Source organism: Camellia sinensis, chromosome 5, assembly GCF_055761805.1.
Source record: "Camellia sinensis isolate YWXY chromosome 5, ASM5576180v1, whole genome shotgun sequence".
Lineage (NCBI taxonomy): Eukaryota > Viridiplantae > Streptophyta > Magnoliopsida > Ericales > Theaceae > Camellia > Camellia sinensis.
In genome coordinates, this window is record NC_138965.1 from 12,511,521 (window position 1) to 12,583,609 (window position 72,089).

The following is a 72,089-nucleotide window of genomic DNA, read 5'->3' on the forward strand; positions in this document are numbered from 1 at the left end:
AATTATTGGGATAAAAAAAAAATTCATTTTATTTCTTTTTTATTTTAATAAAATAGTTAAACCAATATTGAGCACATGGTATCGTAATCTAATAAAAATAAGCGGAACATGATATTGGCTGTGTTTGGAACGTTTTTCTAAAGTTAATTCTACCCTTTTATTTGAATTTCATGTTTGTTTACGGTTTTTCAAAGTTAATTCCACATTTAATTTTGAAAACTCTGTCTTAGGCGGGAAATTTTGGACTAACCGATCGTCCTACTGGACGTCCGGCTGGTTGACCAGAACAATATTCTTTTTTTTGTTGCAATTGACACATATTAATTTTTATATATTCGGAATTTTTTTTTTGAATTTTTTATGAGTTTTAATAGAATTTTGAGTTGTGTGTTTGGTTATGAGTTATAAGTTTTTGTATCAAATATCATATGTCACATCAAAAATTCTCCACTCAATTCAAAATTCTTTCACTAAACAAATTTTCTACACTCAAATCATAATTTCAAAACTCACAAACTCAAAATACAACTCATACTCTCAAATCATATTTAGAAAGCTCTATTAAATGCAACCATATTTTTTCTTTTATTATTTTAATCCTTGGTTTGGCTTTCATATTCGGTTACATAATCACAAAAAGACCCAAAAAAAAAAAAAAAGTTACAAAATTACAAAAAGACATAACAGTACCAGATTACCCCATATATAAACAAAAAGTTAAAAAAATATCATTCTATACTAAGGGCAATTTTGTTATTCCAAAGCCAAAAAATCAAAGAAGTCAAACAAGAATGTCAAACAACTAAAAAAATTCCAGGCTAAAAAATTCAAAAAAACCAAAAAATCAATTAAAAAAGTCATTGCCAAACGGCCCCTAAGTTTTATTTGAGTCTAAAATTTTTTAATATACAAAGTATAAAAAAAACATGATATCATTTTGATAATAGGGTTGGCAAATCGGATTAGGTTAGGTTGGATGACCTTTTATTTACTACCTGTCCGAACATAAGCAGATTGAAAAAATATCCATCCATATCTATCTGTTCATACTATTAAAGCTACTTAAAAGATAATAAATTGAGCCGAGTCAATCAATTTTAGTGAATAGATTAGGTTCAGAGCACGAATTAGGATCCCGTTCTTGAGGTTCCTACTTGACTTCCTACTTGCTAAGTTATTGAGCTCACTTTTAGGCTCAATTTTGATGATCTGAATCGTCCACATTTTAAGATTTGTTGAGTATATCATACCTGTAAAAAAATCAAGTTAATCAGATATCAGAAAACATGTGTTTGGAAAACTGTTTATTAAATTTTTTGAAAAAAGGATTTTTAGTTCGATGATCCGAATGCATATTTTTTGATATCTAATCAACTTGATTTTTTAAAAGTATGATATACTAAACAAATATTAAAATATGAACAATTTAGATTATCAAAATTAAGACTAAAAAGTAAGTCGAATAATTCAACAAGTAGAAAGTCAAAGTAGGAAACTCAAGGAGGATCCCCATTCTGAAAAGCACCTCTACCATTTTTGTATAATCAGATGCATATTTTGATTATGTAGGTATAATCAGTTGTATATTTTGATTAGGAAAAATATTTGGTAACTTAAAATTTTGTGGTTTAAATGAGTCTAATTTGTCAAAATCATATCATTTTACACTCAAAATTTGTCAAAACGATGTCGTTTTGAGTGATTTGAACCATTTGAACCACAAAAATTTGAGCTACCTAACATTGTTGTTTTGATTATTTCTACATAATGAAATCAATCATAATTTTATGAAGAATTTTATTATAAAGATCATATACTATATATACTTTTAGTTACATTATTTTTTTTAGTTATAATTAATTTTTTTTAATTATGATATATTAATTTTTTTTAATTATGATATTAATATATAATTCTACTATTTTTTTTTATGTAATTATAAATCCACAGTGTTTTCCTAAATTTATACATCCACATTAAATATATATATATATATATATATATCAGTGAGATAACATTTCTCATTCATTGAATTCTATTCACACACTGTCCCATCATGTAAAGAAAGGCTTCCAATTCCAAAGCCAAACTATAAGTCACCATCGTCTCTCTGAATTCAATTCTCTTCTAAGTTGTCACCAACCGCTCAAACCTCTCTCTGATTTTGGACTGTTGGATCCATAAACCCAAGATGAGTATGAAACTAACCCCAACATCTCCCGCCGGAAAATGGGTGGGATTCGTGACCGCCGTCTGGGTCCAAGCCATCTCGGGCAACAACTACACCTTCTCCAACTACTCGGACGCAATCAAGTCCCTCATGGTTCTCACTCAACTCCAACTCAACAACCTCTCCGTCGCCAAAGACGTTGGCAAAGCCTTCGGCATCTTCGCCGGCCTCGCCTCCGACCGCCTCCCCACTCCGGTCATTCTCCTCATCGGTTCAATTGAAGGATTCATTGGCTATGGCGTCCAATGGCTTGTTGTTAGCCAGAAAATCAAACCACTCCCTTATTGGCAGGTATTATTCACCATCTCAATGAAAATGATGATTCTTTCTTTCTATATAATATACGAATTGACTATTTTAATACTAGTAGATAGATAATAACAAAATCATCAAATAATTGAATGAAATCTGCAGATGTGTATATTTCTGTGCATGGGAGGTAACAGTACGACATGGATGAACACCGCGGTGCTCGTAACCTGCATTCGAAACTTCCGGAAGAACAGAGGACCAGTTTCTGGAATTCTCAAAGGCTATGTCGGTTTAAGCACCGCCATATTCACTGATCTCTGTACGGCCCTGTTCTCCGACGATCCTTCAACTTTTCTCCTCATGCTCGCAATCGTCCCCTTCCTAGTCTGCCTCGCCGCCATTCTCTTCCTCCGCGAAATCCCTCCCTCTTCCACCTCCGCCGAAGAAAACGAAGAAATTCGCTACTTTGGAATCTTCAACGCCGTCGCCGTCGCCGTCGCAGTCTACCTTTTGCTCTTCGACGTCACCGGAACTCACGGCGGCGCTGTTTCGCAAACTTTCGCCGCCGGACTTCTCATACTCTTGGCTTCGCCATTGTCGGTCCCAATCTACCTTGCTCTACAGAGTTTAATTCGATCTGACTCTATATCTAGTTCAGACATCGAGCATACAACAAAACCTTTATTGGAAGAAGAAGAAGAAGAAGAAGAAGAGAGGGAGGTGGTGATGGTGGAGACGGCGGCGAAAGCGGCGGAGGCGGAGGAGGAGAGTCGGCGGCCGGTGATCGGAGAAGATCACACGGTTTGGGAGGCGTTTGGGACGGTTGATTTCTGGATCTTGTTCGGGTCGTTTCTATGCGGAGTGGGGACGGGTCTGGCGGTGATGAACAATCTGGGCCAAATGGGTCTGGCTCTCGGGTACGTGGATGTATCCATTTTTGTGTCGCTTACGAGTATTTGGGGCTTCTTTGGGCGCATCGTTTCGGGTTCGGTTTCCGAGTATTTCATCAAGTAAGTTTATCTGCAAATTTCTTTATTTTCCGTCCAAAATAATTTTGTTTATTGTGTCATTTTAGTTTTAACTTTTAATTTTTAATTTTGTGTTAATTTGATTCAATTGATATCATTCCTTAAGGTTTTGACAAAAAATATCACTAAATTGAGCTTAACTTACTGTGTTAAACAAGTTTATAATTTTGTCCCTAAACAAATAACACGGCTTGTCGCTTGCTTATGTGCTCATTTTTCATAAAAAAGACTAACGGAGTAATTAATTGGATCAAATTAATATAAAATTATAAATTTATAATTAAAATCGAATCAATTAAAATTGTAAATATCAAAACGACTCAATTATTAAAGTATCGGCACTATTAATCTAATTTATACTTTTAAAACAAAGAAAAGGAGTAGTTTCTTCCTTGGATCATAGTATCTTTTATTTAATAGCAATGATTTAGAGCTCTAAATAAGAAATTCTAAATCCACCATTAATGAGGTAGAAATTAAAAAAAAAAAAATTTAAAAAAAAAAAAAGACACAACATACAATAGGTCCTACTGTCACATCATTAATGGTATTCTAATTAGATCTCAAGTGTTTTTCTTTATTTAATTATGACTCTTGTTATTGAATATCTAAGAATATTAGTTATTATTATTATGTGAGTACGTGATCAATTATGAGTATGAAAATGAATTTTATTAAACTCGATGATTATAATTCAACAATGCATGGGTATAAACACAGTAGCTATAAGAAAGTCTAAATTTGGGAAAGAAAAATAAACCATGCCTAGAGTCCTATTTGAGAGAAGAACAATTAACTTTTGTCATAAGTAAGAACAGTAAATCTATTTACCTAGAAAAACTATCCCAAAAAGTTATCCAGAGTAGTATTATGGGATAGAGATTGAATTAAATGATTGATAATTTTAGATAGATTCTGAACAAATTTTTTTTTTTAGTATTGTGTGTGTTCATGTCTGAAATAAATGATTGATAATTTTAGATAGATTCTGAACAAAAAAAAAAAAAAATTGAATTTATAGAATTTGTTTGGGAAATGGGTTGATTTTTTTTGGCTTTTTAGCTATTTTAGGCTGGGACTAAAAAGTCTCGTTTGGGATGGGTTTTTTGGCTTTTTTAACTTTTGTAAAAATAAAAATATGATGATTATGGGTTAGATGTGATATTTTATCTTATTGGACTAAAAGTTTATTTTGTTTTTTTTTTTTTATAACTATTTTAGCCAAAAAGCCCCAAACCCACTCTTCTTAAATGAGCACATAGTGCTGGTTTGGCACAACTTATTTTTAGCTTAAGTCAACTTATAGTTGAAAATAAGTTATTTTTGTGTGTTTGGTGTAACTTAATAGTGTAAATTATAGCTTTTTATAAGTTGATTTTCAGCTTTTTCTTTGAGTGAGGGAAGACCAGCTTTTCCATTTCAGCTTAAACGGAAAGCTGAAAATCAAGGGGCAAAATTACTTAAATGCCCCTCGTCAATTTCAACTTTTACCAAAAGCCCAAGTATATAAACTCCCTTTCTCAAAACACTGTTCATTTGCTCACTGGAGAGAGAGAAAGAGAGAGAGAGAGAGGCGATTTTCGACGAACAAACCAGAGCTCTCTCTCTCTCTCTCTCACGATTTGCTCCTCGTCACCTCCCGTCACCACCGCCATTGCCATCGTGATCTGGATTTGAAACCTAACCACTACCATCTCTCTCTCTCCAGCTGCGTTGTTTTTTGGCGTTGTTTGCCACTGTCAAGATTGACCCGTTCTCTCTCTCTCTATTTGCGATCGTGATTACGATATGAAACCCTAACCACCGCCATCTCTCTCTCTCTCTCTCGATCTGCGTTGTTTGTCGCCGTCGCGATCGCAATCTGCATTGTTCTCTGGCGTTGAAACCCTAGCCATCGGTGGCAGTTAATAAATTAATAAAATAATATGTAATGAATTAATAAATGAAACAAAATTAACAAAAAGAAAGAGGAGAGGTAAAACAGAAAAAAATAACAATTTTTATATTGGTATCAATATTAATTGGTATTAATTATTAATAAATTAATATTGTATATTTTTGTAATGAATTAATTATTAATTGACACTAATTAATAACAATTGTTGATTATTAATATTAATTGATACTAATTAAGCCATTAATTGATTCTAATTAATTTATAATGGAAAAAAATTGTTAAAATAATACTTCCATTATATATTTATCAAATGTATTATGTTCACAGTTATAAGTTATAATTTATAATTACTTTCCCACGACTCTACCAAATGGGGCCATAGAGTGAACCCTGAAGCAGCCCACTTAGTTGATAATTATTAATCATTTATGCTACTTTTAAGAAAAATGTAATTTTTTCAAACTTACTAATTAATATTTTCAGGGTATTCCATAATAGAAAATTTTAATTATTACTTCATTCAAATTCTAACGTTTTGTTTTTTAGTGTTTAACTAAAGTACATATACGATGACACAAATCCTTATGTCGTGTCCAACCATGAGCTCAGCAATTCCATCTAGACGTGGTTTTGAACCATTGAATTTTGGGTGGGTATCAACCCAATTGTGAAGCTAAAAATAAATTATATAAATTTTGGGATCAAAATAATCAAATTAATATGATCCAAGGATCCCAAAATTCATATTTTCCAAAACATTCAAAATTATTGGATAGCGTGAGAATTTCATGATATGATAATTTAACTATCGAGTCTTTTGAGATGGGACGCATATTCATTATTCTTGTAAAATAAATTGATGTGTAAAATAAATTGATGTATATTATTGATTGATATTGATTACAAGATTGTTGTGTTGATATTTTGTACAAGAATTCCTATTATATAGGAGATGATTCTGGAGTAGGTGAGGAGTGAGTGGTGGAGGTAGGTTTGGTGGAGTGTAGTAGGTGATAGGAGTGAGTGGTGGAGGTAGGTTTGGTGGAGTGTAGTAGGTGATTTACATTTACATTAACAGCCCCCCTCAAACTCAAGGAGGATAGGTACTAGCCAACTTGAGTTTGGAGAGAGTAACAAAACAGAAAAATAAACTGATAAATAAAATAAAATAGGATAGGAGACACGGTATGGTCGTGTCAGACCGTTGTAGCAGACAGTTTACGGGGTCATGTTGGACCGTTGAAGCAGACACTGTGTGGTCGTGTCAGATGTAGAAGACAGTTTACGGGGTCATGTCGGACCGTTGTAGAAGACAGTTTACGGGGTCATGTCGGACCGATGTAGCAGGACAGTTTACGGGGTCATGTCGGACCGATGTAGCAGACAGTTTACGGGGTCATGTCGGACCGTTGTAGAAGACAGTTTACGGGGTCATGTCGGACCGATGTAGAACATTGTGGTGGTGCACCAAGGGGGTAACTTAGGGAGTGCGCCATGGGCGACTTATACATTATACTGGTATAACCCCCCCTCAAACTCAAATAGGTGTGAAGATAGAAACCTATTTGAGGTTGAAACAAAGGGATTGATAAAGCTGACCGGTGTAAAAGACACTGTATGAGTGTGTATATAGGCTGCCCAAACAAAATATACATGGATGTAGATATCGAGCCCTCAAAAGTCGTGCCCTCAAAAGGTGTGCCCGCACCCTCAAAAGGCGTGCCATCAAAAGGCGTGCCCGAATGCATCAAAAGGTGTGCCTGTTTGTCGGCAAGAAGAGGCGCGCGATGCGCGTGGCTGCCTCGGCTATTTAACCAAGACAGAGCTGAGGCAGAGGCGAAGACAAACAATTGGCGAAAAGCCTCTGAAAAACTCTTCGTTTTGCTGAGAAGGTTTTGCTGAGAAGATACTCTGTAACACTCTCTATAACACTCTGTTGCCCAGAAAAAATGGCTTCGTCTTCCCGCGGGCTGCTTACCCTCTTTCCCGACCTCAACGAGTCGACAGGAGAGAGAACTGGTGCGGTGGCCAGTGAACCTCAACCAAACACTGCTGGGTTTGCTCCGCTGAACTTTCCGATGCGGTCTGTGGAGCAAAAAATGGCGGTGCAGTCGGATGTGGAGGCCAATCAATATACGTTGAAGGCATGTGTGGAGTCCATGACGGCGGTCACCAACTTGTCGCACCGGCTGCAGAGTAGGACAAATGAGGTGCAGCAATTAAACTCCCAGCTGGCTCTGCTCCAACGCATGTATAAGGATGCGCGAGCAGAGATAAGCGTGCTAAGGGCAGAAAACAAGGAGCTGAAGCGGAAGGCCACCGTGATGTTCCGATTTGGAGGGCCGCCATATGCTGCAGTGGAGGAGCAAGGAATAGTGGTCATGCCCAGTGGAGTGGGAAACACGGAGGCAACACCGGCAAGGGCCGCCCAAGACGGAGGCAAGAAGAAAAGACCGGCGGAAGAGTAGAGAAGAAAAATCCCACTGTGGATGTGGGTGTGTTGTGGTGGTTTGTGTGTTTTTTTTTTTTTTTTTTTTTTATTTATTTATTTATTTTGTTTTTTTTTGTGTTTTGTATGTAAAATGGTGATCGGGGTGAGTCCCGACATGAATAAAATAAGGTGGAGTTTTGTGTGCAGTTCATCGGTTGCCTTTTTTTTTTTTTTTTTTTGTTTGTTTGTTTGTTTGTTTTAAAGAAGAATAATAATAAATAAAATGAAGTGTGGGATAAAGGTGAAGAAAAGTTTCGGAAGGTTAAAGTATTAAAAAAAAAAAAAAATAAAAAAAAAAAAAGGGAGATGCAAAGGTGTTGGGCGGATCCTACCACTAAGGGAAAAAGAAGATGATGGGTGTGCAAAAGAAGATGATGGGTGTGCAAAACAGTGTGTGGTGCGTGTCCTTGTCAAAAGGAGGAGTAAAAGAAATATATAAAAAAAATAATGAGTGGGGAACAAGAGTGCGTGTAGACAAGCCCACGTAAGGAAAAAAAAAAAAAAACAAAAAAAGAAAGATAGTGGAGTCTTTAATGCACTCTCTTTCATGATGTGAATAGTGAGGGCTCCATGTGATGACTCTCTCTTGGATTCTGCCAGATCTTCTCTCTCTGTCTATGTATATATCTACACATATATAGGGAACTTTTATTGTTGAATTAACCAGAGGCAAAAATGTCGACACCGGCGAGGAAGAGGCTGATGAGGGATTTCAAGAGGTTGCAGCAAGATCCACCCGCCGGAATCAGTGGTGCTCCTCAAGACAACAATATCATGTTGTGGAACGCTATGATTTTTGGACCTGATGATACACCTTCGGATGGAGGTACCTTTAAGCTTACTCTGCAATTCACAGAAGATTATCCAAACAAACCACCAACAGTACGGTTTGTCTCACGGATGTTCCATCCAAACATCTATGCGGATGGGAGTATTTGCTTGGATATCTTACAGAATCAGTGGAGCCCTATATATGAATGGTGCTGTTGAGGCAGGCGGCAGAGTCAGGGGGAGAGGAGTGGTTGAGTTTGGACCACGGTGACTCGAACCATCAGCGCGGAGTCGCTGCTGCCAATATCCACCTTAGTGTGTTAGCTTAGTGTGTTAGCTTTATGTTAGTGGTTTATACTTTATGTATAGTGCAATGTTAGTGCTTTAGATTTTCATCATTACAATTTGTAAATCGTCTCCTATATAAGGAGCCCCTAACCATATGAATACATACAATCTATTCTACCTCAAAAAAAAAAAAAAAAAAAAAAAGCGGCAGAGTCAGGGGGAGAGGAGTGGTTGAGTTTGGACCACGGTGACTCGAACCATCAGCGCGGAGTCGCTGCTGCCAATATCCACCTCCGCGAACAGTGGTCCGTCGGTGGCTGGTGCAGGGAGAGAGAGATGTCAGCGGCGGAGATGAAGCTGCAGGTGGTGGTGGAGAAGTGGATGACGGCAGCGAGGTGGTGTTGGTCGAATCACGGCTGAAGGCAGTGGTCCTCAAGGGAGTGCAAAGCAAGATGGTACCTGGGTTGGTTTTGATGGATGAAAATCCGGCATGCAGAAATAGTTGGAAGATGAGAGGTCCGGCGGGCGGCCAAGGCGAGGCTGCCGCCCGCCGGTGAAGCGAAAATACTAGGTTCTTAACCTTGCTCTGATACCATGTAAAATAAATTGATGTGTAAAATAAATTGATGTATATTATTGATTGATATTGATTACAAGATTGTTGTGTTGATATTTTGTACAAGAATTCCTATTATATAGGAGATGATTCTGGAGTAGGTGAGGAGTGAGTGGTGGAGGTAGGTTTGGTGGAGTGTAGTAGGTGATAGGAGTGAGTGGTGGAGGTAGGTTTGGTGGAGTGTAGTAGGTGATTTACATTTACATTAACAATTCTCAAAACACTCATAATTATTAGATCACATAAGAATTTCATGATATAATTTAACAATTGAGTCTTTTGGGATGGCATGAATTTCTCAAAACACTCCGATAATAGGAGCCTAGGATGCCTCTCTGCTCCCCTGTCCTCACCACTGCTCTGAATTCGGGTTTTTGGCTTGGAATTTTGGTGGATGGTTTGCCTGTGGGGACTTTAAATGAAACGAAAGTGCAAAAACTTGTAGAACTAACATATTTTTTGGAGCATAGTGGGGTATGGCCCCCCATCCTCCTTCCTTTGTCCTCCATTCACTGATGTGTAGTAGCCTTATGGTCCAACAGATGAGCCAAGCACAGCTTCTTGGCTTCGATGCTGCGAACTTGTCAACTTTTGTACTGTGTTTTCGTCTTTTAGGGCAGTATTTTCGTCTTTTTATTACTTTCTTGCCTTTGGTGCTTGATGTATGAGAGTCAAAAACGGGTTGGTGTATAGAAGTAGCAATTCTCTCAAGGAAAACACTCTGACACGTGGAAAAAAAAATTCTGATTCCAGACATTGATTTTGTATAAATTTTATGTTTGTTTATTGTTACTTTTATTTTAAAGTCCTAACTTAAGAAAGGGATTAGCTCCTTTTGAAGTTTGAAGAAAAGGGGTTATCATCACTGGGAATGGCAACTTTTACTTTCGAATCGAATTATGTGTGGGAAGACTTAAAAAGGCTCCATTAATTAGGCTAAAGTACCCTTCACACCCTTATTATAAATTTCACCCATCTGTTTATAGATATGAGTTGAGGAGGGATTTCCTGACCTACCTTTTGGTGGGGACACCAAATATTCAAATCTTAGTCACTCTCATGGTCTCATGGCACCATATTAGATTAGTATTTTAACTATGCAATTTTTTTTTAATAGGAACCTTCATAAACTGAGAAAATTCGCTCTTACCCATCAAGATTTAGTGGAATGGCATATATTATTACTAGTTGATTTATTTTACCAATGTAAGTGCCGATCGCGTAAAGAAGATGCTACCGACGACGAAGCACTACTTTCTTTGGTTGGCTCATAAAGTTGGGATATGTTTTGACCTTTGTGAAAGCAAAAGTTGTATGGTATGGACAAATTGCTAAATGTTACAGAATATTATTGCCCATTCTTGAAGGCACTGGGTATTGAGTCCCTTTTGAGCTCTTATAGAACATGGACCTTTATGGTGTGTTTGGTTGAGGGATTTGGGGAGGGATTTGGAAAGGGAAATAGAAAATGTAAGTGAAATGTGAATAAAACATGCCTATATTTTACCTAGTTTCACGCAACTTTTCCCTTTCTCTTTCCAAATCCCTGCCAAAATCCCTCAACCAAACACAGCATTAATCTTTTAGTCTGGTCTGCCAAATTGGGTTTCTATTGCTTAGTTCTCATATATTCTCTCATTCCTTTCACGTTGACATAGAAGTTTGGTTAGGATTGTCTGATGCATCCATTCTAATTCTAATAGGCCAAGTTTGGGAAGACTAAAAAAGTGCATTTTTTGTCTTTTTAGACTAAAAAATTGAGGTTGAAAATATGGATGTTTGGGTTAACTTTTTGACTTTTTATTGAAAAATGTGTAATAAAAAATTGTAAAAATTGATTTGTAGGGAAAAATTTGAATTGGGAGTTGTGCAGCCGTAATTGTTGACTTTTGGTGAATAGTGTTAACTTTTTAACTTTTTGAGTAACTTTTTGGCTTTTTGACTTTTTTGGATCTTCCCAAACTTACTGAAGTGTCTTTTTTATTTTAATACATTGAAAATTCTTACTCTAGCCTAGTCTAAGGGAAGAGAAAAGGATGTTGGATAGTGTAATTCGTAATAAGTATGGGACATCAACAACTTGACTACAAAATACAACTTTACAGTAAGTTGGCAGAGGTTGTAGGGGAAAGAGTATTTTGGTACTTTCACACTTGTATTATGTAGTCCTAATACTACATCATATGTATGTAGTTGGGAGGTTAACCGTCTTTGTACTTCATTGGTAACTCTTTTTGTTCAAAGTGAAACCACGACAACAGTGGACATAGTCCTAGATTTTTTGTGAACAATATAAATCTTGTATTCTTTTGTGCGTGCACGATTTACAATTTTTTTGTTATTTATTTATTTATTTTTTTGTGTGTCACCGAGTTAACTGTTCTATAAGGCAGTTGGGGATAGAACCGAACTGCACAAGTAGGAGCATCAAGGCTTTATCCACTAGGCCCACTCATTTGTACCAAAGTTGAAAACTGATTCTCTCATACTTGTAAAACTTTTTATCTACTATAACCAAGTTGAAGATTGAATCTTCTGGGCAATTAGTAGGCATTGATTCTGGTTTGTTACCCAATTTTTCATTTTGCAGGAAAGCTGGAACACCAAGGCCTCTCTGGAATGCAGCATCTCAAATCCTCATGGCTGTTGGGTACATTGTAATGGCCATAGCTTTGCCCGGTTCGCTATACATCGGTTCAATAGTGGTCGGGATATGCTACGGAGTTCGTCTTGCTGTCACGGTTCCCACAGCCTCTGAATTATTCGGCCTCAAATATTATGGCCTCATCTACAACATCCTAATCCTCAACCTCCCACTCGGTTCGTTCCTCTTTTCTGGCCTACTTGCCGGATTCTTATATGATGCACAGGCTACAAGCACGGCCGGAGGCGGCAACACATGTATAGGTTCCCACTGTTACAGGCTTGTGTTTGTGGTCATGGCTATTGCATGCATTGTCGGGTTTGGTTTAGATGTCTGGTTGGCGGTCAGGACAAAGAACATCTATGCCAAGATTTATGCGAGCAAGAAGTTGAAGAAATCGATGGTGGTATCAAATGGGCGCTGACTGAATGCTGAAAATGACAGTACAAGGGGAAGAGATGTATAGGATTAGTGGGTAACAACCCAATGATAATCCGGCTGAGCATTTAATATTGGATCACTTAATTTTGTTTTTTTATAAACAAGAATCGATCCTACCCGCTAACCTTACATATAGGATGAAATAAGACATCAGGACTCGAAACTAGGACTTCCTTAATTGAATCTGGACTGACTGTTTGAGCACTATTGGATGTCTCTTAGAAAAGAAGAATTGTTGTATTGCTAAAGTTTTCCACATGTTGGTGACAGTAAGATTTGTATGGACTGGCTTTTCATAATTCTAGATGCTCCAATTGTAACAGCTTCGTATGCTTTTTTCTTTTTTTGGAGATTTTAGTAGAGCACTTTTATTAGTTGGATATGGAGTAATTATATTTTCTATGACACTAATGTTATGTGGACAGGAAAATAAATAAATAAAAATATACAAAAATTAAGAGCATTCAGACTAAATGTTTGATTTTGAAGCTTTTGAAACAATAGTCTCAAATTTTATTTGAAATATCATATTATTCCTATCTATCTATCTATCTATCTGTCAACTTGTCAACTTACTTATTCACATATCACCTATTTATTCATCACTGCATCCGATAACTTTTTTTGTATTTTTTATAATGACAGTGATTAGTAGTAGTATTTGAAAATAGAGAGAAATTACAAATAAAAAAAAGTGAGTATAAAATTGTCACAAATATAATTTTCACTCAACGAATACAAAAAATTTGTCATTTTACCCTTAAAAGATCTGACCTTGCCCTTTAATGTTCCCCATTTGGATTTATCACTAACTTCTTAAAAAAATTAATGGGTAGCCACCATCAGTTTTTTTTTTTTTTTTGGTGCTCCTAGTATTATAATTTATATGTAGGAGTAAATTTGGGCTTCGGACTGAAGTCGGTTTGTTTATGGGCTTATATTGTCTTCTTCTAGTATAGTTTTTTAGAGTTCCATTGTGGGCATGGGCATGACCATAACCATCTCTTGTTGTGTCATTCCCAAGAGGCTTTGCTTGTGCTCAGTAGGACAGGACCACGAGGACGAGGTTGCAATCTATGTGGGTGTTGGGAAGTGGATTTTTTTGTAGATTTTTTTAGCTATAGGATATTATTAGAGAAATTTTTTTTTTTTGTGTTTGGGAAGATAATTAAGTTTTTTTGTGATTGGATGTGATGTTTGTGAGAGAAAAAGTGAAATGATTATGAGATTTGATGTAATATTTTGTTTGAATTTGTTTTTTTTTTTTTGGTTTTGTAACTAATTTGTCTTCTAGTGAAAAAAAACCAAAAAATTTACTTCCCAAACACCAGGAGTAGAAACATGTTTTGAGAATTGAGTGTTTGGTTTGCAGAAATAATTTTAAACGATAATAAAATAATTGTTGTTTGGTAAGCATCAATTCTTAAATTAGTGAATGGCAAAATTTGTCTTCTAAGCCTGCTTATGCTCTTGCAAAAAAATTTGAGACATCTCTTCTTCTTCTTTTTTTTTTTTTTTTTTTGTATTTATTTGTCAATTTGTCATGTATTTGGAGAGTTTTTTTTTTTTTTTTTTTTTTTTTTTTTTTTTTTTTTTTTCTAAATTCATATTTGGAGAGTTCTTGTGCACCCTAGCATTCTTCACTTTATTTGGTTGGTCGTGCATTAAAGAATTTACACCAAGGAAAACTTTTGTATTTGTAATGTTGTACTATGTGTAATAATTCAATAGAATTTGGTTCCTTTAGAGCGATTTTTTGTAAAAAAAATGATAGTACAACATTACTAGTAGTCATCCATATATTTAGTACTCGTGCAGTTTTCGGCGATTTCTGGCGAGCTTCAAATCTTGTTTTTCTCTCTTCTTTTCTTCCGATCGTTCCGCGTAGGGGGGAGGGGGACCTATTGAAGGTCAATTTCTGTGCCGACAGTGCTTCAATCCAGTTGATCTGGGTTTCTTTTTCCGCGTTGACTTGGTTTCCCCTCCCCTCGGTCTCGTTGGTAGATCTGGGTTTAATCTGCTTTTATAGGTGTTTTCCGGTGGTCTAGTTGCTGTCCTCTTTTGTGTTTTCCGGCGATTTCTGCGGCTTGTTTCCGCTTCGTGGATTAGGTGTTTCACGGCGAGACCACTCGTTTTCTAAGGATTTTGCTGGTGAGCTTTCAATTACACTTTCTGGGTGCTTGGAACAATGCTCAAGCAAGGCTTTTTGCTTAACTCTAAAGTGGTCCCCAAACGTCTTTCCAAAGAAGAGAAAAGCAAAGGCATTGTCATGTCAGGGGCTTGTGCTCAGGATAAGTTGCAGGGTTCCTTATCCCCTGACTTATTATCCGTTTTGGACCCGTTGGACATGGCTCTAATTCAGGATTCTCTGGGTGATGATTTTCAATTTGATTGGGATGCTGCTTTGGAACATCTACAGCCTAAAGTGAGCTTGGATGATACAATCTTTCCACTGCCAAAAGGCCGTGAACAACCTGGGTCTTCTAATACTGGTGTTGCTGTTGAACCGGGTGGTCATTCTCCGTGTAAGGATCATGGACCAGGAAATGGAGCAGGGTGGGTTTGTGGCAATGTCATCAGAGAGGGGCCTCACAGTGGGTTTGGTTGCAGTAAGGATAGTGAGGTTGATGTGTATGGTACTTCGCTCAACAAGGCTAATAAGCCCACGCCGAAGGTCAAGCGTCCAAGAAGAGTGCATTTGGGCAAGGATTTTCTCCTCATTGATCGTAACTCGTGTCAGGCTCTTCAATCCGGTGGACCCTTTCAGTTTTTACACCGACAGAGTTTGTCGGTTGTTGAAGTTCGCATTCGTGGATACTCTGACCCAATTCTACAAGCTGCAGTAGTGGATATTGAGATGGAGGCCCCATCCCTGGACGTTCTACCTACTCCTTCCCAATCTTGTGAAGAGCCACTACAACCATCACCACCAAATTTGCCAACTCTTCAACCGCCTTCCTCGATTATTAGTGATTGTGAAATGGAGGAGCAAGAACCGACTTCTGGAAAAACTTCTTTGTCTGATAATTTTATGTTTTGTAGTGTAGGTCGGTCAAAAAGAATTCGTGCTCCCATACCTCGTCGTCCTAAATCCTCTAAATTGATCTTCGACATTGCTGCTGGTAAATGCAAGTGGGAGCCACGAATTGAAGATTCTTACTCTCATCCCAGTCTTTTCAGGCCACCTCGGTGTCGAGCTTTTGGACTAGGCTAGGGACTCTTTTGGTGGTGCTTGTTTATTCTACTTTTATTTGTACTCATGTTTACTATAACTTGTAATGTTGTTATCTTGCTTATTAATCTATGGTGATTTCATCGTTCTCAAAAAAAAAAAAAAAAAATTACTAATAGTCACTTTAGTAGCTATATAAAAAAGGGAGATTTACCAATAAATCCCAAAATTTGAACTTATGAACCAGTTGATCCCATTTTTATTCTATTAAACCATTTAGTCCCATTCAATTGTGAGGGACATAATTACCCTCATTTAACCGTTATTGATAAGGCTGTTAGGGAAAAATTGGGTGTGGTGCATGGGTGTCTCACGTGCATAATTAGTGAATGGATGTGTGATGTGTTGCATGTGATACATTGAGAGGGTGTCACAGAATGGCAAAGCGCTGTAAGGGGTTTTTGTTTTGGGCTGGGTTGGTGTGTTTGGGGGTTCACACAGGCAGACACACACACAATCATCAAAGACCAAAGGTTTTCAACAACCGCACAAAACAAATCCTGACATTTACATTACAACGATTCCCACTTGTTCTTCTTCATCATCATCTTCAAGAAGACGACGACTCTGAAACTCTGGGCGATGTCACCGGAAACAGAGGCAAAAGTTGCGGTGGCTCCGATCCTCTCGGCGTCGTAGTTCTGGGCGATGGGTGCAAGCTTTCTCTTCCTCTGAGGGTTTCCGATCAAAAACCCAGAACTCTGAATCAAAGGGTTGATCATCTTCAGGCTATTCCCTCTCTCGTAGAGCTTGAATCCTTGCTTTTTTTGTCCTATTTTGATTGGGGGTATGTAGTTTTGGGAGGACTGTGGTGGTGGATCGGAGGAGGGTTTCGAGGCTTGTTTTGCTGTTTCTGATGATTCGGTCAGCATTTGGACTACTTTTTTGAATGTGGTGGTGTCTGCTTGGACGAACACACCCACACACACACACACACACAATGATACACACACACACAACACACACACACACAATGATACACATACACACACACAGCAGCCACTGTTACACGCACACACACAGTGATAGAATGAGCAATGCTTCCAAAAAAAGGAACTGATCCAGCAAACATAATCCCACATTAAACCAAGGGCACTCTCGTCCACACAGTTTAAAAAAATGGAAAAAAAAAACAAAAAGGACCAAACCAACCCACTAGCGGGACTATTTGGTATAATAGAATAGAAGTGAGACTATTTGGTATAACAGTTTGTAAAGTAGGATTTATTGGTAAATACTCCTATAAAAAATTACTTTAAAAATCACTTTGCAGAATTTAGACTCCTTTGTATCTCTACCTACAATATTCTTAGAGATTGTAGCTTTGCTAGATATTGGACGAGTGGATCAAAGTTAACCATATGTTAACCACTCCACTGTTTTATCTCCTATTTGGTTTTGTGCTTTAGTCAAGAGCTTCATCGTCTCAACAAAATCATATACCAATTCTCATCGATCTTATGTAAGATCTTAATTTTAATAATCGTGATCAGTACTAGAACGTTAAAACTGTTCAATCCAATTACAACTTATTTAGCTCCAAACACAAGTCTTTTTTGTCCAAGCACTACTAAAAAAAGAGGGTTTTTGAGTCGGCAATATACCGTCGCAAATAACATATCTGCCGATGCAAAAAGTTTTTGCGACGGCAACTCGAAAGACGAAAATGGTGTGGTCACAAAGAGTTTTTGAGTCGGCAAGTTGCCGACGCAAAAAAGTTTCAATTTTTTGAGACGGTAAGTTACCGATGCAAAAAGTGGTTAAATGTTTTAAAAAATCTAACTCATGATTTCCTCATCAACACTCCCAAGATTCAAATTCACTTCATCTAGGTAACTTGAACCCAAATGTACCACACTTAGTCCACTGCACCAATACTTCTTTCTGATTTTAAATGAGATATATATTATTTATAGTATATACACTTAATATTAATATAAAAGCATATGCATAAACAAATATATTTATTAAATACAATCGAGTAAATATATATATCTTGAGCATAAAAATAAATATTTACTACGTCAGCAAATTCAACCGACTTAAAATGCCCTTTGATTAGTAGTGAAGCCTAAAGTAGTCACTCCATACTGCCATGACTATGGTCCCTGTTTCATATGCAGGGCGTGCAACTTCAAGCCATTATTGCTTCCCTGTAGGTTATGGGTGAGAATGTTACTCACGTTCGTATTGTTTCATTTCGAAGTTATTTTTCAAAAAAATTATAAGGAATTATATACATAATTTTTTTGCCTGTAAAATAAAAATAGAATAATAGAGTAACAAAATATAAATTTATTGATTTAAAATAACATCATTACAATCTCTAGGATATTTTTGTACAAAAGAATGATTCTTCAATTTTTTTTCTTTAACAAGTTGACTCAAGAACTTAATAGTTTGTTTCCGAATTGAATGGCGAGATCTCCTTCAATTAACGCGAAAAAGATGATGAATTTGTAAGATTTTGACTTGAGAGCTCTATAGCTTTTTCTTAAATCAGATTGTAGAATTCTCTCCAATTTAGTAAAAGACGATAAATTTGACGAATTTTGACTTGAATTTCCAAACTTTATATAAATTTTATGGAGATTGATAAACTTTGGTGAAGAGACCTTCGGGATTTTGGAATTTTAATCCAATGGAGTTTTTTTTCTTGACTTGATGTAGATTTTTGTCTTTACAACTTTATTTATGTATGTAGAATTAAATGAAAAATTGTATGTAAAATTCTGGTAGAGATCACTCTATTCATAGGAATGGACGGTGGAAAGTCTTAACAGACTTAAACTTCTTTGATAATTATCTCCCATTTATTTAGAGATAAATATCAAAAGGTGTGGCATAATTTTATTGGCTTGATCATCTCAATGTGATAAATGACTTACTTTGATTAGCAAAAGACTTATTTACTGCATCACTTGAATACATGACAATATTTGACTTGACCATCATGTAATCTTCTATTTGGGACTAATTAAATACATGGCGAGATTTGATTTGTCAATAATTATGCCATATTTTGTAACCCTTTATAAAACATGACAATTTATGATTGGTTGAATTGTTACATGCTTACAAGAATAAACAACACATGAAAATAGAAAGAATCAATCCACACAAACATATTATTAGACAAGATGGCCCATGTCCACAAGTTATACCAATTCCACATAGTATGAAAAAAAGAAAAGAAAAAAAGAAAGAATATCTGCCGAATCCTACTTTCGGTTATGTTATAAAAACTACTGTGAAGACAAATAATATATATGTAATAACAAGTTATTGTAATATTTATTTTTTTTAAACACCACAAACTACTGTAATACCTTTAATACAAGTCGCCTCGAGGGCACAACCGCTGAACCCCACCTTTGGATAGGGGAATTTTCAACCTCCTAGTGAAATGTACACTACTATTCAAATTCCACAATCTCAACTTCTTTACACTAATCACTTTAATTTTTTCATGTTATTGTGTTGCCGATTTGAATTTGTGCTGTATTAACGTGTCATGTTCAAAATTCATCCAATGATTCAAGGGGGCAGTCCGATTTTCTCAAGTTCGAATAATTCAAGTAAAAGTATAATTGTCAAAAAGTAAACATATATTTAAATTAAAATAATGCTAAAATACTCAGAATATTTAATCTATAATGTAGATTCATTTAAAATGTAAGTTCTATTATATAAGAATTTAATCCAAACCATGCGTTATCTTTTTTAATATAATTCTATACATAAATTATTAAGGCTCACCACTAACACTCTGATAGAGGTTCTCAAGTATCACGCCAACAATAATGGGGGAGTTTGGGCAGATGAGTTTGAGGCTAAAATAGCTTCAAACTAAAAAAAAACTAAAAAGTCCCTAAACCAACACTTTATATTTAAAAAAAAAAAATAGCTAAAATCGTGGGCAGTGTAGGCACAACCTACACTGTTACATTGACAAGTTGTGTCATCTCTTGATAAATGCCGATTTTGCTCCTTTACATCAAATTTGAAAAAATGTGATCTTAGGGACAAATTTGTCATTTTAACTTCAAACATAATTTCAACACATTTTTCAATCCAACAACTCAAATAAAAATTCATCCAATCTTCCTAAACACAAAAACTAAAATAGTCTACTAAAATAATCAAAAAGTCAAAAAATCTCTAAAGTAGTCACTTCCCAATTACCCACAATATCAAACTCACTTAGGACTGTTCCCCTAGTCACAAGATTACTTTGTTGGAACGGGCTTTGTGTGATATGATTGGTCCATATTCCATCAAAAGAGAGATTCACATGTTTTTGTTTGGTTCCTACTAAAATGACACCAACTTGACATGAACAAACAAAAGGACCAACCCCACCCCCCAAAACAAGAACAACAATCCTAGGCACAAGAAAAATCGTTTCAAATATTATTCCTTATAGTATATGTAACCCATACTATATCGGTGTTATTTGGTACAATTTATTATAAACTAAAATATGATAATTAAAAGTAAAAGTCAAAAGTATCCCTTACTCATCTTTCAGATATTTAAGATATTTTTACCTTCATTAACTTTAAGTAGAAGATAAGTTACGCTAAATAATCTTATTAGGGCAAATTTCACTTTACCCCCCATGGTTTGGGTCGGGTGCAGTTTACCTCATTGATTTTCGTATATCACCACATAACCCTCTTGTGGTTGATGGATTAAAATGCACGCTAACTTTTGTTAATAGAAGTTGTAAATTGACAATTATACCCTCATATATATATATATATATATTATTTTAAGGGAAATCCAGTTCTCTCTCTTCATCTTCATCTTCTTTTTTTCTCTCTCTCTCCATTTCTGGGTTCAGATCCGAAAAATAATGTGCACTTCATCTTTTACTCTGCATTTTATCTTTTACCGTGTCCAACTTGGTCTCATAAATAATGTGCACCTGCAGCCACTTTTAAGATTTTTTTAGTCCATTTTGAAGAATGCCAGTAAAGACCTTCTTCAAGGAAGTCACACAAGATCTATCTCCATCTCAACGCCTTCAAATAGTGGCATGATGAAATTTGTTAAGAAGCAACTTAGTTGCATTGGCTGCAAGGCTCTAATCAGGTAGAGTTCAAATGCTATGCTGTTTCCATGTTTCGTTACTTCATGCGAGGACTAAATCCTTCCATTGTTTTTCTAAATTTTTTTTATACTCCTCACTATTGTTAGATTTTTTTTTTTAATTGAAAATTAGCTTCAACAGACAAAGACGGCAATTCTTCAGTGATTCCCATAATAATCACAAACCTTTTCTGGGTTCTCTACTTTTTGGACTTGAAATCATTGTTGATTTTTGTTGCTTTTGTGGGTACTTTAAATATATATATATATAGCTACAAATTATATATTTATACACATTAATTTTTTATAGAAATTATATTGTTTAAATTAATTTTGGTTTTTGTTTTGGATTGCAATTTTAGAGAGGAGGAAGACCCATAGCATGTCTTTGCAAATCTAAAGATGCTCTAGGGGTATTTTCGTCTTAAAATGTAACTTACTCTCTGTATGGGCGTTTGAACTATACAATTCGTTAACTTGGATGGAAAAGTGAATGGTGCGTTTTAGTCCATCAACTACAAAGGGATTTTGTGGTGATATTCGAATGTTAGGAAGTAATCCATACATGACCCAAACTATAGAGGGTAAAGTAAAATTTACCCATCTTATTAATTATAAATTTATACTATACATTATAATTTGAGATATTTTTTTAAAAAAATAAATAAAAGTAAAATGTCACCTCACTGTAGTTGGTTGGTGCTGGAAGCATTGGCTCATAATTTAAAGGAAGGAGGGGATACAAAGAAGCCAACCCCCAAAGGTACATTTCCATTAAAGAAAAAAAGTAACAAAGCAACAATAAATGAAAAGGTTGACATATATGTCTCTTGCTCCTAATTGTTGACCTACTCAGGCCCTTATGAGAGCAGGTAGTTTGAAAAAATTGTCCTGCGAGTATCGCATATTTATCTGATATTATGTGTATTGATATAGGACTATTTTGATAGGTTAGTTGAAAGTTAATTTTTTAATTTTTTTTAAATCACATTATTATTATATATTTTTAAAAAAAATATAAAATTAACTTTTAATTTATTTTTCAAAACAAGCCATAGTCACACTTATATTGCGTCCGCAATACGCGTATTTTTGGAATGTGTATGTTTTGAGTGCTTCTCAGGTACTATGAGACAAATAATCATATATATACCAGAGACCTATGTGTGTGTGTTTCTATTTGTTTTTCGAAAAAAAATAAATAAGCCTATTTTTGGAATGTGTTTGTTTTGAGTGCTTTTTGGATATTTCGAAACATAAATAATTATAAATTTTATAAACATATATTTATAAATTTTTCGAAACATATATTTATAAATTTTATATATTTATAAACATAAATTTTATAAACATATATAAACATAAATAATTATAAATTTTACGAAACATATATTTATAAATTTTACCGTCTCGCGTAGCAGTTACACGCATCTGTATCAGCATTCATGCTTCCTAGATCATTCCACTGTTCCACTTGTGACCTCTCTCTCTCTATATATAGGTACATATATATATTCACCCTTTTGTTTCTTTGTAGAGTTTCTTGGAGAAGAGAGTCCAGATGTATGTTTGAATTCATTCACATTCTTTGCAGAAACCAGAAAAGAGTATGAAAGGCCCTCCATCCTTTTGCCTCTGGCTTGTCTTTCTCTTCCATGGCTCTTCCTTGGCTTCTTATGGTTCTCTCTCTCTCTCTCTCTCTCTCACACACACACACACACACACAAACACACACACACAGTGATACATCCATTTCACTAAAGTTTTATAATGGAAATTTTCAATTTTTTTTTGTTTTCTTCCCGCAGATGGGCCTCAATACGATTTTTCTGCTTACACAAAGGTAAATAGAAAGCACATTGACTTCTTTTTTAGCGTTCATTTTCATTTCAGTTATATGTTTAGGCATTGTTAAACCCCTTGCTTTTACAAACATTAGGCATTGTTTGGTAACGTTTTATTTGTGCTTTGGTTATAAAAATTGGAAACAAAAACACGTTTGGTGATTTTTTTTCGTTTTTTTAATTTTTTAGTGACAACGGTGTCCAAATTTTCTAAAATTTTAAAAATATATAAAAAATTTAAAAAGAAAGAAAGTATTTTCACTTCTTTTCAAAACAATTATGCTTGCATTCCCTCGTCCCTTCTCCACCACCATTTGCCACCACCCACGTCGGCCATCACCTCTGATCACCTGCCACCAACTTCAACCTCCCCACCTTTGGACACACTAACTCCCACCACCTCCAACACCGACCACACTCCACCACCAACCACTGTCTCTTGCAACGCATCGAACATGTTTTTATGTTTTTATTTTTATATATTTTCGAACAATTATGTGCACTAAACAAGGCAAAAATGTGAAGAAAAAAAAAAAAAAAAGCAAACAAACAAACAAACAAATTACCTGTTTCCTGTAAATAGAAAACAGTAAACTGACAACATTACCAAATGTCCAATGTCCAGTATCTTAATCTGGTTTTGAATCATAAATTTAGTTAGAAATTTGGAAAGGGAAATGAAGAAAGAAATGTGAGTAGTGTTTGGTAGAGTTTTCTAAATATGATTTGAGAATAGGAGTTGTATTTTGAGTTTGTGAGTTTTGAAATTATGATTTGAGTGTAGAAAATTTGTTTGGTAAATCAGTTTTGAAAAGAGTTTTGAATTGTGTGGGAAATTTTTGATGTGATATATGATATAAAAACTTACAACTCATAACTAAATACATAGCTCAACAATCTATTAAAAGCTCATAAAAATTTTAAAAAGTTTCAAAAATATTGTTTTATTAAAAATATATATGTATATATATATATATAAATTGCACTGTTAAGGTCAACCGGTCTGATGACCAAGGGGATGACTGGTAGGCCAAATTTCAAAATTTAAAAGCCCGCCTAGAACGAGTTTTTAAAAGGAGGGGTGAAATTAATTTTCCAAAACTCAAACCAAATATCATACTAGAATGTAGGGGTAAAACTATGATTTCAAAACCCTTCCAAACACAGAATTCTCCAGTTTCCTAACCAATTTCATGATTCAAACACAACATTAATGTCTCTGTATTAAGGTGGTTAGGTTGTAAGTCTCATTGTTTCAATTTTAGACAAGTGTTCAATAAGCTTTAGTGAATATTGTTGTAATGAGGTCAGGTCAGGGACTCTTCTATGATGACCCTTTTCATAGTTTTACTTTCTGATCACTGCAGTGTGAACAGTACCCAGCAAAACCGCTTTACGACGGAGGAGTCCTCAAAGATGAGGCTGCAGCTGTCCAGCCCATTCTTAACAACAATGGAAGCACAGTTTATTGGCCTGCTTTTGTCTTGCCAAATCTCACCCTGGACACCATTTACTCCTTCTCCAGTTGAGCTTCCTAATTTTTTTTAGTTTTTTATTGTTCAATTTATTCATACCACTATTCACCCAAAAATTTATTCATACCACAATTTTGACAGAATTGGAGCATAATTTATTCATGATCAGCCAATATGTAGCATGAGATCTAATGAAACAGTGGAACGCAAAATTTTCAGTCATTTTAACAACTTAGTCCTTAATGCCCCCAATTGGAAGAACAAAAATTGGCACTGACTTATCAGTTTAAGTGCATTTATGCTCTGTTTGTTTCTCAGCAAAACATTTTCCAAACCACCAATACCACAATCAGCAGCACCATCATTTTCAGGGATGGAATCAAACACAAGAAAATATTTTCCTCAGAAACAAACAGAGAACTAGTTTCAAATCCTCTGCCTCTGCGTACAGAGCATTAGAAAAGTGATTCAAACCGATAGATTATCTCATCACATCAAGTACTTTAAACACAATAAATTGATTTAACTTCTAGGTAACTGAAATTATTCGATTTGTGATCTCAACAGGCTGGATCAAGATCAACGCTGCCAATTCAGCTCTTGTAAGCGCGAGCCTAATGACAGAAGATACAAAATACAATTGCATAGGGACGGTCATAGCCAAGCGTGGTTGCTGGTCTTTTCTCAAGGGTGGATTCGCATTAACTTCATCATCCAGCTTGTCCCTGCTATACTTGCAGGTGAAAATCTAATTCATGTATTAATTGTTTGCCCAAATTGCCAATTTTTTTTACCATTCGTTGTCATTATTTTACAGAATTCAGATAATGAAGACATCGATATAGAAGTTGCTAGTGCTTCGTTGCAGCCTTTTACAAAGGAGCAATGGAGTTGGAACCAGTGGCTTAAAATTAAAAAAGTAAAGACGCAACTCCATGTTTTAGGCCTGTTCAAATTAAAAAAGGCATCATCCTACAATGAATCAACCAAGACGGTGTTTTTTGTTTTTGTTTTTTGTTTTTTGGAAGGAAAGGAAGCGTGCTGTGACAATTCATGTGTCGGATGGACATGGAGACAGGTTGCAAGGAGCAAGAATTACGGTTGAGCAAATTTCGAAAGATTTCCCATTTGGATCTGCTATAGCAAAGACTATTATTGGAAATGTTCCCTATCAGGTTAGCCTATGAATTCTGTCTGAAAGATTACCCGAAAAAATTGAAATTGATGATAAATTTGAAAGAGCAAAATATTGAATCTGTTTGGTAACATTTTTGTCTTCTGTTTTCTGAAAGACTAGTTCTTTAAATTGCTGTTCAGAATTGGTTTGTTGAGCGATTCAACGCAGCAGTTTTTGAAGATGAACTCAAGTGGTACTCGACAGAGCCTAATCCGGGGCAACTCAACTACACATTAGCAGACCAGATGTTGGAATTTGTTCGAGCAAACCAAATTATCGCCAGAGGGCACAATATCTTCTGGGAAGACCCAAAGTACACACCAGAATGGGTTCGCAACCTGACAGGTTCGGAGCTGAAATCAGCTGTGAGCTCACGCATACAAAGCCTGATGAGCAAATACAAGGAGGAATTCATTCACTGGGATGTCAGCAACGAAATGCTTCATTTCGATTTCTATGAGCATAGACTCGGACCCAATGCCACGTTGAATTTTTTTAAGACAGCACATGAATCAGACCCATTAGCGACTCTGTTCATGAATGAATTTAATGTGGTGGAGACTTGTGATGATGAGAAATCAACTGTGGATGCATACATTTCAAAGATGAGAGAGCTCAAGCAAGGTGGGGTGACTATGGATGGAATTGGATTGGAGGGTCATTTTACCGTGCCAAACCTTCCTCTAATGAGAGCTATTCTTGACAAGCTGGGTACACTAGGGCTTCCCATTTGGCTTACAGAGGTTGATATTAGCAGCAAAATTGATCGTGAAACACAGGTGAGCGATGGTTATTGGTATTCTAATATCAGTAGAGTGAGTTGTATTATCCATGGAATCTCTAAGGTTGTGTTTGAATCATTTCACACATCTTTTTTCTATCCAAAACTCTACCCAAATCTATGATTCAAATACAGTTTGATGGTGAATTGCTAAAATGAGATGCTGAAGTTAAATTTTGGCACGCATTGTGTTTGTTGAGGGAAATGAGGTCATGAGATTGGACTTTGTATCATATTCGGTCCGAATCACATGTCTAGATACGAAGTGGACCCTTGGATTGACAGTTCTTCCGGACTGTATATTCCCCATGTGGGGACTATTGATTCCCATATAGGGATACAAAATTGGAGGATTAAGAGGGTCCAGATTAAGGGTCAAAATATTAATATTAAAATATCCTCAAACTATCGTCATTACACCATGTAGTCATTGTCTAGTAATTCTAGACAAATATGAGATAAGATAAGATTCTATTATTCTCCTACCTAATCTAGGGACATTCCAAACGTGAGATGGGATATATAACCCTAGTATTATTAATCACAACTAGTAGTCCCATTTAATTCAATCTAATGAAAAAAATGTTACAATCTTGCTTTAATAGTTGGAATACTATTTCTTCTATTTTCTTCACAAAAAATTAAATATTGATAGTAGTTGTGGGCCCATCAAGAGATTGTCAAAATTTTAGCAATCTGCCTAACTTTGTTTCGTAGTTAGCTGTTGCATTGCAACTCCAATGACAACTGCATTGGAACTCTTTTTTGCCCAAAATCCTATATTATAGCAATGACAATTGGAGTCACTCTAATTTGCTTCTTCTATAACCTAACTTTGTTTTGTTTTGTTATCTTGTCCAGGCTATTTACCTAGAAGAAGTACTGAGAGAAGGTTTCTCACATCCTTCTGTAAATGGGATTGTGCTATGGACAGCCCTGCATCCAAATGGGTGTTACCAAATGTGCCTTACGGACAATGAATTTCATAATCTTCCAGCCGGGAACGTGGTTGACAAGCTCCTGATTGAATGGCAAACTAGGATCGAACTTGGTCAGACAGATGCACAAGGCGCATACAGCTTCTACGGATTCCTAGGTGAATATAAAGTGACTGTAACTTACAGCAACAGAACTGCAAATTCAACTTTCTCACTAAGCGGAGGCGATGAGACTCGACATTTTAGCATTCAACTTTAGTACTATGTCTTTATCAGTTGGCAGAATTATACCAAAAATTGAATTGATACATCACTTGTGGTACAAAGAGTGTACTGCATTATATACTTGAATGATATGTCATGCATATTGTAGATTAGTTCTGGAATCTGAGCCGAAAAGTCAGGGAATCTCTGTAAACAAGATTGGTACAACTCTTCTATAATTATGTAGAATTCGAAAACAAAAAAAAAATAAAAAAAAATTTAAGTAATTTTGTATGGTTAAATTGAATCAAAATTGATGATTCCTAAGGCTTAATAAATAATTTTTTTTTAAAAAATTAGCCAACAAGTGCCCCCTAGCACATAAGAAAAAGACAAAAAATTATAAACATAGGATATTTTTTACTGAATTCAATACACTTTTTATTGAAATTAATACATTTTTTTATACATTTACTTATTTCTAAGGTATTTTTTAGCTTAATCCCAATTTTAGACAATGCTATAAGGGCACTCTTTAACATTTGCCTTTTCAAAAATTCCCATGGCCCGGCCCAGGCTCATCTGGCCTAACAAACTTTAACCCAACTTAAGTTTGTACCGTAGGCAAGCTGGCCTGGTGGGAATGAGGGTTTGGGATGGGTCTAGGATTTGAAACTCGTCCTGTTGACCTGTGAGAGGCAGCCTGTCAACCTGAAAGTCTCGTACAACACATAATTTTTTTTTAAAAAAAAACCCAAAAATATAGGCTTGAATCTTGACCCGTAGGCTTGTTGGGCAGGACTTGTGCATGAAGTTTACTCTCAAAAAGCCAACTAGGCTTAGCCCGCAAACGGGTTTAGGCATAGCCCAATTCAATGTCGACCTTTACTTGTAATATATTGTGACGAGAGAAGTTCACAATCAATACTAGATATCCCTGTTGGTGCACGGTCCCGCATGTCATGCGCGCATGCAAAGTTCCAGACACGGAAAGCTGTTGAGGATGACTACTGCTACTACTCAACATCAATGACCAAACTAAACAAACCATTTCATTCATCAACAACATTAAATATTAAGTTACACCCATATGCGAATATCTGGTTTGCATTACAAAACAAAACCAAAAGTTTAGGCAATCCGTATTACAAGCAGAATTAGGGCCAACAGAGTAGAGCCAAAACACTTGCCACTGTTTCTAACCTGATCTAATGATTGTGAATATTTTGGGACGGCCAAATTAGGGACTTGGAGCATGTTTGATAGTAATGTTAAGTTACCAATTGTACCAAAAAACTTAAGCGAAGAAAGAATGTAAATGGTACCAAATGCAAACGAAAAAACTTGAACCCATGAATTTCCATATCGGTTAAGGCTCCAATTGTCCCGAAAACTTAAACAGTTAGCAAATGGGACCAACAATGTACCATTGCTATCCAACAATAAATCCCATATCAGATAAAAAAGTTAAAGGAGTAAAGCATAATATATATTAGATTGACTCACCACTTATAGACTAAAACTTTAAAGTAAATATAAGTTCTGAACAAGATAGATAGATTAAACTGTGTTGGTGCATGTATACGGCTCTCCAAATTCCTCCAACAAGAAGCCAAAAGAGAGTACGCAAACGTTTTTTTTTTTTTTTTTTTCTTTCTTTAATGTATATATGTTAATAAAAACATCACATCAGCAAAGTTGAAGGAGCAAGTACACGGACGTGCTAAAAATCCCATCATCAAATATTATAATTAATTTAAGAACAACTCTCTACCTCTCCCTAAATAAAGACTTCAATAGTGCATACAACTCGAGCAACACTGTTTCATTCACATATTACAAGTATTTCCTGTTTTCACCATAGCTGCATTTGGATCTCCCACTTCTATACCCAAAAACAAAAACAAAAACAAAAACAATGAAAGATCCTTTACCGTTCTGCTTCTTGGTTCTCCTCCTCCTCATTAGCCCTTGCTTGGCTACTTATGGTCTCTCTCTCTCTCTCTCTCTGAGAAAAAGTTTGTCTATAAATGCATAATTAAATTACAGAAAAATATTAAGAATGTATATGACGACACGATGAGACCCACTAGAAGTATTACCATTCGTTGGTATACCCTCACTATTTTCTTCCAAATGTGGGTTTCATCGTCCTAACATGTGTTTTTTCTTTTTTTAGTTTTTCAACTTCATTTGTAATTTAATAGTGTGTATTGTTGTGAGGCGTCTTATATTTTTTGTGGTACACTCAAATTTAGCCTTTTACTGAGGCAAACGGCAAGGCCATTAGGTATTTATTGTATTTTGTGACTAGGTTTCAGTGTGAGAGTATGACAATGTTGTAGAGTTGTTAAATTGAGAGTTTTAGAGCTCGGTAATTAAGAGGTTTCCCTCTGTAAACTTAGGCACATTGCCAAACTACATATATCTTATGAATTCTATTTTTGATTTGTTTCTCTTTACTATTTTTGGATCAGAACCGTTTGATTTCTGCACAACAAGTTTGTAGATTCACTATTTCAGGAAGTAATACTTGTTAACTGGGAATCCTTTCCTATTCTTTTTACTGCAGATGGACCTCTATATGATTACTCTGCCTACACTGAGGTAAATCTCAATTTTAAGTCATTTGAGACAAATGTAAGCTACCCATTTTGAAGTTTGACCACTCTGGTTCATCGTTTTTGTGTGTGTGTGTGTGAGGCAGTGTAAAACAGTGGCAGAGAGTCCACTTTACAAAGGTGGAATAATCAAGGGTCAAGCCCCGAGCATTGCGCATGGACTCAATGTTTCTGGTAGTGTTGTTCATTTCCCTGCTTTTGTTTTGCACAATCTCACAGCAAACTCCAAATACTGTTTCTCCAGTTGAGTTTCTCTCTGATTACTTTTAAATTAAATGGTTTCTATCAATTTCTTTGTATGTGTTAATCTATATACATTAATAATATCTTCACCAAAGCTCATTTTCTTGGCCGCTTCGTTGAACTTGTTTCCAAACTCCAGTTGGTTTGATGTTTGTCCTCGTTGAGTTTGAGGGGCTGTTAATATATATAGATTAATGTATATACAGATATATAGGTTTAAATATATATATATATATAGGTAGTGTGCTTTCCCCTTTCGGCCACTTTCCTTTTAGGTTTACAAACACCATCATGGCCTAAAAGGAAAGTGACTGAAAGGGGAAAGCACACTAACTATATATATATATATATTTAAACCTATCTGTATATACATTAATCTATATACATTAACAGTATGTTTGTTTCAGATATGAAATGGCTTTTCATTTTTTTACCAAGTCAAATCTGCTCAAAATGATTGTTTTCAAGTCAATTTGAGAACACTTAAAACAGGGGAGTTCTCTGTTTTGATATAATGATCGTTGGACAATCGTCGCTGCAACGTAGTGTAGCACTGAACAAAGGTCTTCAACAAGTTTTTGAAAAAATGTAAACTTCTTAGTAATTCACTCGCAAAAGATTAAAATCATCTAAATTCAGTGACCTTAATTTTTTCTCCAAGAAATTCAGAAAATTTCATGGAGAACAAAAATAATCAAATCATACGGGTATAGGTAACAATTTTGTAGAAGTTGCATTCAAACCGCTTTAGGAAACATTTCTGGGAATTCATGAAGAGTGAGAGTCTTAGCCCATGTCATTGTTGGTGGTGCTCAAACAGGTTGGGTAAAGATAAGTGGTGCAAATTCAACTCTGATAAAGGCAAGCCTAACAACAGACAATACTACATACCAGTGTGTGGGAACTGTCGTTGCAAAGCACGGGTGCTGGTCATTTCTCAAAGGTGGATTTGTACTCGATTCTCCCTCAAATCTCGCTCTCCTATTCTTTCAGGTATTATTATCTTCAGTCTGTTAGCTTTGTTGTCTCCCGAGGATGGCTTTCACTCTAACCCAAAACCTTTCGAGTTGGGGGCAAATTATGTTCTAAAACAGTATATGCGTCAAAGCCTAACTATTTTTTGTTTTGAAGAATCCAGACAGGAGGGATATCAATATAACAATTGCGAGTGCCTCTTTGCAGCCATTTACTGATGAGCAATGGAGAGCAAACCAACAATACAAAATCAACACTGTAACTACTAGAAAACTTTTAATGTTTTGTCACGTCTTTTAGATTGTCAAACAAATGAAATACTGTGAAATTTCTCAACATCCATCAATATCAAAGAACAGTAATGTTTGAAAATTTTCTGTTTTATCGAACCATTCTAATGTATATTCGCCCAGGAAAGAAAGCGTGCTGTCATGCTCCATGTATCGGATGTGAATGGGAATGGACTGCCAGGAGCAGAGATTGCGGTAATGCAGGTGTCTAAAGATTTCCCGTTTGGATCTGCCATAGCAAAGACCATTCTTGGAAATTTGCCCTACCAGGTAGCATGATTTCCCATTCGGATCCACCATAGCAAAGCTCCGTTTGTTTCGACAAAAAACATTTCCTGACAAGTGTTTGTGTTTTTCACAAATTCAATTTTCGCAAGAAAATGTGTCAGGTATTCAGTTGTGGCCCTTAAAATGATATACTAGTGGTGGTGGCAGCAATAGTGGCAATGGTAGTGGTGGTGGTGGTGTGATGGTAGGGTTATGGTGGTAGAGTAGTGGTTGCGAGATGGTAGTGGCAAAATAAACTCATTTTCTGTTGACTTTTATTTTCTCTTGTATCAAACTCGAGAAAAATAGTTTTCAAAAAACGTTTTCTGGTGAAACAAACAGAGCGTAACAGAAAACGTTTTCAATAGGTACCAAACACACTGCACATCTAGACCAACAATTCCTTCCTGTTGTTTCCAGAATTGGTTTGTTGAGCGATTCAATGCAGCAGTATTCGAAGACGAGCTCAAGTGGTACTCGACAGAGCCGCAGCAGGGACATGTTAACTACACAATACCAGACGAAATGCTTGAATTCGTCCGAGCCAACCAAATCACAGCCAGAGGCCACAACATATTCTGGGAAAATCCCAATTTCATCCCTGCCTGGGTTCGGAACCTCACAGATCCCGAGCTAAACTCAGCTGTCAAGTCTCGGATTCAGAGCCTAATGAGTAAATACAAAAATGAATTCATACATTGGGATGTCAGTAATGAAATGCTCCATTTCGACTTCTATGAGCAACGGCTAGGTCCTAATGCTACTCTACGATTTTTTGAGACCGCGCATCAATCTGACCCATTAGCGACGCTGTTTATGAATGAATATAATGTGGTGGAGACTTGTGAAGATGTTAATTCAACTGTTGATGTGTATATTTCGAGGCTGAGAGAACTAAAAAGAGGGGGTGTGAAAATGGATGGAATTGGGCTGGAAAGTCATTTTTCGAAGCCGAATCCTCCTCTGATTAGAGCTGTGCTAGACAAGTTGGGAACTCTAGAGCTTCCTATTTGGCTTACTGAGGTTGATATCAGCAACACTTTTGATTTTGAAACACAGGTTAGCAAGTGTGGTTGTTTTTTAGTATTTTCAAATTCATGGTGAGAGAAATTGAAAGTTTCCATGCCAAGTTCTTAAGGGCAGTACTCAATGAGACTTGCATGCATAGCTCTTAGACAATTCTATAGTATCATCAAATTTAATGAAAAGTTCGAAAAACCTTTTTCATTTTTCTGCAAAAATAGTTTATGAAAATTCAAAAACAGCTTTTTTTTGTTGTTTCCTTAAAAGTGGATGTTTTTTTTAAAAAAAACTCAAAATGGTTTGCCAAACAAGTTTCTAGTGTTTACATTTTCTGTTTTTTGTTTTGATGTTTAAAAAAAATATATAAATTTGTTTGACGAATTGTTTTTAAAAACTTTTTCGAAAGCTATCTATGTTTTAGGAAACATAAAAGGAAAAATAAACAATTTCTATATTTTCTGAGACTCTTGAGTTTTTTTTATTAATGTAGATCTTTATGTTTTTGTTGTTTGGGATGATCTAAATAAGTACATTTTTTGACTTTTTATGAAATATGGGTTGAGTTTGTAGTGATGTGTTAGAGAGGTGATGTGACTTAAATAAGATAATGACTTTTTGACTTTTTGTCTTTTTCAAGACATGCCAAACTTGGCCAAATATCTTACAAAAAACACAATTTGTTGTTAGTGTATCCTATCCTACCCAATTTGTGCGTATGGCACATTAGTTACTCGCCGCTAGGTTTGACTTGTTTCTTGTTGTATTCAAATCTTTTGGTATATATCATAAATTATTTCAAGTATTAGAGTTAGATGAGTAGGAAAAAATATGTATTACAGACTTCTTTGAGAGAGACAGTTATTTATATTTTCTCCTCTTTCCATAGTCAAACTCTCTGTTATTCTTCGCCCGTAGACCTAGGTTAAGTCAAACCTCACATACCTTGTCAAACCCTTTGTCGTTCTTCGTGACCTAGGTTAAGCCAAACCACGTATACCCTTTTTTCTTGAGCGGTTACTCTATTTTACTTTCTCATTTTCATTTGTTCAGTCATATCAAAACCAAACAGTTGTTCTCACTGAAATTTCATATCCTGTTTTTATTTTATGCCTATTTTGCAGGCCACATATCTAGAAGTAGTGTTGAGCGAAGGGTTCTCACACCCATCTGTAAATGGGATAATGCTATGGACAGCACTGCATCCATATGGGTGCTACCAAATGTGCCTCACAGACATCAATCTCCATAACCTCCCATCTGGTGATGTGGTTGACAAGCTCCTTAAAGAGTGGCAAACAGGGGTGATAGAGGGTGAAACAGATGACCATGGTTCCTTTAGCTTTTTTGGGTTTTTAGGTGAATACAATGTCACAGTTAAGTATGGCAGCAAAACTACAAATTCAATGTTGTCACTATGTGGTGGTGATGAAACCAAACACTTTAGCCTTCAATTGTAACTGTCACATGTATAATATCATGGTATAGGGAGGGTATAGCTACAGCCAGAGTAATTATCTTGCCTCTCAAAAATTAGTGTGTCCATCTAACATTATGGAGCTGTGCTTATATGGCCCAAAAAAATAGAAATACTATGACAAAATGACAAAATATGATTGGTTGGACACACAATCATGTGATCTTTCGAGAACACTAAATAATTTCTGCTACAGCAGATCAACAATGATTCGTCCCTCTAATTTTGAAGCTCTAATTGAGCACTAATGAGGTGGAAATTCAAAAAGAAAAAAAAAAAAATCGAAGGCCAAAACATCACATCAATAGATGGAGCGCACCTCCTAAAACTCCTTTAGAACTCATAGTTTAGAGCTCCCAAACATTTTTCACGGCAGATTGTATAGCAGAGAAATGGTAGATAATAATTTCTGCTACAGAAGATTGTACAATAGTACAACAATTGCAGTACATGAAGTGTCTCACTCCTGCAATTTTATAGCAGAGAAATGGTAGATATCCTTTAGAACATGATCTGTAAATTCACCATCTCTCTTGTGACATCCATCTTATGATTTTATCAAGCTTAATTTTGAATTTTTTTTATTTTTTTATTTTTGGCATAACTTATTGTTACAAGTGTTAATGTATAATGTAATGTATATAGTATATTATATTATAAGATAAAATATAGAAAGCATAGGGCATAGGATTCTCTTCTTCTTTCGGTTGTGAAGACCAAACACCACTCACACACTTTCATTATTATGTCAAACACCACTCACACACTTTCATTATTATGTCTTCTCCTTTCGGTGCTTTCCCTATAAATGAGGATCACTCTTGTAACCAACAGATATAGAAAATACAATATTCATTCAGATATCTTACATATCTCACATGGTATCAGAGCACAGGTGTTTTGCCTAGTCTTTTCTTCCGCTGCACTACATTTTTTCTTTTCTTCTTCGCAGATTGCTGTGTCTCTCGTCTGCATCACATTTTGACAGATTGTTGCATATCTCGACCTTATCTGTCTTCCTTATTGGACCACACTAGTACCTTCGTCTCCTCACGACGAATCCACTGCCACCAAATTCATCACCAGCCGACGTTCCACGCGCCTCCACGCGCCGCCAGAACTTCAGGCCACGCACATCCTCGTTCTCCGACGCGCTCTACGCGCCTCTTACACTGTCCCGTGCTACTGTGCGCCGCGGCCTCCTCTGCTAACGTGAGCCGCGTGTTTTTGACGTCAGCCGACGTCAGCCCTAGCTACTTTCGTGCGCCGCCTGCTCTCCTCTACTATTGTGCGCCGCGCACCTCTCTGCTAACGTGTGCCGCGCCTGTGACATCATCACTGTTGCCCGTGACATCATCTGTTTGACCAGATTTGTTGACCAGACCACTCCACTCACTTTGACAAGCCAATTTAGTGCCTTTCTGGTCCTATTTTTTTGTCAGTTCACTCATTTCCCACTGATTTCGATCCTCTGAATTCACTGGTACCCTCGGATTTTTTAAATTCTACCTCGAAAGTACGATTTTTCCCTCATGGATCGCCTCGACTCCTCTAACCACCCTATTTCCGTTGTTCTTGACGGGACTAACTATGTCTTATGGGCACAAGTTATGTCTGGGTTTCTTAAAGGAAAGAAACTTTGGCGCATCATCACTGGGGATGTGTGCAAACCCATCCAAGCAACCACGGAATCCGCTGCCACCACGGACTCCCCTGCCAAATATGTCGACCGTCTGGAGGATTGGGATAGTAAAAACTATCAGATCATGACCTGGTTTCGCAATACTTCTATTACATCTATTAGCCTGCAGTTTGGTCGGTTCCAACTTGACTCTGCTTCCTCTCCAGCCAAGGCCATCTGGGATTTTTTACAAGAACGCTATTAGACTACTGGTTTTGCTCACCAATATCAGCTTCTGAGTCATCTTCACCGTATGCGCCAAGAAACAACTCAGGCCATTAATGATTTCCTCTCCCAAATGTATTATGTTTGGGATCAGCTCGCTCTTTCTGAACCTCCATGGGATTGTACTAAGGATGCTGCCTTGTTTACTACTTACCGTGACCAACATCGCTTGGTTCAGTTTCTCATGGCTCTTACTTCCCATTTGAGCCAGTACGCGCATCTCTCCTTCATCGCACTCCTTTACCCACTCTTGAGCAAGAAATTTCTGAACCCCTGTCAGAGGAAACCTGGCTTGGTACTCTCCATCCGCACCCTGTGGACTCTGTTCTTGCTACTCCCCAGACTCGGAATTCTCCTTCCTCACCTTCACCACAGAAGTCAACTTTCTGCAACTACTGTCAAAATCGCAGTCTTCCGTCGACTCATCTTCTGGTTAATTGTCCTGTTCGCCTCTGTCGGTTTTGCAACAAGACTGGTCCTAGTCATCTCCAGCAAGATTGCTTCCGCAATCCCGCCCGTGCTTCTCACAATGGTCCTTCCCCCGGGCATTTTTCCCGCAGCACCTCACATCGTTCTGGGACTCCGTTTAAACCACTCACTGCTCAACGCACTGTTACTGCTGCCTCAGAGGATTTACCTTCCCTTGTCCCTATAGATCCTTCCACTCCAATCTTCTCTCAAACAGATGTCGAAGCCATGTTTCAACATTTTTGGCAAAAATCCGGTACCCCTTCCTCTACTGTTTTGTCTGTCACCGCAGGTAACACTTCCTGGTACTTTGACTCCGCTTGTTGTAATCACATGACCTTTGACTCTACTATTTTTACTTCTCTCTCTTTTACTCCTCATGTTCCTTCTATCCATACTGCTGATGGGTCTCTTCTGTCTGTAAGTCATGTTGGTTCTGTTTCTACCTCTCACTTATCTTTATCCCATATCTATCTTATGTCTGCTCTCACTTTAAATCTTATCTCCATTAGTCAATTATGTGAGCATGGTCTAACTGTTACCTTTTCTCATACTGGTTGTTTGGTGCAGGACCCTCGGACGGGGCAAACTCTTGGGATAGGCCGTAAGCATGGACGCCTCTACGAACTTATCCATCTTCATGTTCCGGATTCCTCTCAGATCACAGCTCCTACCACTGCTATCACTGCTCCTCGTTTATCTCCTTTTCAGCTTTGGCATTGTCGTTTAGGCCATCTTTCTGCTGGTCGTTTAAAAACTTTAATTTCTAGTGGTCATTTAGGTCCTGTAAGTTCTGATGCTTTAGATTGTGTGTCCTGTCAACTTGCTAAACAACCTGCTTTGTCGTTTAATAAAAGTGACTCTGTTTCTCTTGCACCATTTGATCTCATCCATTCTGATATTTGGGGACCCTCTCCTACTCCCACTATGAGCGGAGCCCGCTATTTTGTTGTTTTTATAGATGATTTTTCCCGTTTTACATGGTTGTTCCTTATGAAAACTCGCTCTGAGCTCAAACAACTTTATTACAATTTTGCTGCAATGGTTAACACACAATTTTCTAAAACTATTAAGCTTTTTCGCTCCGACAATGCCATGGAATATAAAGATTTTGACTTTCTTTCCTTCCTTTAGAGTCATGGTACTCAACCTCATCGTTCCTGTCCCGATACGTCTCAACAAAATGGACGTGCTGAACGAAAACATCGGCATATTCTCGACACTACTCGTGCTCTTCTTCTATCTTCCTCTTGTCCGGAACATTTTTGGGGAGAGGCAGCTCTCACTACTGCTTACACTATCAATTGTATCCTTACACCTGTCATTCATAATCACACTCCTTATGAGCGTCTGCATGGCACCCGTCCCCCTTACACCCACCTTAGGGTCTTTGGATCTGCCTGTTTTGTTCTTCTTCAACCTCATGAACGTACCAAACTTGAATCTCGTTCCCGTCTTTGTTGCTTCTTGGGCTATGGTATTGAACATAAAAGGTATCGTTGTTGGGATCCTTTCTCTCAACGACTTTGTATCTCTCGTCATGTGGTCTTTTGGGAACACAAAATGTTTTCCTCTCTCTTTCTCTTCCGTTTGTCCGTTCCCTCACCCTCTCTGTTTTTTACTGATCCTTCCACCAATCTGTTTTCTGATGATCTTACTCCACCACCCCTGCCAGCCTCTCTCGAGTTTTCTGATCCGCTTACTCCACCGCCCCTGCCAGCTTCTCTCGAGATCGCCTTGCCTCCTGGTCTGTCTCATGCCCCTGCTCCCTCTGATGGTCTTGCTCTTGCTCCCTCGGGCTCCTCCCCTCCTGCTGAGTCTCTTCCTCTGGCTCTTCCTCCGTCTGCTCGACCACGCCGGGTAACCCAACCTTCTACTCGTCTTCGTGACTTTATTGTTGGTTCTACTGCTTTTTCTACCTATGAACCGACCTTCTATCGTGAGGCTCGCTCTAATCCTCTTTGGCAACAAGCTATGACTACTAAATTGCAGGCTTTAGCCAAAACTCATACTTGGGACATTGTTGATCTTCCTCTTGGCAAGTCTGTCATTGGCTGCAAATGGGTATACAAAATCAAGACTTGTTCTGATGGATCTATTGAGCGCTACAAAGCCCGCCTTGTTGCCAAAGGCTTTAACCAAGAATATGGTATTGACTATGAAGAGACCTTTGCTCCTGTTGCTCGTCTCACCTCTGTTCGTAGCTTGATTGCTGTTGCTACCTCCCGCCAATGGGATCTTTATCAACTGGACGTAACCAATGCTTTTCTTAATGGTGTTCTTCTCGAGGAGGTTTACATGCAACCTCCCCCTAGGTCTACTTATCCACCTCATAAAGTCTGCAAACTTCAGCGTGCCTTATACTGTCTCAAACAAGCTCCACGCGCTTGGTTTGCCAAGTTCAGCTCTACTATTCATGAATGTGGTTTCACCTCCAGCTCTTATGATACTACTCTTTTTATCCAGAAAACAGCTCAATGGACCACCCTGCTTTTACTTTATGTGGATGACATGATTATCACCGGTGATGATATCGATGGTATTCTTCGCCTTAAACAGTTTCTTAGCCATCATTTCGAGATGAAAGACCTTGGTCCTCTCAGCTATTTCTTGGGTCTTGAAATCTTCCATGATTCTACGGGTTCTTTTCTCTCTCAGGCTAAGTATACCTCTGATCTTCTCACCCGTGCTGGTCTTACGGATTGCAAGACTACCTCCACTCTCCTCGAGCCTCAGAGTCGTCTTACACCTCTTGATGGCACTCTTTTCTCTGATGCTACCCTATATCGTCAGCTGGTTGGCAGTCTTGTCTATCTCACTGTTACTCGTCCTGATATTGCCTATGCCGTTCATATTGTCAGCCAGTTTATGTCGGCTCCTCGTACCCCTCATTATGCTACCTTAATTCGTATCCTTCGGTATCTCAAAGGCACCATGTTTCATGGTCTTCATTATTCCGCCCGCTCCTCTCTCCAGCTTCGTGCTTTTTCCGATGCTGATTGGGCTGGAGATCCTACTGACCGCCGCTCTACTACTGGGTTCTGCTTTTTTTTGGGTGATTCTCTTATTTCTTGGCGCAGCAAGAAACAATCTCTTACTGCTCGTTCCAGTACTGAGGCCGAATACCGTGCTCTTGCTGATACTACTCAAGAGCTTCTCTGGCTTCGTTGGCTTCTTGTTGATCTGGGTGTTACCTCATCTGGTGCTACTGAACTCTTTTGTGACAATCACAGTGCTCTTCAAATTGCTCACAATGATGTTTTTCATGATCGCACCAAGCACATCGAGATTGACTGTCATTTTATTCGTCAACACGTTACTCATGGTACTGTCCATCTCCATCCGATCTCTTCTGTTGATCAACCTGCTGATATCTTCACCAAAGCTCATTCTCCTGGCCGCTTCATTGAACTTGTCTCCAAACTCCAGTTGGTCAATGTTTTTTCACCTTGAGTTTGAGGGGGGCTGTTAATGTATAATGTAATGTATATAGTATAATATATAATAAGATAAAATATAGAAAGCATAGGGCATAGGATTCTCTTCTTCTTTCGGTTGTAAAGACCAAACGCCACTCACACACTTTCATTATTATGTCTTCTCCTTTCGGCGCTTTCCCTATAAATGAGCATCACTTTTGTAAACAACAGATATAGAAAATACAATATTCATTCAAATATCTTACATATCTCACAACAAGTATTATCAACAACATGCCGTAAGCAATACAAACATTTGAGAATAAATCTAATTTTTCTGTACAATTCAATACATCAATTGGAGCGTTTTCTTTTGCTTCCATTTTTTTTTTTTTTTTTACTTTTAAAAATGAAAAAAATTATAAATCATCAATAGTAGAAGAAGTATAGTTTTTTTTAAAACATAGTAGGTTTTGTACAATAATACAACAATCAAGGTATATATAATTAAATTGGCCCACTAGTGCAATAACCGCATGGAGATATGTAACGAACATAGTTACTTTATTCTTATTGATTGTATAATTGCTGTGGAATAGCTTCTCTAGGACAGAACTGAACCAATAAGATCAATTACTCTATGATAAAGATTTTATAAGATTATCTAATCAGTTTGACGAAGTTGATTACTGGGTTAGACCCACAAGACATTATGTGTAGTCATGTGATATTATTCATCAGGTTCTATTAATTAGTGATGTAAAGTTTCTTGTTTGTAGAAAGGCTAGAAACTCACAATTTAAATTTTCTAATTCATTTATAATTACATAACAAAAGAGTTATGCCTTATATGATTGAGTTCATAACAACTTAAAAAATTATGTATAATTTGCTACGCCATTGTGGCTAAAATCAAGAAAAATGTTTTAAGGGTCTCCCTCTTTTTCCTTTTTTGAAATTGCGGAGTTCTCACAATTAGGGGTGGGCGAGGGTCGGTTGTAGCCACAAAACTTTTAATCCGCTATCCATCTACCATATTGACAGATTGGAGAAAATTAATCTGCATCCGTCTGCCAACCCGGCAGATGTAGATTGAACGGATTGCGGATTGGCGGATGAATGCGAATCAGTTTGGCGGTTTAAAATTTTATAAATTTTCAACATAATTCAACTTGTGCACTTCCTCAAAAAAAAAAAAAAAATATTACAGTTAATGATTTAAAAAAGTATTATAACCACTGCATGCCTCATCCAAAGAAAGAAAGTTTGAAACTTTAGAATATTACAATCACTACATGCCTCATCCACATATTACAATTTGTGATTCTTAAAATATAAAAATAATTAAAACCACCAAAACCATGAACAGAGTAGTAGTAGAGATTGTATACCTCTGTATTGTTACATCTATATCTGTTTTTAAAAACAAAAACCAACCAACATACATCATCTTTTTTATTTATTATTTTTAGAGTTAGATTTAAAAACCAAAAAATATATTCAAGTTGAAACTCTTTTCAACAGAATATTTAAACTCTTTTTCAATTGAAAAAACAAATAGAATATCTAAATAAATTGAAAATGCAAAGTCTTACAAATTACTAGGAGTGCTCACGGTTTGGCGGTTCGGTTGCGGCCAAAGGAATCTCAAATCTGCCATTGTCCAAAACTAGGTGGATTGAAAAAAATCAATCTGCAACCGTTTGCTCATCATCACACATCCATTGAAAATGCGACGGATCGGTTCGGTTCAGTTCTGTTCGGTTCTGTCAATCGATTTGGGCAGATTAGTATATCCGCTGCTCACCCCTACTCATAATGCAGTTGTAAACCTACTGATATTTTTTTTAAGACACTATTATTTGAATCCACATTCATATGTCAAATTGTAAATTTTTTGTTTTTCTTTTTTTGGTTACTCAAATTGTAAATTATGAGAAAAACTATGCACTTTATAACTAAAGAAAAAAAAATGACATACCTCTGTACTTTTTGAATCAAAACTAAAAAAAAAGAAGAAGTCATAACTAAATACCGCTTGGGACATAATCAAAGATTTCATGAGTTATAAATAAAATATTATCATAATTAAAACAAATGACATAATTAAAAATATACATTATACACTCCTTCCGAAGAGTGTCTATAGTGGAATTTCTCGTAAATTATTGATTCATCCAATTCAACCAAAAGCCAAGCTGTCCACACCACGTACCATACAGCTCAATTTAAAAAGTCATGTGATTTCAGATTATAGTACAATTGTGAACATGACAATTGTGTTCAATGATTGGTGGTTGTGGAATCAACCCATTACTCTCAATTACAATGGTCCCTATTTTTATTTATTTATTTTTGGAACTAGAAAATGCCCTCAGGCTACAGAGAAACATCTGATAACAGCAATTCCATGACAAGTGGAGGGGGAGATCTAACCCAGCCAAGGGGAAGGGAACCCTTCAATTCAAGTGAGTTGAAGCGAGCCAATCGACCACCCTGTTGGCCGTTCTGGGAGCCCAGGAAAATGTGAAAGAGGACTCCAAGCCCAAGAAGCGGATGTCGTGGATGCAAACAAGGCAGTCACATAGGGGATCCAACTCTGAAGCACTTAACTCGATTACTGACTTGTTATCACTTTTCACTTGGACGTTAGAAAGCCCAAGAGCTCGAAGGAACAAATATGCCAGCCTAACTGCGCGAGCTTCTCCTTGAATAAGGGACTGGACCATAGAGACCACCCCATCAACCAATCTTCCTTTCCAATCCCTTAGTATAACAGCTAAGGAAACCTTCCTCCCACCTAGAGAGAGGCTAACATCGCAATTTGCTTTGAGACAGCCTTGACTGGGAGGGGCCCATCTTGAGTGATTGTGGATAAATTGCGACCTCGCTTGAGAGGACTCCACTGCCTGTGGGGCCGAAGGACCAATTTCACAACACAGAGTAACAGCTTGACGGATTACCTGTGACGGTTCTACTGGAGAATGGTTAAAACCCCAATCGTTTCGTGCTTTAACATTTGAACAAAGCTCCATAACAGACAAGTTCGAGCCAAACCAATCTACTCTTGTCCAATTGTAGTGGGAAAGAAGATGTTCTATCAACTCTGGGGCAGCTCTACAAATAAGACACCACTGTGATGGAGAACACCGATGCCGAAACAAATTCTCTTTAGTGGCCAATTTATTGCAACAAACACACCACCAAAAGTTCCTGATTTTCAGTGGAACATCAAGCGACCAAATGAGCTTCCAGAATTCTTTAGGAACATAGGTTGAAGAAGAAGCTCCAAAGCTTATTTTGGACTATTGCTCCCCAATTGCAACTTGGTAGCCACTCTTGACTTCATAGGCTCTAGATTTCGTGTAATGCCACACTAGAGAGTCCTCATGGCCTTCCGAGGAAATGGGGATGGATGTAATGGTTTTAAGCTCCCTCGTCCCCACCAGCACTTGTAATTTTAGACAGTTCCACTCTCTGAGGCTTTTGTTAATCACATTGCCCACCAGCTGAACTTGGCATCTAGGCGGTTTGTGGGCATGGACTCTGAAGTTCTGTGACTGAGGTATCCATTGATCATCCCAAAAAAGGATAGAATTTTCGTTGCCAACCTGCTACCTTAGTCCTTTTCTGAGAAGATCTCGGCCTTGAAGAATGCTTGTCCAAACCCAAGAAGGGCTTATACCCCTGGCTTCCATTAGGATTGTTAGAATAGCTTTAACTTTATCATTATTAATTGTATAGCTTTATGTTAGACAGCTTTAGCTTTATCATTATTAATTGTATGCTTTCGGTGGTAGTGGGTTTAGTGGGTTCTTTGGTATCCAATGCCCATTTTTCTCTCTATAAAGAGAGACTTAATTCTCTTTGTAAATCAATGTATATACAAACATTTCAGAGTCTCTCTCTCGCTCTATAGCTTCTCTCACTCTCTCAAACTAATCTTTCATGGTATCAGAGCCCAGTGTTACATTTCTGGCAATTTTCGATTTTGGTGTTTAGTCCCGTACACAGTGGCATACATCAAATCGCTCGGAATTTTCTCACGATTCCAACGGGCACCTAGCCCGTTCTCAGAACACCCTCCACGCGCCCACACGCGCCGCCTTTACCTTCTGCGCGTCACCAGCTCCGCCACCACTCTCACACGCGCCCGCACGCGCCATCTGTTGCTACTCACCTCCGCCACGCGCCCACACAACCGCGGCTGACGTCAGCCCTGCCACTCCCGTACGCCGCGCCTGCTATTGTGCGCCTTTCGTGCGCCGCTTCACTACATTGCACCCGCGTGCGCCAAAACGGCTATTGTGCGCCGCGCCTGCGCCTGATCGCTACCATGCGCCGACGCCTTCCTGCTAACGTGCTCCTCCCTGCACTCTGCTAACGTGCGCCGCTGACATCATCGCTGACATCATCTCTGTCCAGCAGCCTTTTCTGGCTATTTTCGACCTTCCGGACTCACTGGTACACTCTGTTTTACCAAATTTTGCTCCTACAGGTCTCTTCCTGTTGCTTTAATCCTACTTAACTAGTATTATGGATCGTCTTGACACCTCCCATCCCATTTCCGTTATTCTGAATGGTTCAAACTATGTTCTGTGGGCCCAAGCCATGTCTTCCTTTCTTAAAGGCAAGAAGCTCTGGCGAATTGTCATCGGGGATGTGACTAAACCAGTCAAAGACAGTGCCACTACTAAAACTCCTGTTCATACTGCTACATATGAAGACCGACTTGAGGAATGGGACAGTAAGAATTACCAAATCATTACCTGGTTTCGTAATACCTCTGTTACCTCTATCAGTCTTCAATTTGGCCGGTTTCAGCTTGACTCTGTAACTACTCCTGCGAAAGACATCTGGGATTTTTTGAAAGAACGATACCAGACTACTGGTCTTGCCCATCAATATCAACTTCAGAACCAACTTCACCGCATGCGCCAAGAATCCACTCAGTGCATTAATGACTTCCTTTCTCAAATATACTCTGTTTGGGATCAGCTTGCTCTTTCAGAACCAACCTGGCATGACCCCGAAGATGCAGTTTTATTTACTAACCATCGTAACCAGCAAAGGTTGGTGCAATTTCTCATGGCTCTTACCCCCTCTTTTGAGCCTGTATGTGCCTCTCTGCTTCATCGCCATCCCTTGCCCACTCTTGAACAAGCCATTTCTGAGTTGCTATCAGAGGAGACTCGTCTAGGTACTCTTCAAACTCATCATGTGGACTCTGTTCTTGCCACTCCTCCGTCCCGGCCATCATTTACCCAGCGGACAACTGCTTGCCTCTATTGTCAGAATCGGGGCCTTCCTTCAACCCATCTCCTGGTCAATTGCCCCGTCAGATCCTGCCGCTACTGCAACAAACTTGGTCCTGGTCATCTGCAACAGGATTGTTTTCGCAATCCATCCCGCTCATCCTCCAATAGCCACTCCTCTCGCGGTGGCTCTTCCCGGGGAAGTTTTCATCGTTCCGGCAACCAGTCTCATCCCACTGCTACTTCTGCTTCCGGGAATCAGTCTTATCACACTGCTGCTGCTGCTTCCGGGAATCAGTCTCATCACACTGACACTGCCCCCTCTGCAGGGTTCTCTGAGTCACCTGCTCCATCTACCCCTCACTTTTCTCCAACGGATGTAGAGGCCATGCTCAAACAACTTCTCTCCTCATCTGGTACACCTCCTCCTACTGCTTTGTCTGTAATCCCAGGTAACTCTTCTTGGTATTTTGACTCTGTCTGTTGTAATCATATGACCTCCAGTTCTACTATCTTTTCTTCCTTATCTTCATCTCCTCATATTCCCTCAATACATACTGCTGATGGTTCCCTCATGTCTGTTCGTCATGTTGGTACTGTTTCCACCTCTTCTTTATCTCTACCTCACGTTTATCATATCCCTGCTCTTACCTTAAACCTTATTTCCATTGGTCAATTATGTGAACTTGGTCTAACTGTCACCTTTTCTGCTACTGATTGTTTGGTACAGGACCCTCAGACGGGGCAGACTATTGGGATCGGCCGTAAGCGTGGACGTCTCTATGAACTCATTCACCTTCATGTTCCTGCCTCTCCTCAGATTGCTGCTCCTACATCTACTTCCTTATTATCTCCCTTTCATCTTTGGCATTGTCGCTTAGGGCATATTTCTGTTACTCGTTTAAGGTCTTTGGTTTCTAGTGGACAGTTGGGTCATGTAATTCCCGATAATTTCGATTGTATACCCTGTCAACTTGCCAAACAACCTGCTTTATCATTTAATAAGAGTACTTCTGTTTCTCTTGCCCCTTTTGATCTTATACATTCGGATATTTGGGGGCCCTCCCCTACTACTACTATGGGGGGATCACGCTATTTTGTTGTTTTTATTGATGATTTTTCCCGGTTTACTTGGCTTTTTCTCATGAAAAATAGGTCTGAACTTAAACACATTTATTATCGATTTGCACAAATGGTTCACACCCAATTCTCCAAAACCATCAAAATTTTTCGCTCTGACAATGCTATGGAATATCGGGATTCAGATTTCCTTTCCTTTCTTCAGCATCATGGTACACTGCCTCATCGTTCCTGTGCTGGCACGTCCCAGCAAAATGGCCGCGCTGAACGGAAACATAGGCATATTCTTGACACTACTCGCGCTCTCCTTCTCTCTTCTTCCTGTCCTGAAAACTTTTGGGGAGAAGCTGCCCTCACTGCTGTTTACACTATCAACTGTGCTCCTACCCCTGTCATCCATAATCAAACTCCCTTTGAACGTCTGCATGGCACTCCCCCTCCTTACGCCAATCTCCGGGTTTTTGGCTCTGCTTGTTTTGTTCTACTTCAATCCCATGAACACACCAAGCTTGAACCTCGCTCTCGTCTTTGTTGCTTTCTTGGGTATGGCATTGAACATAAAGGCTTTCGCTGTTGGGATCCTCTCTCTAAACGTCTTCGTATCTCCCGCCATGTCGTTTTCTGGGAACACCAAATGTTTTCCTCGCTATCCTCCTTTCACTTTCCCGGACTTTCCACTACTGCACTGTTTACTAATCCTTCCATCGATCTTTTCTCTGCTGATTTTGATACAGGTTCCTCCTCCATCGAGACGCCCTTGCTCACCCCTGATCCTGTCCAGCCTGCTCTACCTAAAGGTCTACCTCTTGTTGCCACACCTCCTTCTCCACCGACTCTTCCTCCCACCGATCCTCCTACGGGTCGACCACGCCGGGTAACTCAACCTCCTATCCATCTTCGTGATTATATTGTTGGATCTGCAGCCTTCTCCACTTATGAACCTACCTCCTATCGTGAGGCTTGTACTAATCCTCTTTGGCAGCAAGCTATGACTGATGAACTCCATGCCTTGGACAAAGCTCATACTTGGGATCTTGTTGATCTTCCTCCTGGCAAGACTGCGATTGGCTGCAAATGGGTTTAAAAAATCAAAACACATTCTGATGGCTCTATTGAACGCTACAAAGCTCGTCTTGTTGCCAAGGGTTTTAACCAAGAATATGGCATTGATTATGAGGAGACATTCTCTCCTATTGCTCGGCTTACCTCTGTTCGCAGTTTACTTGCTGTTACTACTGCTCGCCACTGGGGGCTCTTTCAGATGGATGTCAAAAATGCTTTCCTCAATGGTCATCTTCTTGAAGAGGTCTACATGCAACCTCCACCTGGGTCCACTTTTCAACCTCATCAGGTTTGCAAACTACAGCGTGCTCTTTATGGTCTCAAGCAAGCGCCTCGTGCTTGGTTTGCTAAGTTCAGTTCTATCATTCATGACTTCGGATTCACCTCTAGCTCCTATGACTCTGCTCTTTTTATACGGACTACTTCTCATGGTACTACTCTTCTTATTCTGTATGTGGATGATATGATTATCACTGGTGATGATAAAGCTGATATTCTCCACCTCAAACAATTTCTCCACCAACAGTTTGAGATGAAGGACCTTGGTACTCTTAACTACTTCTTAGGCCTTGAAGTCTCTCATGATTCTACTGGTTCCTATTTGTCCCAGGCCAAATATGCATCCGATCTTCTGGCTCGAGCTGGTCTTACTGATTGCAAAACTGCCTCTACTCCGGTTGATCCTCAGATTCGTCTCACTCCTCTCGATGGGACTTTTCTCTCTGATGCTACTCTTTATCGCCAGCTTGTCGGCAGTCTTGTCTATCTCACAGTCACTCGTCCTGACATTGCCTATGCTGTTCACATTGTCAGTCAGTACATGTCGGCTCCTCGCACTCCCCACTATACTGCTCTACTCCGTATCCTTCGCTACCTCAAAGGCACTATGTTCCATGGTCTTCACTTCTCGACTTCTTCCTCTCTTGACCTACGTGCCTTTTCCGATGCTGATTGGGCTGGGGATCCTACGGATCGACGCTCCACCACGGGATTCTGTTTCTTCCTAGGGGATTCTCTTCTTGCTTGGCGTAGCAAAAAACAATCCCTCACTGCCCGCTCTAGCACCGAAGCTGAATACCGAGCTCTTGCTGATACTACTCAGGAACTTCTCTGGCTTCGCTGGCTCCTTGCTGATATGGGTGTTTCTTCATCTGCTCCTACCCCTCTCTACTGTGACAATCAGAGTGCCATTCAGATTGCTCACAATGATGTTTTTCATGATCGCACCAAACATATTGAGATTGATTGTCATTTTATTCGCCAGCATGTCACCTGTGGAACTGTTCATCTTCTTCCTATTGCTTCAGTCGATCAACCCGCTGATATCTTCACTAAGGCTCATCCTCCTGGCCGCTTCAATGATCTTGTTTCCAAACTCAACTTGGTTGATGCTTTCCCTCCTTGAGTTTGCGGGGGGCTGTTAGAATAGCTTTAACTTTATCATTATTAATTGTATAGCTTTATGTTAGACAGCTTTAGCTTTATCATTATTAATTGTATGCTTTCGGTGGTAGTGGGTTTAGTGGGTTCTTTGGTATCCAATGCCCATTTTTCTCTCTATAAAGAGAGACTTAATTCTCTTTGTAAATCAATGTATATACAAACATTTCAGAGTCTCTCTCTCGCTCTATAGCTTCTCTCACTCTCTCAAACTAATCTTTCAAGGATATTAGAGTGTGGGTGGTAAATACCTCTCAAAATTCAAGCACAAAAGGAGTTGGGACATGCAATAATTCTCCAAGCCTGTTTAACTAGAAGAGCTAAATTAAAGGATTTGAAATCCCTAAAACCCAACCCTCTCTTTGATTTTGCCAAAACTAGATTGTCCCAGCTCGCCCAATGAATTCCGCTTTCCAAAGGATTTCCATCCCACCAGAAGTTGCCAATATAAGAATTTAATTGATCGCTAAACTTTTTGGGGAATGGAAAACATGCCATGGCATAGGCCGAGATTGCCTGCACAATTGATTTAACAAGAACCTACTTCCTTACAAGCAATAGTAAATTCTTCTTCCACCCTTGCATTTTGCTTATTGCTTTCTCGATTAAAAAAATAAAAGCTTTGGATTTTAATCTACCCCAAAAGGAAGGAAGGCCCAAGTACTTCGAGTTATACCATTAATTGAAGAGATCTCCATCAGGGCACACACCTCACTTTTTACCGACTTTGAGGAATTACCCGAAAAAATAATCCCTGATTTTTCAAAATTGATGAGTTGTCCTTAAGCAGAATTATACTCTTCCAAAATGGATTTTAGGGCCTGGCATTCCCTTCGGTCTGCTTTGGCAAAGAGGAATGCATCTTCCGTGGAAAAAAAAAAAGGTGAGTGTTGGGCATCCCCTTTTAAGCGTAATCCCTGACAATTTCCTATCCTGTAAGCCCCGCATCATAGATAAGATAAGCCCTCAACAACAAGAACAAAGAGGTATGGAGAGAGTGGGTCTCCTTGCCTAAGTTCCCATGAGGGGATGAAGGCAGCTTTTTTCACTCCATTCGTAATCATAGAGAATGAGACGGTAGAGGCAATTTCCATGATGCAATTAATCCAGATTCCGTCAAAACCCATCTTCATCATTAGCTCTTGCAGGAAATCCCATTGCACCCGATCATACGCTTTGTTGAAATCAAGTTTAATCGCCATCTCATGTACCAAACCTTTCTTCTTCAACTTAAGGTGATGGAAAGCCTCATGAGCTACTATGATGTTGTCTTAAACCATTCTACCCAGGACAAAAGCTGATTGGAGAGGGGATACAATCTGCTGAAGAACAAGTTTTAGCCAATTTGCAAGAACTTTCGAAATTATTTTGAGGTTGAAATTATGCAAGCTAATTAGGCAATATTGTGACAACTTCTTTGGATTTGGGACTTTAGGGATAAGCACAAGATCAGTTTGATTCCACTCTTTTAGAATGTGCCCACTCCAGAAGAAACTTTGAACAGCCTCGTAAGCTGTCTCACCCACCACGTCCCAATACTTGTGATAAAATATTCCAGAAAACCCATCCGGTCTCGGGGCATATAGAGACCCCAGTTGGAAGACTACTTCCTTGATCCCCGGATCTGTGACTGGCTTAATCAATTTTGAATTCATTTCGGCTGTTACCAACTGCCCAATTGATGAAAGAAACATCTCCATATCCCTGGCATGATCGATTGTAAAAAGATTAGAAAAGTAACTCAAGAGGTGTCAATTTATCTCGTCCTCGGTGGTTAGCCAATGCCCATTTTCATCTAACAACTGGACTAGTTGATTCCTTTGTCTGCACTACATAACGGTAGCATAGAAAAATGCAGAGTTCTGGTCACCAAACTGCAGCCACCGTACTCTCAATCTTTGGTGAAGGTACATTTCTTCTCAAAAAAGAATCTCCGCTAATTCCTCTTGAATGGATCTCCGGGCTGCAAAATTTTCTTCGATGGATTGTTGTGCTTGTACCTCCTCCAATTTGGATTTCAAAACATTGATCCTCACCTTGTTATTCTCAAACACGTGTTTGCTCAACCCCAAGGCAGGTGGCCGAGTGGTAAAGCTTGGAGGATAAAATCCACAGGTCTCGAGTTCGAGTCACACCTTGGGGCCACTGGAGGTTTGCCCGGTCGTTAACTTCAGGGCCCTGAGATTAGTCGAGGTGCGCGAAAGCTGGCCCGGACACTCAGTTATCAAAACACGTGTTTGCTCCATGCCTTCAAACCACTTTTATAGAATCTAAGCTTTTGGCTTAAACTGAACATGGGAGAACCTCGTTAAAATTCTGACCACTTCCTAACAATTACTTCTCTGCACTCAGGTGAGGTGGTCCACATGGACTCAAATTTGAAAATTCTGGAACTTTCTTGAGGGGAAGACAACTATTAAGGACTAATGGGCAATGGTCTGAACCAATGAAAATATCATGAAAGACTGCACATGCGGATATAATTCCCTCCACTCCACACTTGCTATTGTACGGTCTAGGCGTTCTCAAACACTATCTCGTCCCACTTGATTGTAAAATTAATAATGTGAACACTGTTTGTAAAATTATATTGATAATGAGGGAAAATGGGATCTCACTTAGCCCATAGGACTAGAAAACCATTCTCAAAACCCATTTATCTTGGAAAACTATTTTCAACACTATAGTTTGGCAAAATTGAAAAGATAGAAACATGAAAAAAAAAAAATTTAACATTTTTCACTCTATTCAAGATTGCATTAGGTTGGCCATGTCCTATGCTAGTGAAATTCAAGATCCTTTCCCAAATTTCCATCTCACTTAGGCCCATAATGTCTAAACTCTAAAAGAAAAAAGAAAAATATGGGTAAAATTGAATTTTCCATTTGCAAGTTCTATAAAGCTTAACCCTTATGGAAGTTCTAATGGGAATCTAGGCCAAACAGGCTATGGCAGAGTACTTAGTGTCAAACAACAGAGTTTCTGCACAATAATTTTCCAGTATATATTCTTCTCTAAAACAGAGGCCATATATAGATACAATTACATCCTACAACTATGGAAACAAATTATTGTTTCTATATTTATATACAATATTGGTCAAGTTGGTGCATAGATATCTATCATGCCCAACTTGTCAATTATACCATGAAACACCTTCCCTGAAACTGCCTTTGTAAGCATATCAGCTAGTTGACTCTCGGATTGAATAAATGAAAATTGTATAATCTTCTCATCGAGGTTCTCCTTGATGAAATGACAATCAACTTTAACATGTTTAGTTCGATCATGTTAAACATGATTTTGTGTAATTTCAATGGCTACCTTATTATCATTGTGGAGATTTATAGGTTCAGCATATTCAATCCCTAAGTTCCTCAGTATACTCCTTATCCATAACAATTAGCATACACCATGAGCCATACCTCAAAATTCAGCTCCAGCACTTGATCTTGCTATTACCTTCTGCTTCTTGCTTTTCCAAGTGACAAGATTACCTTTTACAAAAGTAAAGTAACCAAATGTGGACTTTCTGGTTGTCTGATCAGCCCAATCAGAGTATGTGTATCATTCAATGTTAGAGATATCATTTTTTGAGAACAACAAACCTTTTCCTAGAGCACTCTTTATGTATCTTAAGATCTGATAGATGGCTTCCATATGTTCTTCACTCGGTGCATGCATGAATTGGCTCGCAACGCTCACTGCTTGTGCTATATCTGGCCTTGTGTGTGATAAGTAGATTAATCTTCTAACTAATCATTGATAACGACCCTTGTCTGTTGGGGTTTGATCTGGAAGAATTTCGAGCTTATGATTCATTTCTATGGGCGTCTCTACTAGTTTACACTCAAGCATTCCGGTTTTGGTTAGAAGATCTAATACATATTTTCACTGTGAAAGAAAGACTCCATGTTTCGATCTTGTTACCTCAATTCCAAATATATATATATATATATATATATATATATTTGAGCTGCTCAAGATCCTTCATTTCAAATTTAGTGGCTAAATACTCCTGTAAGGTTTTCATTTCGCATGGATTATCTCCTGTCAAGACCATATCATCAACATACACAATTAAAGCTGTTATTTTTCCTTCTCTGGGTTTTATAAATAAAGTATGATCTGAGTTACATTGCCTATAGCCGAACTCCTTCGTCGTAGCCGAGAATCTCCCAAACCATGCTCTAGACGACTATTTCAGCCCGTATAATGACTTTTTCAATTTATAGACTTCACCTTTACACGAAGAACTACTTTTAACTCCAGGTGGTAGCTCTATGTAGACCTCTTCTTCCAAGTCTAAATTGAGGAAAGCATTTTTAACACCAAATTGTTGCAGAAACTGGTCTAGATTTGCTACTATAGATATAACAATGTAAATGGTATTGATCTTGGCTACTAGTGCAAACATATCCTGATAGTCTACCCCATACCGTTGCGTATATCCCTTCGCAACTAGTCGGGCCTTATATCTATCAATACTTTCATCTGGTTTGAGTTTCACTGTGAACACCCATCTACATCCAATTGTCTTCATTCCTTTGGGTAGTGGAACATGTTCCCAAGTGGCATTCTTTTGTAGAGCCTCCATCTCTTCATTCATCGCCTTTCTCCATTTTAGATCAGCTAATGCATCTTACACATTACTAGGAATAGACACTGTGGATAGTTGATTAACAGTAAATGCATATGATTCAATCAACCCATGAAACGACAAATAGTTGTTAATTGAGTATTTGGTCTTGGCTTTAGGATCAGGTTCGTATTTTTTTTTTTTTTAACTCCGTATTCAATCTTTGTGGATATCTAGGAGCTATGTTTTTTGTAGGAACATATGCTTCATTAGACTCACCAAACACAAGATTCATATTTACCTAAGGAGGAACATTCTAGGTTGATTCTTCAGTTAATCGTGTAGACTAGGTCAACGCTGAGGGTATCGATGGTGATTCGGTTGTGTCAGGAAAAAAACAAAGCTTCTTCAGTGGGAATTAATGCTGCACTCTCAGTTTCATGGTTGTGATCACAGCCTTGTTGCACATCCTTACGATCTCGTTGCTTACAATGTTCATTCACCTCTTCTAACTCGATAAACTCATCACCTCCACCATTCTCTTGTTGAACATTTTCTTCACTTGAGCTCTCCCCCATAAGAGAATTTCTAGAGACTCCCCCGGAGTAATAAGGCTCTAATTCACGGAAAGAGGCATCTAGAGTAACATGTAGCTTTCGGGTTTGAGGATCATAGAACCTATATCCTTTTTGAAATTTTGAGTAGCCAACTAAGACACATCTTTTTGCACATGGATCAAGTTTAGTTCACAGGATTTTGGGAATGTGAACAGATACAGTACATCCAAAAACTCGGGGTTCAAGATTCGGAATGTAGAGAATTGAAAGTAAGGATTACAGTTTTCATTGAGGAGTTCGGAAGTCTATTACCCGAAAAGGTGTTCGGTTGATGAGGTAGGCAACCAATTTGATAGCCTCACCCCAATAAAATTGCGACATGTTCACGTCAAAAAAGGAGGCACGCACTACCTTCAAAAGTTGTCTATTCTTCCTTTTGGCCAATCCATTTTGTTACAGAGTATAGGTGCATGAGGTCTGACGACGAATTCCATGGTTGCTCAGAAAATTACCAAGAGAGGCATCTACAAAGTCAGTACCATTGTCAGATTGCAAAACACGAATCTGCTTTTGGTACTGAGTGTGTATCATTTTGTGAAATGTCTAAAAAACTAGACACACATCACTCTTTTTTATAAGCAAGGACACCCAGATCATTCTAGTGCATTCATCAATAAATGTCACAAAGTAACGAGCTCTAGAAATAGAGGGAACCTTTGCAGGACCCCAAACATCAGAGTGAATAACTTCAAAAGGTTCTGAATTTTTATGCAAACTTGGCAAATAAGGAATACGATGGCTCTTAGCCAGTTCACAAGAGTCACAATAAAAATTCGAATCATTCAAACTTGAAAAAAGTTGTGGTTGCATTTTCTTAAGATAACCAAAAGAAAGATGTCTTAACCTATGGTGTCATAACCATATAGTTGCTCGAGCCTTGTCTTCACTGCTAGCTTGATTTTCTTGACTGATTTTTGATTCCCCATTCTCTGTCAACTCCAAGTAGTAGAGTTCGTCCTGTCTAACACCATAACCAAGAATCTTCCGGGTTAAAATGTCCTGAAAGACACAAAACGAGGGCCAAAAAGTTACAATACAAACAAGAGTTGAAGTAATTTGGCTAATAGACAAAAGATAGTATTCAAGAGATGGAACGACAAGGACAGTATCTAATGTGAGAGTATTAGACAAGATAACAGACCCTTCTGCAGTAATATGGGAGGTACTACCATTGGTGGTGGAAATAATTGATTGAGGAGAAGGGAGAATGGATTTTAACTGACTGGAATGCCTCGTCATGTGATTGGATGCACCTGTATCAACAATCCAAGTTCTATTCTTAGAAGTTGCAGAGAATACATATGCTTTACCAATAATACCTGGATGGGCAACATTTGCCGTAGGTAGCGGCTGATTTTCTTCCGTAGATGTTAGCATAACTTTTCCCGCATTCTTTTTACGAGGTTTCTTTGAAAAATCCCACCACTCCGGATAGCCAATAATCTCGTAACAACACTGTTGTGAATGACCTTTTTCCCTACAGTGAGTGCATACCAAGTTGTTAGTCTTTCCAGATGATTGATTTTTTCGATTGTTGGACAATCCTTGTCGAGTTTGGTTGGCCAACATAGCTAAGTTCTCAGAGATTGGACGATAGCTCTCCATTGTTTATCTCTGTTGATATTCTCTCCTGACATATGCATATGTGCTCTCCAAATCAAGTTTTGGATCTTTTCGCAAGATTTCTCCACGAACCTGATCAAATTCAAAGTCAAGTTCGCTTAAAAATATTTAAACTCGAAGCCTAGCTATCGCAGAGTGCAACTGGATTACCCCTTCGACTGTTCCTTCCTGAAAGGTAGTTCTACGATCAATTTCCTGGAAAATAGCAACAAGTTCATTATAGTACGTTGATAATGGTTGACCATGTTGCTTGGTAGAAAAAGATCTTTGGTTCAACTCAAAAACACAAGTTTCGTCTGATCCATCATAGAACATTTTTTATACAGTCTCCCATATCTCCTTGGTGGTGGAAAGGCGAATAAATCGTTGTATTAGCGACAGACTCATTGAGTCAATGAGCCAACTTTTCATTCTATGATTTCCGTAATCCATGCTCCAAGATTGGGATCTCCAGATTCTAGTTTTTTCGTTTCTCCGATGAGATATCCAGCTTTGTTGCGAGCACCAATACGCATCTCCATGAGTTAAGACCATAATAGGTAATTGGTCTCATCAAGGGTGATGGAAGAGCAGAGTTGTCTTGATGTATGATAATCTGTTGTGTTGGTGCTGGAGTAAGCTCATTTGATGCGCCTATAGTGGTAGCCATCAAACTCACAGCAGCTTTACGAGGGTGATGAGCTTTGAAGAAAAAAAACGTATACGATTGTTTATTGCGGACACTTTTGGAATCAAGTCTACTCTGATACCATGTCAAACAATAGAGTTTTTGTAGAATACTTTTCCAATATGTATTCTTCTCTAAAACATAGGCCATATATAGATACAATTACATCCTATAACTATGGAAACAAATTATTGTTTCTATGTTCATATACAAGATTGGTCAATTAACTAGATTTATAGGATTAATTATAGAATCAATCTAATATTGCGTACAGCTCATGCACACAATTAGAGATGAAGCTAGATGCCAGATACGTGGCTACTATGGGAATTTGGGTATTTGTACTAGTTTGGAGGCAAAATTTTGGACATTATATAAGAGTCTAACCATCATTCTTCAAAATGGCCTCAACAAAGTAGAAAGAGACTTAGATTCAGATACAGTCGTCAACTTATATCGTGAAGGAGCGAACCAAAACTTTCCTTGCATAGCTATGGTGGAGGGCTTGAGGTTCCTTCTCATAAGGTACAACTTATTCTATTGCTCATATTTTCCGAGAAGGAAACAAATGTGCAGATGCTATGGCCAACATAGGAGTAAAGGAATCTGAACACTATGGCTGTGTTTGGATAGAGTATTTAATGAGAGAAATGGAACGAGAAAAAGAAATAAAAAGAAAAAGAATTGATATGATATGATTTGAATTCCAAGTTATATTTGGTTGAGTTGGAAAATTGAGAAAGAAAAGAACCTAAGACTATGTTTAATTGGGAGATTTGGAGACATTTTACTTATCTTTTCCCTTTCCCTCTCTAAATTTCTCAACCAAACACAGTCTAAGTGAACTAAAAAGACAAAAAGTAAGATTGTAATTTCCTTTCACTTTTTTTTTCCTGTATTTTTCATTATAACCAAACAAAAAGTGAAATTACATTTCCTTTTTCCTTTTCATTTTTTTCATCAAATACTCCAACCAAATACCGCCTAAATGATTCCATTCTTTGAATTAATCCTTCATGTTATAATGGTTGATGAGTTTGTGTTTGGCGTTATATAATTTCTAGCAATATTTGATTGGCTAATAAACAGTAACTAGTTAGATTTGACGGCTGCTCGATCTCCGCTCGAGTGTGAGACTCAAGACCTCGCTCGAGCGTGACTTCTGTCGCTCGAGCGAACTACAAAACATATCAAATTATGGATACATGCATTTCACGCTCGAGCGGGTATCATGTCGCTCGAGCGAAAGTGCACGCATTCAGAGTGCTTCGCTCGAGCGTGAACTCCTACACTCGAGCGTAGATTCAAATTCTGGAATTTCCAGATTTGATCTCCAAGCTTCAAACTCAAATTAAACATTTCAAAACTCATCCTCTTGGGCCAAAATTCTAAAAAACATTTAGATATTCACAAAACATCATGATTTAAAGATCATTTCATGAAATCAATGCCCAAAAGTATGCCAATTGTTCACAAATTCAACTTAACTTCATGAATTCTCCAAAAACATGACATGCATGAAATGATTGAGCTTCAAGTTTCTAAATCATGATCAAATGAAATGAGAGGATATAAAACATGATGAATTTCTACAACTAAGCTTAATTTGTGACATGCATGAGAGAATTCCTAGTAAACATGCTCTAAATGTAATGAAATGTACATGCATGTTTGAATTGATCTTCTTTCCTACTTCTTAAGCTTGGTTCTTACATCTTCTAGCTCAATTCACTTAAATTCATGGGTGAATCAACTCAACTTCAAGACTAAAGGTTTGGTTTCTTACCTAAAGTCTTTAATTCTTTGAGCTCTTGGTGAATCCTAACTCAATTCTCCAATTCCCCTTTAATTTCCTAGCAATTCTTCCATTTTTGACTCTTGAAATCAACTCTCACTCTCTAATTCTCTCTTCCCCTCACATTTATAAGCTCAAGGAGTAGGGAATGAGGGTGTAAAGTAAAATAAAGGAGTCAAAGTAGCCTTATATAGGCTTAATTAAAGTGGCTTAATTAAGATTGACTTAGGTTAATCACATTAACATTTATTATTCTAATTTAATCGTTCCAAGTCGAATTTCAATTAAACCTACCATAAAGTTCTATAAATTCCACATAACACATATACCAAGTCAATTTTGGAATCAGATGCCAATTAGGCCTCCAATTCGCAGATTGAAACTAAAACTTGAACAGATCTTTCTACGTTAAACAGATATAACCACAAAATGATGCAATGCACATGTAATTAACTCAGTATTTCTTCTTAATTACTTATTAGGCATACATAAACATGAATTAGCGCTAACCATGAGTCGGGGTTGTTACAGTTTTCCCCCCTTAAAGAGTTTGGTCCTCCAAACTCGAATTACCTTCATTTTAGAAGAGCACCGGGTCTAAAGGGAACAGTTCAGGATATCTTTTCATCATATCTTCCTCTGCCTCCCAAGTTGCATAAGTTTCTCCATGATTCTGCTAATCAACTTTCACTAACGGAATTTCCTTGTTTCTCAATCTTTTGATTTGGCGGTTCACAATCTGTATTTGCCTTTCTTCATAGGTATAATCATCCTTTAGAAGTACATGAGTTGGCTCTATCACATGTAATGGATCTCTTAGATAATTCCGAAGCATAGAGATATGAAAGACATTATGCATGTTTTCCATTACCGGAGGTAAGGCTACCCGATATGTTACCAAGTTGATCTTTTCAAGAATATCATATGGCCCAACATACCTTGGCACCAAACTGAGTTTTTCCTTTCATAGGGGTCACTTTTATAAACACATGGTCCCCGACTTCATATTCTCTGTCTCTTCTTCGAACATCTCCATAGCTCTTCTGACGGCTTTGTGCAGTTCTCAACCTTTGTTGAATTAATTTCACATTTTCAGTTGTTTCTTGTACAAGTTTCAGTCCCAATAAAGGTCTATCACCTACCTTAGCCCAACATATCAGCAATCGACATTTTCTTCCATACAGAGCTTCATAAGAAGCCATTCTAATACTTGAATGGTAACTGTTGTTGTACACAAACTCAGCCAATGGCAAATAGGTCTCCAAATTTCTGTGGAAATCTAATACACACATTTTGAGCATATCTTCCAAAGTTTGATTGGTCCGTTCAGTTTGACCATCTGTCTGTGGGTGATAAGCACTACTCAACCTCAGTTTTGTCCCCAAAGCTTGTTGTAAACTTTGCCAGAATCTTGATGTGAACCTCGAATCTCTGTCAAATACAATAGATACTAGTACACCATGTAATCTCACAATTTGATTCACATACATGTTAGCTAACTTATCCGCATTATAAATAGTTTTGACAGGCAGAAAATGGGCAGATTTAGTCAAACGATCAACTATAACCCAGATAGAATCCATACCTCGAGAAGAACAAGGCAATCCCATAATGAAGTCCATGGTAATGTGCTCCCATTTCCATTTCGGTATTGGAAGCGACTGTAACAAACCAGCGGGTCGTTGATGTTCGACTTTAACTTGTTGGCAATGTAAACACCTAGCCACAAAATCTGCAATGCACTTTTTCATTCCAGGTCACCAAAAATTCTGTCTCAAATCATGATACATCTTTGTGTTCCCCGGATGCATGGCAAATTTGGTGCTGTGAGCTTCGGTCATAATACGCTTTCTTAAATCAGAGGAATCTGGTACACAGAGTCTATTCTGAAATTTCAACACATTATTCTCAAACACAAACCCTGGCCTCGGCTATAAGTCAAATTCTTTCACAATCTTTTTCAAGTACTCATCTTCAAGTTGCTTCTATTTAATTTCTTCAATGATTACAGGTTGAGCGGAAACGGCAACTAAAATCCCACTTTGCTCTCGCAAAACAATTTTAATCTCATTCTTTTCCAAGTCATCTAGCAATTCTTTTTGACTGGAAAGCAAACATGACAAATTTTCAATCGACTTTCGGCTCAAGGCGTCAACTACAATATTAGCTTTTCCTGGATGATACAAAATTTGTAAATCATAGTCCTTGATCAATTCCAACAATCTCCTTTGTCTTATATTCAGTTCTTTCTGAGCGAAGAAATATTTGAGGCTTTTGTGGTCCGTGTACACTTCACAAGTCGCTCCATACAGATAATGTCGCCAAATTTTCAAGGCAAACACTATAACTGCCAGTTCAAGATCATGTGTTGGGTAATTCTTTTCATGTGGACGGAGTTGCTGAGAGGCATAAGCAATTACTTTCCCATTTTGCATTAACACGCACCCCAAACTTTTGTAGGAAGCATCACTGTAAATTTGAAACCCATCAGTACCATTGGGCAAAGTCAAAATCGGTGCAGTTACTAGTCTGGTCTTCAACTCATGAAAGGCTGACTCTCGCTGTTCATTCCAATCAAATGATACATTTTTCTGAGTTAACTGGGTCAATAACATGGCAAATTTTGCAAAGTCTTTCACGAATCTTCTATAGTAACCTGCAAGTCCTAGAAAACTTCTAACTTCTGTCACATTTGTCGGTTTAGGCCAGTCCACAATAGCTTCAATTTTCTGTGGATCAACAGAGACACTTGTTGATTATGTGTCCCAAAAATGTTACACTGTCAAGCCAGAATTCACATTTGGACAATTTCGCATATAGCTTCTTTTCTCTTAGAATCTGTAACACAGTTCTCAAGTGATTCTCATGATCTTTCATGCTTTTAGAGTAAATCAAAATATCATCAATAAGTATAATAACAAATTCATCCAGAAATGATTTAAACACTCTGTTTATAAGGTCCATAAAGGCAAAATGTGCATTAGTCACCCCAAACGGTATTACTAAAAATTCATAATGTCCACATCTAGTTCTGAATACAGTTTTCTCTATGTCTTATGCCTTGACTTTTAACTGGTGATATCCAGATTTGAGGTCAATCTTGGAAAACACTTGGGCTCTCTGAAGTTGATCAAACAAGTCATCTATTCAGGGCAAAGGGTATTTGTTCTTAATAGTTACTTTGTTTAATTCCCAATAATCTATATATGACCTCAAAGATCTATCTTTCTTTTTGACAAATAGGACTGGAGCACCCCAAGATGAAGTGCTCGGACGAATGAATTTCTTGTTTAGCAGTTCCTGAAGTTGAGTTTTTAATTCTTTCAATTCTGCGGTTGACATTCTATAGGGGGTCTTGGAAATAGGTTGTGTTCCCGGGATTACTTCAATAGTGAATTTAATCTCTCTATCAACTAAGTCCCCAGGCAAGTCATTCAGAAACACATCGGGAAACTCACAAGCAACAGGAATAGTTTCCACATTAGTACTATCAGATGATGCCGTCAGTATACAACACAAGTAGCCCTTACATCCCTTCCTAAGCAATTTAACAGCTTTCATGGCCGAAATCAAGTATGGAGGAGGAACTACCCCATTTCCACTAAAAATAAATTCAGGCATACCCAGTGGTCTAAACACGACAGATTTACTTGCACAGTCAATAGTAGCACAGTATTTAGTCAACCAGTCCATACCCAGAATACAATCAAAATTATCAATGTTCAAGGGCAACAAGTCAACATACAATGTCATATCACTAATCATAATATCACACGCCGGATAAACATAAGCACATATCATAGAACCCCGAGACAGTTTAGATACAGATAACACATATATCATAGGTTCTAGTGGTCTAGTTAATTTCCGAGAGAGAGCATGTGACACGAAGGAATGCATAGAACTAGAATCTATCAATACACATGCATTTTGAAAACATATAGGGAGTATTCTAGACACCACAGTTTCGGTGTTCTGTATGTCACCAGGCACTAAGGAAAACACTCGACCTTGTCTCAGAGGTTCTTTCCCAGTATTAGCTTTTGCATTTGTTTTGACTGTACAAGCGGACCCAGCTGAACTTATCATAAGACAGCTGGTATTCTCAGACCCAAGTGGGCAATCTTTCACTACATGGTATGTCTTGCCACATCGGAAACAAGCACCAGATACTCGGTAGCATACACCCCTATGCATTCTTCCACAATCAAACCGGAATAGATCCACTGCTCTGACTCGAGCTGCTTGTAGACCCCGTATTCTGCTTTTTACTTACATGAGAACGGCCTTTTCTGAAACCATACCCAGACCTTTTTCCTCTCCAATCGGTTGTTGTTGCTGTTGGGGCCTTACTTTGTTTCTTAGCAACTATGGTGGCTTCCGCCATTAAGGATTTGTCAAGAACTTGCACATATGTTGGCAACTTTAGTACACCAACTTAATCAAATATGTCTAAGTCCAATCCTCCCTCAAATTTGCAGGCTTTCTTGTAGTCTGTGTCCACCATATGAGGAGCAAATCTGGCTAATTCAGTGAACTTTGCCTCGTACTCGGCTACAGACATTCTGCCTTACTTAAGTTCTTAGAATTCAGACACTTTTCGGTCCCGAAAACATTGAGGAAAATTTTTTTCATAAAAGATCTCATTAAATCAAGCCCACGTCATAGTTCCATTAGTATTCCGAATTAGTAACCACCATCTCCAAGCGTCGTTTTTAAAAGTATAGGTGGCCAATAAAACCTTCTGAATCTCGGTTGGAAATACTTCGAACAGTTTTTCCATCTCAAGCAACCATGTCTCTGCTTTCAACGGTTCAATTCCACCAAAGAATCTTGGCCGTTCCATCTTCATGAATTTCTGTGTCAGGTTGATAATATCATTATTATCTGTTTCGACTTGTATCAGTAGAGGCGGAGGGGGCAAAGGTTGCTGTCTTTGTTGTTACATCATAGCTTCAGTCAATGCCGTAAGCATCTATTCCATTCGGCTCATACGAGCCTCTGAAGATTCACTTATATCATTTCCCCTTGCATTCTCCATGTTGCTATAGAGACACAAAATAATAATAAACATAGGAATAATCTCATTCATTTCTTTCAATTCATTTACTCAGATTTACATTCAGTTTTTCATATCCATTGGATTACCACACACTCACACATGTAAATGGAATGCCCCTACTTCTTATTAGGACATCCTAAGCTCATATGGACCTATCTGTACGGTAGAACACGTGCTCTAATACCACTCTGTCACGACCCAAACCCGCCCCTATGGGTTTAGCATTGTAACCGGCCAGTAATCCTTGGATTACCAAAGGCCTCTTAACAGAATATCATATAGTTAGGGGCTACTAAAGCAATTATACAAAATATACGAGGTCCAATGAGCTGTGATGACATACATGGGACAGATAGACAAATAATTTAAAACTTTTAAAAACATGCAAGCGAAGTCAAAAGATATAGTATTTACACATCATCCCATGAACATATAAACAGAAATCTTGCCCGCACTTAAAAGGACCAAAGTCTAGTACATCACAAAAATAGCCACTAAACTTGTTTCCATCCGGAACCTCCTCGATAGGCACAAAGGTTGGCTGACAAAAACTGAAACATAAGCCGTCAACTTTGAGCCGGGTCACATGCCTGCTCACCTATATACATAATATAAATAGTGAGCTGGAGCCTAGTGAATAATAACGGAGTAAAGGGTTTTAATGAATGATGTCTATACAGATTCAGAAATCATAATTCAAATTCATAACAGATTCGTATTCATATTCTTGTTCAAATCATATATAGAAATTAGAGCTCATGCTTAATCATACGTGGTACATCTATTAGCGCTAACAGAACAGATGCAGAACATATGGTGGTTATGAATAACCAGTTCCATAAAGGAACCTCCGGATCCGAGTAACAGAGAATATACATGCTGAGCTCCATGATGGAGCCTCCGGTATGGGTAACAGATGGCAGACATAATAAGTCCCATAATAGGACCTCCGATACCGGGTAACAGCTAACAGATATCACATGATGCTAAGGATGCCACGAATACATTGTCAGAAATCGAACGATCATTCATTGTACAGAACATAACATTTCAGAAAATAGATCTTATTTCATCATACAGAAAATAAATAAAGTGGAACATAGCTTTACTAAGTTATTACTCACAGTTGGCTTCGGGTGCAAACAGACAGAGCAGGCTAATCAAACGGTCTACGACACGTGACCTACATTAACACATAACAAATACACATTTGAAACACACGTTGGAATACATCTAACTCATTACGTTCTTGTTCTTAGTATGTTTCTTCATTGATCCTCCTTATTATGCCTTAATCTTGGCCTAGGAATACCTAGGATGGAATGAGGATGCAAAAATGTATTTGAAACACTTTTTTCAAAACTTGCTGAAAACAGGTTCCACGCTCGAGCGTAGCTTTCCTCACTCGAGCGAACATGCAAAAAGTGAGGGTTCGCTCGAGCGGACTGTAAACTCTTAAAAAAGTACTGGTTGCTTATTTTTCACGCTCGACGGACGCTCGATCTCCGCTTGAGTGTGAGACTCAGGCCCTCGCTCGAATGTGACTTCTGTCGCTCAAGCGAACTACAAAACATATGAACTTCTAAATACATGCATTTCACGGTCGAGCGGGTATCATGTCGCTCGAGCGAAAGTGCACGCATTCAGAGTGCTTCACTCGAGCGTGAACTCCTATACTCGAGCGTAGATTCAAATTCTGGAATTTCCAGATTTGATCTCCAAGCTTCAAACTCAAGTTAAACATTCCAAAACTCATCCTCTTGGGCCAAAATTCTGAAAAACATTTAGATATTCACAAAACATCATGATTTAAAGATCCTTTCATGAAATCAAGGCCCAAAATATGCCAATTGTTCACAAATTCAACTTAACTTCATGAATTCTCCAAAAACATGACATGCATGAAATGATTGAGCTTCAAGTTTCTAAATCATGATCAAATGAAATGAGAGGATGTAAAACATGATGAATTTCTACAACTAAGTTCAATTTGTGACATGCATGAGAGAATTCCTAATAAACATGCTCCAAATGTAATGAAATGTACATGCATGTTTGAATTGGTCTTCATTCCTACTTCTTAAGCTTGGTTCTTACATCTCCTAGCTCAATTCACTTAAATTCATGGGTGAATCAACTCAACTTCAAGACTAAAGGTTTGGTTTCTTACCTAAATTCTTCAATTCTTTGAGCTCTTGATGAATCCTAACTCAGTTCTTCAATTCCTCTTTAATTTCCTAGCAATTCTTCCATTTTTGCCTCTTGAAATCAACTCTCAGTCTCTAATTCTCTCTTCCCCTCATGTTTATGAGCTCAAGAAGTAGGGAATAATGGTGTTGTTACCCAAAAGACAACCTAAGAGGAGGGGTGAATTAGGTTTTTACAATTAAAAATTATAATACCCTAATAAAAATTATGACTAGCACAATAGATAAATATAGTTAATGAAATAAAAATAATTAAAAACAAGTGTTCTAACAACTATGTCAGTTAATGATTTTAGTATAGTGAAAATGTAAAATATAGTTACAGCAATTTAAATAAAATAAAGAGATAATGGAGAGAGAGGCAAACAAATTTATAGTGGTTCGATTTCAACTCGACCTACGTCCACTCCTCAAGTTTCACTTGAGATTTTCCACTATACTCTAGCTTCATGGGGATGCTAGCAACCTCTTTACAAATGGAGCAATCCTCCACGGATTTTATACAGACTTTCTAAGTCAAGAATACTGAGTGTATTACACTCTCACAAGGTTGAAAATAAGGTATTTTTGCTTTCACAGAAATCTATAAGAATTATCTCTCAAAGATAAATATAAAAATGAAGCTCTGGTTTTTCTGTAAACCTCACACAAGAAAGATAAGCTTAAAGCTATACGTCTCAGTGTATAATTTCTGAAAGAGGATGTAAACAAAAATTGAAGAACACTTCTCAGAGAATTTTTCAGAGAATAGACATGAGTGATTATAGATCAAAGAATATTTTCTGGTTTTTTTTTTTTTTTTTTTTGGTTTACATTAGGGGCTTTGGTATATATAATGAAACTTATAACTGTTGTATTCATTTGAATTTATAGCAGTTTATAGCCGTTTATAACCGTCGTATTCATTTGAATTTATAGCCGTTTGTAGCCATTGTATTCATTTGAATATTTTTCACTCCATCATTACTAATTTGAATATCTTCCACTTGAACTTTTTTGCCTGCTGCTGTGCTGGGCTGTTTGAACCTTTTGGCCTGCTGTTATGCTGGGTTGTTTGAACTTTTGTTTTCGGCTGTTTGAACCTCTGATTTAACCAAATATTAAATACATTCTAACAACATTTAGGATAAAAGTTTTAGGTAAGAAATAATGGGACAAAATAAATTTTGATTCTATTTTTCTCTTTCAAATAAATTAAAACATAAAATCATTAAAATAAATGTTGATTCTATTTTTCTTTTTCAAATAATTCATCAAAATAAATTTTGATTCAATTTTTCTCTTCCAAATAAATTAAAAACATAATTAAATAAATCATCAAAATAAATAAGTCTAACAATCTCTCCCTTTTTGATGATGGTACACAATGATATTTTGATTTGATTTGGGAGTAAGAAAAGCTCCCCCTCAAGTCATGCTCCCTAAATTCATTTCTAAATACATAGGTTAGCACATGTGTAATAAATAAGCTTTAATAGAGACATGATATAAGACTAAGATATCAAACTATAAATACATAATCATCAGATTAGTTTTTAAATAATACCATAATTTGAAAATAATGCCATAATTCATAACATCATAACAAAATAATACCATAATACATAACATCATATAATTTCTTCCCTTGTGACATTATCAAAAGGAAATTATGGGTCAGAATCTAGAGAAAGAAGAGGAGCAGGAGGAGGAGGAGGAGGAGGAGGAAAATAATAGTGATAAATGGCATCTATACAATTCAAAACATATATATACATATATATACGATTCGCGCGCTTCTCTCTTTTCCATCAAAAATCGCGTCAGACACGCGTCCTCGCTTTTGCGTCAACCGACCGACAAAAGTGAGACGGGTCAATCAACGGCCTCGACTCTCTCTCCCTCTTGTCTTCTTCTCCCCCGTCTTCTTCTTAAGAACTCTCTTCTCCTTCTTCTTTCTCATTCGCTTCCATCTCTTTCTTCTTCTACGTGAGAGAGAAAGAATAGAGAGACTGAGCAGAGCAGAAAGGCTGCCAAAAATGACCCTCATGTCGATTACATCTCTCTCGTCTACTTCATGGCCTCGGCCCGTCCCCTTATTCTCTTTCTGGACCTGAATGATCCTGTAAGCGTTGCTGGGCCGAGTGCCTCGGCTCCTACTCTTCCCAACCTTCCTATGATGTCGATTGAGCAAATAATGGCAGCTCAATCAGACATTGAAGCCAATTATTTCACACTGACGTCCTGTATGGAGACGGTGACGGCAGTCACAAAATTGGCTCACCAACTGCAGAACAGGACGAGTGAGCTCCACCAGGTCAACGCCCAACTTTCGTTGCTCCAACGCATGTACAAGGATGCACGAGAAGAGATTTGCGCACTGAAGGCCGAAAATAAAGAGCTTAAACGGAAGATCACCTCCATGGCCCGATTTGGAGCAACGTCGTTCTTGGCCTTTGATAGTCAACGGGGAGTCATTGCTCTCGACGAAAGCACGGGGGTAGGGCCTTCAAGGGCCTCCCAAGGTGATAAAAAGAGGAATAAAACAATAGAAGATGTGAGTAAGTAAGATCGGCGTATGACCATAAAAAAATGAAGGGTTTTTTTATTTATTTATGTAAATATGTTTATTTTGATCGGCATATGGCCGTAAAAAAATGAAGAATTTTTTTTTGCTATGTTTAATGTAAATATTTATGTTTTGATTTGTTGTTGTTTTTATGTTTAGGTACTAAAAAATGAAATTAAAAAGCAGAAAAAAAAATAAGAAAATTAAGCCCAAACAAAAAATAATAATGAGAAAAAAAATAAAAATAAAAGAAAATAAGCCTAATAGCAAAATAAAAAAAAATTAAAATAAAATAATACCAGCAGAAATGAAACTTAATGGGACGTTGGTGTTGCTAGAATGGTAATGCAAAAAAATACCATAAGGGTTTAAAAAAAATCAATGTATGCAAAGTTAATTTTACCTCAAAATGCAGAACTCAAAAAAAATTACACAGTTGAGAATAGCAAACTGTTAAGGAGAATAAATGTATGAAGGACTTGAGGGTATTCAACTGATATAAATATTTCCATATCAATGTAGCAATACACATATATCATTTTAACAAAAATTCAAGTTTCACAGTCATAACAAAACTTTTTAAGTAAAAATTGACATTCCAAGTTCGCCACGAATAAAATTGAAGCGATCCTCGCTTAGGAGTTTTGTGAAAATATCTGCCAATTGCTTGTTGGTGTTTACAAATTTAAGTACAATATCTCCTTTTTGAACAAGATCTTTTAAAAAATGATGTCAAATTTTAATATGTTTTGTTCGTGAGTGTTGAACTGAATTTTTGCTTAAATTGATGGCTCTAATATTGTCAAATTTAATAGCGATATGACCATAATGCAAATCAAAGTCCTCCAATTGTTGTTTTATCCAAAGTATTTGGGCACAACAACTTTCGAAAACTATATATTCAGCTTCAGCCATTGATAAAGTAACATAATTTTGTTTTTTACTAAACCAAGATACTAATGAGTTACCAAGAAAGTGACAAGTGTCATTGGTGCTTTTTCTATCAAGTTTGCATCTAGCAAAGTCGGCATCCGAGTAACTAATTAAATCAAATGCAACACCTCTAGGATAAAACAGTCCTAAATTTGAGTATCAACAAGATATTTAAAAATTCTTTTAACAGCAGTGAGATGTGATTCCGTAGGATTTGATTGATATCTAGCACACATACAAACACTAAACATAATATCGGGTCTACTTGCAGTTAAATAAAGAAGTGAGCCGATCATACCTCGATATTTTGTTTGATCAATGGACTTACCTTTTTCATTCTTGTCTAGCTTAATGGATGTTCTCATAGGTGTTCTACCTATTTTTGAGTCATACATGCCAAACTTATTGAGTAGTTCTTTTGTGTACTTAGCTTGGTTGATAAAAATTTCTTCTTTACATTGTTTGATTTGAAGCCCAAGGAAATAATTTAGCTCCCCCATCATGCTCATCTCAAACTCACCTTGCATACACTTAGCAAATTCCTTACACAAGGTTTCATTAGTAGCACCAAATATAAGGTCATCCACATATATTTTCACAATAAGTAAATCATCATTTTTAGTTTTAATAAAAAGTGTTGTGTCAATCATTCCTCAAGAAAAATTATTTTCAATCAAAAATTTACTTAATCATTCATACCATGCGCGAGGTGCTTGTTTCAAACCATATTAAACTTTTGATAGTTTAAAAACATGATTTGGAAAAGCATGATCTTCAAAACCTAGGGGTTGTTTAACATAAACTTCATCATTTATAAAATCATTAAGAAATGCACTTTTACATCCATTTGATAAAATTTGAAATCTCTAAAACATGCAAATGCAAGTAACATGCGAATGGCTTCTAATCTAGCAACCGGAGCAAAGGTTTCATCGAAATCAATATCTTCTTCTTGATTGTATCCTTGTGCAACAAGTCTAGCCTTGTTTCTTATAATTGTGCCGGATTCATCAAGCTTGTTCCGAAAGATCCATTTGGTACCGATAATGGTATGATCTTTAGGTTTTGGCACAAGTTCTCACACTTTGTTTCTCTCAAATTGGTTAAGCTCTTTATGCATAGCTATCATCCAATGTTCATCGAATTCGGCTTCTTGAAAGTTTTTAGGCTCAATTTGTGAGAGAAAAGCCAAGTTACTACAAATGTTTCTAAGTGAAGAGCGAGTTTCAATACCTTTTGTAGGGTCATCTAGGATTAAATCCTTAAGGTGATTTTGAACAAACTTCCATTCTCTTGGCAAATCATCATTGTTTCCTCCTTCTTCTTGAGGTGGGAGAATAGGTTGTTCAATCTCTTTGTTCAACTTACATGGTTAGTTCTCTTCTTTGTAGATACTTGAATCTTCCACATTTGGTTCCAAATCTATATTATTACTAACACTAAGCTTTTGAGCAAAGATGTTAGTTTCATCAAATGCCACATGTATAGATTCTTCCACAATAAGAGTTCTTTTATTAAAAATACGATAAGCTTTGCTAGTTAAGGAATAGCCAAGAAAAATTGCTTCATCAAATTTTGAATCAAATTTACCTAAGTTATCCTTACCATTATTATGCACAAAACATTTACAACCAAAAACATGCAAGTGACTAATGTTGGGCTTTCTATCATGCCAGAGTTTATAAGGAGTCTTTTTGAGAATAGGTCTAATTAATGCTCAATTTAAAATATAGCATGCGGTGTAAACGGCTTCTGCCCAAAAATATTTAGGAAGATTATTTTCGCAAAGCATTGTTCTACTCATCTCTTCTAAAGTTCTATTCTTCCTTTCTACTACACCATTTTGTTGAGGGGTTCTAGATGTTGAAAAATTATGTCCATTACCATGCTCATCACAAAACAATTCAAATTTCTTATTTTCAAGTTCTCTATTATGGTCGGTTTGAATATTAGTAATAAGAAAGCCTTTTTCATTTTGAATTCTACGACAGAGTTTTGTAAAAGAAGAAAATGTTTCATCTTTGTGTGCTAAAAACATAACCCATATAAATCTTGAATAATCATCAACAATAACAAGACAATAATATTTACCACCTAAACTAGATGTCCTTGAGGGACCAAATAAATATATATGCAATAGTTGTAAAGGTCTAGTTGTGGAAATATGAGCTTTTGATTTAAATAATATTTTAGTTTGCTTTCCTTGTTGGCAATCATTACAAAGATGATCTTTTTTAAATTTAATTTTTGGAAGTCCAATGACCAAATCCTTTCTCAAAAGTTTAGCAATTAAATCCATATGAGCATAACCAAGTTTTCTATGACATAACCAACTATTTTTATTATTTACATATAAACATTTAACATCACTAGCATAGAGATCATTAAGATGAAAAACATAAACATTATCATGGCGATTACCAACGAATAAAGCTTTATGATCATTTGTGCTTTCAATTGTGCAGTGTGATTTATCAAAAATAACTCGATTACCTTTATCACATAATTAATTAATACTAAGTTGGTTATGCTTAAGTCCATCAACAAGTAAAACATTTTCAATAGAAGGGTTAGGACAAATACCGATGCTACCAATACCGATAATTTTTCCTTTCTTGTTGTCTCCAAAAGTAACAAATCCTCTATCTTTCGATGATAGTTTAGTAAAGAATGATTTATATCCGGTCATGTGTCTGGAACATCCACTATCAAGGTATCACTTTCCTTCTTTAGCTTTGGACTTAAAGCAAACCTACAAGATGATAATCAAGTGTTGGTTTTTTGTACCCATAGTTTTTGGGTCCTTCTTGGTTAGTTTTGTTAGATCCCTTAATAATCCAAATCTTTTTAATTCCCATATTCATATTCTTTTTGAATGGACCATAAGATATATAATGAACTTTCTTTCTGCAATAATGACAAGCAATATGAGAGTGTGTCATGAGAGGTGCCTTTTCAAAAATTGTATTGAGATTCTTTTGTTTCTTAATAGGGTCATATCCAATACCCGCTTTATCAAAAACACATCTTTGATTTCCATGAAGCATGTTGAGATTATCTCTACCTTTTATAAATTTTTCAAGTGTTTTTGTTAAATCATCAACATTGTTTTTTAAAGTAGTTTTCTCATTA

At 37.5% G+C, this 72,089-nt stretch overlaps 4 protein-coding genes across 6 annotated transcripts; 3 read left to right on the forward strand and 1 right to left on the reverse strand.

Moving 5' to 3' along the window:
• Window positions 1-2,008: 2,008 nt before the first annotated feature.
• LOC114281909 (protein NUCLEAR FUSION DEFECTIVE 4) lies at window positions 2,009-12,980 on the forward strand. The gene is made up of 3 exons (XM_028224498.2): window positions 2,009-2,521; window positions 2,645-3,492; window positions 12,164-12,980. Exons 1-3 carry the CDS (start codon window positions 2,192-2,194, stop codon window positions 12,639-12,641), a joined length of 1,656 nt encoding a protein of 551 aa, XP_028080299.1. The 5' UTR covers window positions 2,009-2,191; the 3' UTR covers window positions 12,642-12,980.
• A 3,431-nt stretch (window positions 12,981-16,411) lies between these two features.
• On the reverse strand, window positions 16,412-17,251 carry LOC145791226 (uncharacterized). Its single transcript, XM_082871549.1, has 3 exons — window positions 17,193-17,251; window positions 16,698-16,892; window positions 16,412-16,561 (listed from the first exon to the last, which is right to left on the reverse strand). The coding sequence occupies exons 1-3, from the start codon at window positions 17,249-17,251 to the stop codon at window positions 16,441-16,443; spliced, it is 375 nt and encodes a 124-aa protein (XP_082727675.1). The 3' UTR covers window positions 16,412-16,440.
• Window positions 17,252-20,715: 3,464 nt separating this feature from the next.
• On the forward strand, window positions 20,716-27,544 carry LOC114281911 (endo-1,4-beta-xylanase 5). 3 transcript variants are annotated; one of them, XM_082868262.1, is made up of 9 exons: window positions 20,716-20,987; window positions 22,579-22,663; window positions 22,793-22,827; window positions 24,196-24,352; window positions 24,871-25,043; window positions 25,121-25,222; window positions 25,332-25,478; window positions 25,621-26,259; window positions 27,123-27,544. In XM_082868262.1, the coding sequence occupies exons 2-9, from the start codon at window positions 22,594-22,596 to the stop codon at window positions 27,456-27,458; spliced, it is 1,659 nt and encodes a 552-aa protein (XP_082724388.1). In that variant the 5' UTR covers window positions 20,716-20,987; window positions 22,579-22,593; the 3' UTR covers window positions 27,459-27,544. The 3 variants fall into 3 exon arrangements, with proteins under 3 accessions (XP_082724388.1, XP_082724387.1, XP_028080302.1); XM_082868261.1 differs by having other exon boundaries at window positions 20,717-20,987; window positions 22,522-22,663; XM_028224501.2 differs by lacking the exon at window positions 20,716-20,987 and adding an exon at window positions 22,406-22,485.
• Window positions 27,545-29,148: 1,604 nt separating this feature from the next.
• On the forward strand, window positions 29,149-34,377 carry LOC114281883 (endo-1,4-beta-xylanase 5). Its single transcript, XM_028224476.2, has 8 exons — window positions 29,149-29,391; window positions 29,976-30,010; window positions 30,111-30,267; window positions 31,088-31,260; window positions 31,399-31,500; window positions 31,656-31,802; window positions 32,220-32,858; window positions 33,944-34,377. The coding sequence occupies exons 1-8, from the start codon at window positions 29,322-29,324 to the stop codon at window positions 34,277-34,279; spliced, it is 1,659 nt and encodes a 552-aa protein (XP_028080277.2). The 5' UTR covers window positions 29,149-29,321; the 3' UTR covers window positions 34,280-34,377.
• The last annotated feature ends 37,712 nt before the right edge of the window (window positions 34,378-72,089 follow it).

What these genes read in the sequence shown, in the direction of transcription:
- LOC114281909 (XM_028224498.2), top strand. Translation starts at nt 2,192, where the DNA reads ATGAGTATGAAACTAACCCCAACATCTCCCGCCGGAAAATGGGTGGGA. An exon ending in AACCACTCCCTTATTGGCAG is followed by an intron (nt 2,522 to 2,644) that starts GTATTATTCACC and finishes TGAAATCTGCAG; the next exon opens with ATGTGTATATTTCTGTGCAT. An exon ending in GTTTCCGAGTATTTCATCAA is followed by an intron (nt 3,493 to 12,163) that starts GTAAGTTTATCT and finishes TTCATTTTGCAG; the next exon opens with GAAAGCTGGAACACCAAGGC.
- LOC145791226 (XM_082871549.1), bottom strand. Translation starts at nt 17,251, where the DNA reads ATGGTTAACTTTGATCCACTCGTCCAATATCTAGCAAAGCTACAATCT. An exon ending in CTACAATCTCTAAGAATATT is followed by an intron (nt 16,893 to 17,192) that starts GTAGGTAGAGAT and finishes TGCGTGTAACAG; the next exon opens with TGGCTGCTGTGTGTGTGTAT. An exon ending in TCCTCCGATCCACCACCACA is followed by an intron (nt 16,562 to 16,697) that starts GTCCTCCCAAAA and finishes GGAAACCCTCAG; the next exon opens with AGGAAGAGAAAGCTTGCACC.
- LOC114281911 (XM_082868262.1), top strand. Translation starts at nt 22,594, where the DNA reads ATGAAAGGCCCTCCATCCTTTTGCCTCTGGCTTGTCTTTCTCTTCCAT. An exon ending in ATTTTTCTGCTTACACAAAG is followed by an intron (nt 22,828 to 24,195) that starts GTAAATAGAAAG and finishes TGATCACTGCAG; the next exon opens with TGTGAACAGTACCCAGCAAA. An exon ending in TGTCCCTGCTATACTTGCAG is followed by an intron (nt 25,044 to 25,120) that starts GTGAAAATCTAA and finishes ATTATTTTACAG; the next exon opens with AATTCAGATAATGAAGACAT.
- LOC114281883 (XM_028224476.2), top strand. Translation starts at nt 29,322, where the DNA reads ATGAAAGATCCTTTACCGTTCTGCTTCTTGGTTCTCCTCCTCCTCATT. An exon ending in ATTACTCTGCCTACACTGAG is followed by an intron (nt 30,011 to 30,110) that starts GTAAATCTCAAT and finishes TGTGTGAGGCAG; the next exon opens with TGTAAAACAGTGGCAGAGAG. An exon ending in CTTTTGATTTTGAAACACAG is followed by an intron (nt 32,859 to 33,943) that starts GTTAGCAAGTGT and finishes CCTATTTTGCAG; the next exon opens with GCCACATATCTAGAAGTAGT.